Source organism: Eublepharis macularius, chromosome 4 (assembly GCF_028583425.1).
Source record: "Eublepharis macularius isolate TG4126 chromosome 4, MPM_Emac_v1.0, whole genome shotgun sequence".
Lineage (NCBI taxonomy): Eukaryota > Metazoa > Chordata > Lepidosauria > Squamata > Eublepharidae > Eublepharis > Eublepharis macularius.
The window spans coordinates 168827668-168884832 of NC_072793.1; the positions used below are offsets into that span (position 1 = coordinate 168827668).

At 46.0% G+C, this 57165-nt stretch overlaps 3 protein-coding genes across 6 annotated transcripts; 2 read left to right on the top strand and 1 right to left on the bottom strand.

The window, feature by feature from the left end:
* The first annotated feature begins 5290 nt into the window (after window positions 1-5290).
* On the top strand, window positions 5291-17773 carry LOC129327138 (zinc finger protein 2-like). 4 transcript variants are annotated; one of them, XM_054975602.1, is made up of 6 exons: window positions 5291-5488; window positions 8351-9427; window positions 10444-10570; window positions 12040-12540; window positions 15214-15438; window positions 17009-17773. In XM_054975602.1, the coding sequence occupies exons 2-6, from the start codon at window positions 8687-8689 to the stop codon at window positions 17407-17409; spliced, it is 1995 nt and encodes a 664-aa protein (XP_054831577.1). In that variant the 5' UTR covers window positions 5291-5488; window positions 8351-8686; the 3' UTR covers window positions 17410-17773. The 4 variants fall into 4 exon arrangements, with proteins under 4 accessions (XP_054831577.1, XP_054831579.1, XP_054831580.1 ...); XM_054975604.1 differs by having other exon boundaries at window positions 17012-17773; XM_054975605.1 differs by having other exon boundaries at window positions 15214-15336.
* A 2351-nt stretch (window positions 17774-20124) lies between these two features.
* Window positions 20125-39254, bottom strand: LOC129327128 (zinc finger protein 436-like). The gene is made up of 9 exons (XM_054975584.1): window positions 39037-39254; window positions 38835-38913; window positions 35177-36112; window positions 33816-33945; window positions 33171-33241; window positions 31719-31845; window positions 30366-30458; window positions 29355-29486; window positions 20125-27285 (listed from the first exon to the last, which is right to left on the bottom strand). The coding sequence occupies exons 3-9, from the start codon at window positions 35933-35935 to the stop codon at window positions 26189-26191; spliced, it is 2409 nt and encodes an 802-aa protein (XP_054831559.1). The 5' UTR covers window positions 35936-36112; window positions 38835-38913; window positions 39037-39254; the 3' UTR covers window positions 20125-26188.
* A 6694-nt stretch (window positions 39255-45948) lies between these two features.
* LOC129327164 (zinc finger protein 501-like) lies at window positions 45949-55536 on the top strand. The gene is made up of 3 exons (XM_054975645.1): window positions 45949-46022; window positions 50211-50330; window positions 52724-55536. Exons 1-3 carry the CDS (start codon window positions 45959-45961, stop codon window positions 53743-53745), a joined length of 1206 nt encoding a protein of 401 aa, XP_054831620.1. The 5' UTR covers window positions 45949-45958; the 3' UTR covers window positions 53746-55536.
* The last annotated feature ends 1629 nt before the right edge of the window (window positions 55537-57165 follow it).

Consider the following 57165-nt stretch of genomic DNA (forward strand, 5'->3'; position numbering starts at 1 on the left):
TCCCAGATGCAATCTCTGGCTAAAGTCTCTCTGATGGAAGGACAGGGAATGACCTGAAATCTTGGAGAACTGCTAACCTACCTCATAAGAGTTGTTGTGAGGATCAAATGGAGAAGGGGGAGAATGATGTTGTAAGCCACTTTGGCACCCCATTGAGAAGAGAGGTGAAATATAAATAGCTAAATAAAATAATAAACAAATAAAGATATCTCCTGCCCGACCCCTTCCTCTTCGTTCCCATGTTCAGCAAGAAAGATACCGTTCTTTGCCCTGCCTGCTTGCCCTATAACTGGAGACCAATCCCTTCATCCAAGGCGCTTTTAGCCTGCTTGGAGACAACACTGTGTCTTGAGATCTGCTGAAGCCCCTGGTTGGCATGCAAAGTGCCGCTCTGCTTTCCTCCACTAGGATTTACTCGCTGCCTGGTCCCCACCCCATGGAACCCTTTCACAGGCAATTGACTCATCACTGTAGTGATAACCTATCCATTCCCTCTCTTTTAAGATGACTGTAATAGGCCTGGATGTGGTCCTCCAGGACCCCCCACTTTCTGATAAGCCTGGAGGCTGATCCCCAGATTCCCCCATTTCATTTTGATCCTTTGTTTAGAGTAAGTTCCCCTCCAACTTGAGTTTTCAACAAACCACAATTTTGATTTCAATTGCTGTGGAAGCCAGCTGGAGTTCTGAACAAAGCTTGCTACACCCTCTGGTTTCTACACATAGGTTGCCTGAACCCTAGTTGAAACCAAAAATAGCTTGTATACTGGATGACTTGAATTGAACCAAGGGAACAGATGCTCTCTCTCTCTCTCTAAGTAATAAGAAATTGTACTCGATGATGATGATGATAGCGCTTATATACCACTCTTTTAGACATACTAGTGCCTCACCAAAAGCGGTGAACAAGTTAGTGTTATTATTATCCCCACAATGCAGCTGGGGAGCTGGGGCTGAGAGGAGTGGCTTACCCAAGGCCGCCTACTGAGCTCATGGCAGTAGTGGGATTCGAACCAGCAGAGTGCTGATTCACAGCCGAACCACTTAACCATTGTGCTACAGTTTAAGAGGAGAAGGTTTGAAACTAAGCCCAACCATATTGTCTGTAAGGCCCCTTCCCACTCTATGATTCTATGATACAGGAATACAATTCCTTTCAGCTGCTGTTCAGATCTGAACCAGTAGTCCTAAGGTGACAAGCAGTGGAAGAATGGTTGTATCTTTGCATTGGGGCCTATTTTGATTATACAGGCTCTGTTCAAAGAGGACAGTAATTTTCACAGGGACATATGGACCAAGCAAGAATGTTGTGAGGTAAGTTAGACCAAAGCAGAATGGGAATTTGAACTTGGATCTCTAAGTACAGTACTCAAACCCAGAGTTCCTCAAACTTTTGGAAATTGGATTCACTTCAAAAATGTACTGTACTTTCTGGGTGCCTCTTTCAAGATAACTCCACATTGTTTTCCTCCTTACTGACAGTAAATGCAGAAATCTCATGTTAATAATAACAACAACATTTGATTTATATACTGCCCTTCAGGACAAATTAATGCCCACTCAGAGCAGTTTACAAAGTATGTTATCATTATCCCCACAACAAAACACCCTCTGAGGTGAGTGGGGCTGAGAGAGCTCCTAGAAGCTGTGACTGACCCATGGTCACCCAGCTGGCTTCAAGTGAAGGAGTGGGGAATCAAACCCAGTTCTCCAGATTAGAGTCCCGTGCACTTACCCACTATACCAAACTGTCTAACCACAGAGCAACAGCCTGTATTTCATGACCACATTATGGAGAGGCAAAACAAAACTGACCATTCAGCCTCCCTTGAGCCTCCTTTCCCAATTCACCTTGTTCTTCCTCCTCTTGGCCTTAAGACCCCCTGCAAGAAAGTTGCAACCCACTTTTGGGTCCCAGCTGAGAGCATGAGAAATATTGCTCTAACCATTATGCTAACTACTGCTCCTTCCTGAGTCCTCTTTCCCAATTCATAGTTCTCTCTCTTAGACGCTGCCCAGCCAGCAGTTGGGGCTCAGAAGGGCACTGCAAAAGCAGTCATGACCGGGGTGTGTGGTGATCTCTCTCTGGTTTTGATCCATACCAACAATACTCCAAAGGTCTACCGAGTCCAGCATCTTGTCTTCTATAGTAGCCAGAGATGCCTCCAGAAGGCCTACAAACAGGTTATAAAAGCAATAGTTTTCCTCTTTGTTTCTCTCCAAGCCACTAATATCAAATGGTATACTGCCTCTGAACATGGCGTTTTTTTACTTTAGTCATCTTGGCTACTGTCTGTGGATATGACCTAATTTCCATGAATTCATCAGGCCGTTTCCCAAGCTATTCAAGCCATTCCCAAGCCATCCAGCCATTCAAATCCACAGCTACATCCCCCATCTTCTGGCAGTGAGTTCCATAAGATAATTATGGGAATAAATATTTTATCTGTTGAAGAAAACTGGGAGAAAGTCTGATGGGGCTGTTGTTGTTTTGAGGCAGAGAAATTCACACCCCTACTCTCTACGACTGACCGCTCCTCTTTCTCTCCTTCCTCAGCAGCTACTAGTAAACAAATGCTGAGCTGAAAAGTCCAATGTTGACAGAGGTTACAGGTGACCATAATATCCAAAGGTGGTGATGTCGTGTTTAGAGCATCGATTTAGGATCTGGGAGACCCAGATTCAAATCTCCACACTGCCATGGAAGCTTGTTTGGGCCAGTCACAAACACTCAGCCGAGCCTACTTCACAGGGTTGTTGTGAGGATAAAATGGAGGAGAGAAGAAAGATGTAAACAGCTTTGGATCCCCAGTGGGAAGAAAGATGGAGAAATCACTACACCACACTGGCACTGTAAGTACTTTAAATGCAGCCTCCATATTCAGAGGCAGTAAATAACATTCTGTGCCAGATATAGGAGACAAGCCACAAGGGGGAAGCCTTGGTGCTCTGCTTGTGAATTTCCCAAAGGCATCTTGCTGTCCCTCACTGGAAACGGGATGCTGAACTAGAGGGAGCCTCGGTCTGATTCAGCGTGCACAGAAACTGTGGGCCAAACTACAAGTGACAAATGACACAGGTTGGACACTTGTCAGCTTCCCTGACAAGAGCTGTTCATATTCCTCCATGCACCCCTCATTTCTGGGCCTCTCTAGGAACCAGTGCTCTGATGGCTTAACCCTTAATGCCCTGCATCTGACTGTCAGGATGGTGGAAACAGCAGTTGTGTAACAGGGTTGCCATTCATACACACAAAGGACCAAGTCTGCAAGGGAAAATAAAGCTTTGAGTGCATTAAGAGTGAGGAGAAATCTTGGAATTTCCCAGAATGACTAGGTTGCACACAAAGATTATATGTGGTTTAAGGCTACATCCAAGGGTTACAGAAAAAGTAACGATTACACGGTAATGGTTACACTCTCCTACACATTTCATATAAATACAGCAGTTACACATAAACTACAAAATCTTACTTCATCTGGTTAATACATCAACTGCAAATTCCTACTTCATTGCTTTGAAGAAAAACAGGTTTCCCTTCATCTAATCTTCTGTATCAAATCACTGCTGTAAACTACAAAGTCTTATTTGATCTTTAATTAAAGTCTCACTTGACCTTTACTTGGTCAGTTAATGCAGAATTTCTCCTGCTTTAATATTTATCATTATTCTTAGTTCATTCACAAATTCAGAACAATGGAACCCCCCCCACACACACACACCACCACCACCACCACCAGGGCTGGACATTGGATTCTTTTGTCACTACAGCAGGATTTGAGTCCAATGGCACCTTAGAGATCAACAAGATTTTCAGGGTATAAGCTTTCGAGAACCAGAGCTTCCTTCTTCAGCTATCAACAACAGATCAACATGATTACCTACCTGAAATTTTTCTCACGACAGATTCTAATTTTCTGCTGTAGTCAAGCTGTTTACATTTTGCATTGTACCTTTGCATCTTGACTCCCTTCTCTGCAACACCCCTCCCACCTTGTGATCCGGGATATGAGGACTCAGGGATCTCCATTCCCGCTTGTATCACTGATTCTTGAAAACTGATACCCTGGAAGTCTTGTTGGTCTTTAAGGAATTGTTGGACTTGAAACTTGCTCTTCTGCTGCAGACCAGTGCAGCTACCCACCTGAAAAGCTGTGTCCTGTGTCCTGTGTTATAGCACCAGGGAACAGGCTGTTTACATACTAGACTTGTGCCCCTAGTATAGGAGTAGAAGGGAGGAAAGCATCTATTTGCTATGTTATGGATCTATATTTGATCCATAACCATGATAATCAGCTGGCCTGGGAAAGTCTGAGATGTATCACTCTTGTCAAGCTCAGTTATGTATAAGCGCTGGTGAAATTAATGACTTTTAAGATAGTATATGAAGCCCTGACATTCAAACCTCAGTGCAGACTGAATCTGTAAAACAGTGATGCCAGTTGGCAAGCTCCATGGAGTCTGTCTGTTGTGGCTCTCCAGGAGTTCCTGATAGCAGAAGGAATGTGATCATATGTCTCTTCTAGCATCAATTCTTGAAACTTGAGTTATATATTTTCTATAACAAGATAGTAAGTAGGGTTGTCAGCTCCAGGCTGGGAAATTTGGGGAGATTTGACGGAAGAGCCTGTGGTGGAGGTTTGGGAGGGGGGGACTTCAGTAGGGTATAATGCCATAGAGTCCACCCTCCGAAGTAGCCATTTTCTCCAGGGGAACAGATCTGTCATCTGGAGATCATCCGTTTTAATTCGAGAGAATCTCCAGGCTCCAGCTGGAGAACGACAATGTGAATCATAAACTATTCTTGCACGTTCTCATTGCACTACACACAGTCTGGTTTTAAAAGCTCCCTCCTCCACTTCTTAAAGGTCTGAAATTATCCCCATTATCCCCATTAGTCTTTGAGGGCTCCCCCCAATCATCAATCAGCTGCGACTTCATGGGCGCGCGCCCACAAAACTATCTGTATTGTTGCAAATCCTGTATTGTTGTTACTTTCTTCATTCATTCCCTCCCTGACCTCCCCCGCCCCGTTCTGGGATTCTGCAATCTGAACGTTCAACATTTCACATGCCGGTCGTTGAGATTCACAGCAGAGCATTTCTGCCGCTAAACAGCGGCCCAGAGATTCTGCAGAGGAGCGCATGAGAAGGGTTAAACTTACGAGCTGTAAGCCGGCTAAGGGGGCGGGGGGAATAAGAGGTAAACCAGGCAGGGCCTCTTCCTGTTTTGGTCCCGCCTCTCTCCCCCCTTGTAGGAAGCGGCTGCTTGCTCGCCAGTCTAGCACGGCCCGGAGAATCCCGCACGCAATGAGTGCGCACTATGCCCCTGGTCGCATGCAGAAAGCTTAGAAGATCCGAGGGCGAAAGAGCAAAGAAGCCGGCGAGAGCGCGCGCCATACTGGAAAGCAGGGGCTTCCAGATTGACGCCTCCAGGTCAATGCGCTTCTGACCCAGATCTGTCACAGAGCTGATCCCGGCGCACTTCCTGTATGTACCTATGTAATTATCATGTGCATGCATGCCCTTCAGCTCAGATTGGCATGCACCGCGCCTTTGCATGTAGTGCAAGCTCGGGAGGAGTGCCGGGGTGGGCTGGGGGGAGAGAAAGAAATGCTTGGCGAAGTTACAATACTTGAAATAATCACCCTTAATAAATGTCAGATTTGCAGCATATTCTGGGTAAAAATTGAAGGTGTACAACTTTCAGAAATTTTGAATCCACGGGTGTGTGGAAGGAGATGAACCCTTTTTCCTTGATTTTTTTTTGAAGGGGTTGGAATTTGGGGGAAACCTGAAATATATGAAATACTTTCCTACCAAACCTAAACTTTTACTGATTTAACAAAATAAAATGCATTATTATAAATTAATTGTTGTATAAAATTGAACTGCTACAAAGAGTTACTCCACTTTAAGCCCACTGATTTCAACTCTTTTAGGGTTGCACTGTTAGTGCATTTTTGAAATTTGAAAGTATAAATATCTTCCTTTTCTATAAGAAAAATTGTGAGGATACCCAGTACTTGAGAAGTTGTTGCAAATGGCTGTACCCTACACTACCATGGCACATGTATCTTTAATTTTTGATGGCTGAGAGGCAGGAAAAAGTAAAAAATGAAGGTAGAAAACAAATGTTGTAGTAAACAAAAGAAAGGGTATTATTTGGACAGAAATGCATAGGATTACAATAGGTAAGCCTGTCGGGATGTTTGGATGTTAAACTTTGTAGCATTGAAAACTCTGAACTCTGTAAACATTTCTTACCACTAAATACATTATAGCATATTAATTGTTGCCAACATTACTTAAATTTAAACAAACCAATCTTGAAAATGATGTATATGCCTGCAGTATGAGATTTTTCCAGTGCTCCTCCAACTGTCCCATTTTTTCCATTGTGAAAATCCTCAGACATTTTTATGCTATACGTTTTGAGAGCGAATGGCCTTGCCTTAAGGAACATTTCAGAATGACAGAAAAATACTTCATAGGAGGGTTTTTTCAGTGCTCCCCAAAATTTTCCGGTTTTCCAAAAGTCCTCAAAAAATGAGAAAAAAATAATTGTTTTCCAGAATTTTTCCTCCCCCTCATTTCAGGTCTGCACAGCCTCTAGTAGACACACCTCATTTAATCGGATGCATTTGTCAAAATGGGCAGGCCTTATATCTTCAGATGAATTTTTTTTCATTTCTGACAGCCAGAAATTTTAGTTGATGAAATTAACAAAGGATGAATGGCCACAGAGGTTAAGATTTCCTACCCCTCTTGCATTTTTATCCAGTCCTTTGGCAGTGTATATCGGTCTCCCTTCCTCCGTTTACCTTCACAACAACCCTGTGAGGTACAGTCATCTAAGACAGAGTGACTGGCCCAAGTCCACCCAGTAAATTTCATGGCAGAGTGGGGATTTGAACCCGGGCCTCCTAGATCATCATCGTACACTCTAGCTACTCTTCAGTGCTGTCTCTAATTAATAAGAAAGGACCATCATGTTGTGAAGACTACTGTGTTGACCATCGATAAAACAGGAGTCCAGCAGCACTTTAAAGACTAACAAAATGTATTTGGACATAAATTTTTGGGAGGCAGAGCTCATTTCATCAGATGCGAGAAGTGTACATCCATAGCAGATATGTAGACATCTAAACAGTACAATCAACAGTCTGGTAGATCTTACCAAGAGAGGCCAGTCTGAAACAATAACCAAAGCTAGCTCAATCCATTTAGAATAGGTTGGACCAGAGGGGTGGAGCAGGATAAATACACAATCAAATCTAATTGAGAAAGGTTCAAAGAGAGCCATGAAAAACAGAGGGCAATACAGAGCTAATTAACATTTGTAAAAGGGTGAGTCATGCCAAGTTGTTGGACTGCATTAGCATTTGCATGGAGTTAGCGTTTCTCTGTGGATAGAGAGTCCTGTGGCTAGAGAGTTCTAATACGCTGCACAAACACAAACTTACATGGCATTTTATAGAGGTCTTTATCCTGAAGAGATTACATCAGTGGTAGTCTACCTGCCAGGCCCACAGAAGGTCTCAAAGTCAGTCTCTGGCATCTCCATTTAAAAGAATTGGATAGTGAGTGAAAGGCCAATGCTTGAGATGGTGGAGAGAGGCTGTCAGCCAGAGTAGACAAGACTTGTCTTGCTAGAATCTGACTCAGCAGAAGGCAGCTAAGAGCTGGGCTGGAAGTGATGCCAGACACATGTTTTTTACCATGTTGGAGATGCAATTTTACCTGGGAACTGTAGTTTTCAAAGCTTCACAGGATCACTTGGGGAAAGGAACTTTGCAATTGTTTTCTTGCAATCTCAATGGAGAGATGAACGACCAGCTCTTCCCCTCCCCTCCCCTCCCCTCCCCTCCCCTCCCCTCCCCTCCCTGCAAAGTTCTTCTTTTCCAGCGATCCCGTGTGGATCTGTCTTTGAAAACTACAGTTCCCAGGTAAAATTGCATCCCCAACACGTTAAAAAACACATGTTCAGTTAAACAGATTAATTGCAGGAGATGAGAAAGATCTCCTTCTCAGGCTCTGGAGAGTAGCTGCTCGTCAGAGTAGACAAGACTGACCTTGATAGACCAATCAGGTAGAAGGCAGCTTCTTGTGTGTGCTCATATGACCAAAGGCTCGTCCATACAAAAACGATGTTACAAATTCTAGTTCAGACTTCGCCATGCTAGTCTTTTCACCATAAGGTTTTTAGGTTAAAGGGAACTTTTAGGAAACGTTTTAAAACAGTTTCTCTTTCAGTGTGAGTTACGAGTCCAGATAACTTTGCTCCCGTATTTATTGCTGTTTGTGTTTCTTTCTTTCTTTATTTCTCACGTATTTGTTCCATTCGTTTAGAAATCACTTCTTTGACTGAAAATCTTCAGAACTTGCTATGTCATTCAATGGAACTGTCCTTATCAAAGTGTGATATGTGCTTGTGTAGGGAAGTGTGATTGGTTGCTAGGAGAACATTTTCTTCCCTGGTACCCCCTAGTGGTGCATTCTTGAAGGTGCAATTCTTCACACCTTGGATAAAGATTTAAAAGCTTGTCTCTGTTTAGCTCCTTTTTTTGGATCTTGAGGGACTTGCTATAATAACATCTAAGAATCCTTGAATGGACTTCGAAGCTTAAAAAGAAGGGTATCTCCTCCCTGTGTGAAGTGGCCTCCCATCAAGCATTTGTGGACAAAATGGCTACTTTGAGCCAACCTTTCCAGATTCTCCTAGAACAGGGAGCGAACCCTTGTATGAAAATAGAGGGATCACCGCAAACAAGTCCTGCTGAAGAGGAAAGTGTGGTCCCTCGTGTCATCCAGGTGGGGACTATTGGGGAGTTTTTAGGCTGGGTGGCCCCCCAAAAGTGGGCTCAGGGACCTAAAGAGGGGCTGGCCCAGTGCTGGGAATCCCAGTGGCAGGAGGTCTTGAAGGCTGTGCAGCCCCATACATCTGGACAGGAAACCCCCCAGGAATCAAAAGCTTTGGCATGGGGTGATACAAAGGCCTCTTCAGAGGCAATCTCTGATGCTAGCCAGTGGCCTAGAGGAGAAGGGCACACTAAACTCCTGGTGGATTACAACAGAGGCGGTCTGCAGGTGTTGAGCAATGGCAAAAACAGGACAGGGAAAGAAGAGACCATGAGAAAGGAGGCCCTCAACGCAGAGATGAAGCGCCAGTGTTTCAGGCAACTGAGCTACCAGGAAGCTGAAGGGCCCCGCAAGGTTTGCAGCCAACTCTATGAGCTTTGCCTTCAATGGCTGAGGCCAGAGAGACACACCAAGGAGCAGATCCTGGAGCTGGTGATCCTGGAGCAGTTCCTGGCCATCGTGCCTCAGGAAATCCAGAGCTGGCTCAGGGACTGCTGTCCTCAGGCTTGTTCACATGCAGTAGCCCTGGCAGAGGATTTCCTGAAGGGCCAGCAACAAGAGGCCAAGGTGAGCAAAGGTTGAAAAATGAACCGATTTTTATTTATTTTCTACCCAACCCTCCATGGGCCTAACTGTGCATTACTGGCAGGACTCTGAAGCTCCAGTGCCGAGTCCCAACCCCCTGATGTGGTTGTCTCACTTCCCAGAGAGCCCAGTAGGTCTCAGAATAGGGAGGAGAGGGGGTTGCTCCACCTTGTTTTTCTTCCTTCTTGTTGTGCTCAGCTACTTTGCGTCTATACCTAGGCTAACCTCTTCCTCCTCAGCCTGCATAAAGGCCATCTTACTATACCTGTTGCCAGGGGAAGGGCATGGCTCCCAGGGGACCAATTCCAGCCCACCTGGACATCTCCTGGCCAACTAGGAGGGTCCTTTCAAGGACAAGCAGGACTGCCCTTCCCTGTTTCCTCAATGGGCCTCAGCTCCACCCTCAGCTCTCTCTCTAAGCCAAGTTCTTCCACCCTTCTCATTGGACTTCCACCCTTCTCATTGGACTTGACGGGATTTCCTGGAAAGGGCGTGTCTCTTCCTCCCCCCTCCACTGTGCCTGCCCCTGCTGGACCATTGGGACAGTGGGCAGTGTCCTTGGCCTCAGCTTCCCTGATGTTTTGTGGTTGGCTCTGCCTCCTGCGGCAGCCATTTTGTGGCTGGACACACCTCACTGTGTCAAAATTCCAAAGGTGTCTGAAGACTCAAAAAGTTTGGGGACTTCTCCTCTTAAGGTGAAGATGCCACATTGAATTTGAATGGTAGTGGCATCCCGGCACTGAGCCTCTGAGGAAGACCCTCAGAGAAATTCCACAATTCTGAGGGAGACCCCTTTTGAGTTGGCACTGATGCACTCACTTTAGAGGGTGAGCGGGAAATCACCACATAGTGAGATTTCCTTCTTGATATTAATGTGGTGTGAGATAGCCCTCTCTCCTTGACCAGAAGGACAGGGAGGGCAGCCTGCAGCCTTCACCTGAAGTGCTCACCCATCCGGATTTGTTGAGTCACCTTGCTAGGAATCCTTTCTGTTACAGATGTTGGCACCAGATGAGGATGTGGTTGTGGTCTCCTCTGACACAGAGGGGTCTCTATTGGGCCCAAGACTGGGATATTTCTGCCAGGAAACTCAGCTAGAGGATGGGCAAGGTTCCAGCTTAACAGGTAATATATTTGCTGTCTTCATGAGGAACGAATATATCGCTGAAGGCTAGAACTCTGATTTGTAGGAAGAAAGTTCCAGGTTCAGTCCTTGGCATTGCCTGAAACGGGGGAAGATCCCTTTCTGTCTGAGACCCTGTAGACCTGCCACCAGTCAGTGCAGACGGTGCTAAGCTGGACAGACCAAATATACCCAGTGTGGCTTATTAGGATGGGTCTGTAACTCAGAGGAAGGGCTCCTTCTTTGCATGCAAAAGGTCCCAGATTCAACCCCCCAGCATCTCTAGTTTTTAAAAAAGATCTCCAGGTAGCAGTCAGACTCTCTGCCCAAGTCAGAGTAGACAGTACTGAGACAGGTGGGCCAATGGTCTCACTCGGTATCAGGCAGCTGTGGATGTATGAAAAAGATTTTTATACTACTTGTAGCTCAAAGCAGTTTCCAATTCAAAGCAAGTTATCTGGGGGAGTCAAATTTGAAAAAGTCAAATTTAAAACTTCCAAACTAGAATTAAAAACTGCCTAAAAATACAGGAGGAGTATGTGATGGACAAGTCCAGTTCTGCCTCTCCCTAAGAGTGACCAATGAGAGCTAATGGAATTTGGGAGGAGGGGTGGTAAGCAAGGAAACTGAGCTGCCCTGTCTGAAAGTTTCTCTGGGAAAGAGAGGAGGAGACCTGGTGTGTAGAGGGGTCAGGCTGTTGTGTAATTGAATAGAGACTAGACAGGTGGCAAATGCGTGATGGCCTCACCCGCCTGCACCTCTGAATCTGAGGGAGAGGTTTGTGTGGGGTGACAGTTGGGGGTCATAAAAGACCTTAGGATGGCCATTCCACAGTAGCGATATCACCACAGATAAAGGCCTAGCCCAAGCAGTCATAGTCCAAACGCTCCTACGGGTTGGAACCAGTGTCGCCTAGCGAGCTTCCATGGCAGAACAGGGGGATTAGAACCTGGCTCTCGCAGATTCTGGTCTGACACTCTAACCACTATGCTACATTGGCTCTCAGCATGATTGTTCTTATTTAAAACACTCCGACCCTGTATAAAACGCTTTACCATATAAAAGCCAGTGAGAACATATACGCAATAGAAGTGAATGCCAATTGTCTTAAATACCAAGTAAAAACTCAGGTGAAAAGGCCAGGTGCTCATCCGCAAAAAGATCCTCAAGAGGCTTTAAAAGGAGATCAGATATATTTATGGAGGAGAGGTCCACTAATTTACTCTTTACCCATGAGAGTGTTGTGAAGCCTCCATGTTCAGAGGCTTTGAAATGTAGTTGCTGGGGACAACTGGTGAGAAAAGTTGCCTTCCTTCTCTGTTCTGGGCTTTCCAAAAGTTTGTGGCTGACCACTCTGGGGGAACAGGATCATGGACCAGATAGACCCTCCATCTGACACATGAGTACTATTCGGATGTTCTTATCTTGGCTGCTGGAAGCCAACCTGACTCTCTCTCTTTCTCCGGTCCAGGGAAAGACAGATGCCTGCATGTTTATCCCATTTCATCAGGCGAGGGAGCTCTGAATGGAAATGATTTGGGTCCTTCTCAGCAGGGAGGTTCTGAGTTGCCGATACCAGTTGGGATACTCTCAGGGCAATCTGGGGTATTTGAAGGCTGTTGTGCCCCTCAGCAGGCGCATGGGACAGAGCCACCTCTGACTTGGGAGGAAGTCACTCGCTGCAGTGAAAATGTGTATGAAACTGTGGTTCATGTGGAAGAGCAGAGGCACTGGTGCCTCGACTGCGGCGAGAGCTTCCAAGACTCTTCACAACTCGTTCAGCACCAGCAGTCACATCCGAGTCCCAAGCGCACAGAGTGCCCAAAATGTGGGAAGAACTTCCGAGACCTGTCCCATGTCCTTCGGCACCAGACAGTCCACACAGGAGAGAAACCATACAGCTGTCTTGAGTGTGGGCAAAGCTACACCCAGAAACCAGCCCTCATTAGACACCAGCAGAGACATCGGGAAGGTGAGCAGTATACATCTATGGCCCAAGCAGGGCACCTTCTGAAGTACAAACTCGAATGCTTTTTATAAATCAGTTCATTCTCTAATTGCGGGTGAGAAGGAAATAACGAATTTTTTTACGAGCCCAAACTGTTCGTCCTTGAATGAGGCTGTCTGCAGCCTCTCTGCATGACTTGCCTGCTCTAACCTCTGCTGTATCTGCATTGAGTATGATTGGGCCATCCTGTTGCTCTGGTGCAGCAGACTTTCCAGTTCTCAGAGGAGGTTGCTTGTTGTATCTCTGCAAGACTCACTGCTGTGGTCTGGCCTGGTGCGACTGAGCATCTGATAGGAATTAAGTTTTGTACAATTGTGTGGTTTGGTAGTGTTGGTGCAGAGCTACATCAGAACAACTGGCTCGCAAAAGAGAGATTCCCACCCATGCGAGAGAGAGGGAGAAACTGCCTCTTACATGTATCCCCGTCCATGCGAGGCCGAAAGGAGGAGAGTTTTTAGAAAAGGCATTCCCAGGTATGTGAGATGGAGAAGCCTCTTGGAAGAGGTTTTCCCACCTGTGTGAAACAGCAGGGGGAATTCTTCTTAGAAGAGACATTCCCAATTATGTGAGACTAGCGACAAAGCCGGTTGTGGGGGGGAAATACAATAGGCTCTAGAAAGAGCAGGGCAGGCGAGCAAGGCATTGCTGCCTCCACCATGCCCCAATCGAATTGAGGGGAGGACTGGGCAGCCAGGCCTGGCATTGCCCCCTCTGCCATGCCCCGATCTGGGCTGGGGAAGGGCTGGGGAGCTGGGCCTGGCATTGCCCCCTCCCCAGTGCCCTGAACAGGGCAGGGGAAGGGCTAGGCAGCTGGGCCTGGCATTGCCCCCTCCCCAGTGCCCCGATCTGGGCTGGGGAAGGGCAGCAGTGCCAGCTGATCGTGGCGAGGAAGGGCTGGGAGGTGGACCTGTCCCCCCTGTGGCCTCTTTGCCCCAATCAGGCTGCGTAGGGCTTGGCAGGTGGGTGGGCCGTTCCCTCCACTGGCTGATCCCAGGCCTGATTCCGGGTGCTTCGCAGCCCAGGAGCGCTGCTGGGGGGGGGCAAAAATAGCCCTGGAGTGCTCCTGTACCTCACAACTGCCTGATTCGGGCCCAATTTAGGCCACTGCAGAGCCCAGGAGCATGGAAGCATTGCTAGGTGAGGGCGGAAAGGGCCCTGGAGTGCTCCTGCACCCAGCAGCTGTCTGATATGGCCCCCATTCAGGCTGAATCAGGCAGCTGCAGAGCCCAGGAGCGTGGGAGCACTGCTGGGTGGGGGTGGAAAGGGCCCTGGAGCACTCCTGCACCCAGCAGCTGTCTGATATGGCCCCCATTGCTGAATCAGGCAGCTGCAGAGCCCAGGAGTGCTACCTGAAGGGGCGGAAAATGCCCTGGAGTGTTCCCCACTTCAGGGGAGTGTAACTCGCCCTGAGCCTGCTTGCGGGGAGGGCGGGCTAAAATCTAATAAATCAATCAGTCAGTCAATTAATCCTGCGCTCTGCAGTGGGTTGAATTAGGCCCGCTTTGGGCCAAAATCATATGCACAGAAGTGCGCAATGCTGTCAGGGAGCATGCCCCAGAAAGTGCATTCCCCACCTTCCACCCATCAGCCTGGCCTCTGAGAGGATGGAGGCCAGGTGGCCAGGTCTACCTGCCCTGCAAGTCTATGGTAGGTAGATCTGGGCTCCATGGATTCAGAGGCCAGGCACACTCACCTTCAAAAGCCATGGCAAGTAGATCTGGCCTCCACAGGTCAGGTCTACCTGCCTTGCAAAGCTATGGTGAGTAGACCTAGCCACTGCAGATCTGGAGGCCTGGTCTTACCCACCTTGCAAAATGATGGCAAGTAAACCTGGTTTCCACAGGTCCAGAGGCAGGTCTACCTGCCTTGCAAGGCTCTGATGAGTAAACCTGGCCTCTGTGGGTCCAGAGGTCAGGTCTACTCATCTTGCAAAGCCATGGTGAGTAGACCTGGGCTCTGCAGGTCCAGAAGCCAGGTTTACCCACCTTGCAAAGCTGTGGGCAGTAGACCTGGCCTCTAAAGGGACGGATGCTAGGACTGCCCACCATGTCCTCCCTGCTGCAAATAGAGGCTGGGAGAGGGCAAGGCATGGGAGGGGGAAGCACAGGCAAGCTGCCCCCCCAACACAGATAGAAGATGGGGAAGGCTTGGGGAGGGGAAGTGCAGCCAAGCTGTGCTGCCCCCTCCGCATGCCCCCCTGCTGCAAATGGAGGCTTGGGGGGAAGGCTTGGGGAGGGAAAGTGCAGCTGAGCCACATTGCCACCCCCTGCCCCTCCCCCTCCCCACCAGCAGAGCGAGGCTTTGGGGGTGGAGCGCAGGCCAGCCGGGAATGCCCCATGCAGGCCAGCCCAGTTGGTGCTGGAGAGGGTGGAGCCGACCTGCCGGCTCTTCTGAGGCCCAGAGGTTTTCCGGGACTGCGCCTGCGCCAGGATAAACCAGTGAGTCATCTCAAACACGCTTACGCTTTTATGTAGTAAAAAATAGAGAAGCCCCTTAGAAGAGGTATTCCCACATATGATTCATTTCACTGATCAAGTGTTGCAGTCCTAATTTACTCCCATCCACCACCTTCCCCAGTTGTTATTTTGCACTGTGTCTGGTACAGATGCTGACCTGCATTTGCTTCCATTCAAACAGGTTTTGAAAGTGTTGCTCGACGCCGGAGAAGCCACACTGGTTGCAAGCGCCCCCAGTGCCAGGAGTGTGGGAAGAGTTTCCGAGACCTTTCCCATGTCCTCCGGCACCAGACGGTCCACACGGGTGAGAAACCTTACAAGTGCTCAGTGTGTGGACAAGGCTTTACTCAAAAACCAGCCCTCAGTAGGCACCAGCAAAAACATCTGGAATCCAAGCCCTACATAGGTATGAATAGAGTGAAATTTGGTATAAAAGGTGGTAGAGTTCAGCGTTGGTTGTTTAGGATATGTCTCAATTAGCCTTTATGATTACAATGATTTCATATGAAATCAATGAAATCATATGATTTATGATTACAAACATAGATAAATACCACGATCTGTGTGATCCTAAGCGGAGCTGCACCCTTCTAAACCTGCTAATGTGCTTAGAAAGGTATTAAGTCTGTTTAGGACTGAACAGTAAATTGTGTTGGACTAGTAACTGAGAAACTCGGCTTCAAATCTTCATGGAAGCTCACAGGGTGACCAAGGGCCATTCACACCCTCTCAGCTTAAATTACCTCACAAACGTGTTGTTGTGAGGGTAAAATGGAGAAGGGGGGGGGACATTGGTGGCCACTTTGGATCAACCAGCCCAACTTCTGTCAAGGCCGGTTCTCACAGCAGTCCAGTATATGTATAGCTTGCGAGGCCTGAGCAGGTTGATACAGAAGCAGGCAGTCCTTTAGGTATTCTGAACCTGAACCCTTTAGGGTTTTAAAGGTCAGGCAAAGCACCTTGAATTGACCTCAGAAATAAATTTGTCGTCAGAGCCTTTGGCTTTAAAGTTGCTGTGGTGCGTCCCTAGAAGAACCCTTACCTTAGGATTTTGCACCAGTGTAGGTTTCAGAACAGGCTTCAAGAGCATCCCCAAGAAGGGTGCATTACAGGAATCAGGTCTGACTTGTTACTAAGGCTATGTGCAACCAAGTCTTACTATTGGTAAACAACCTGTAGTTGAGAAGAGGCCCTTTGGGCCGATTCAGATACCATCCTGTCCAAATGGATCCCCATCCTGTAAATCTGATCCTTCAAGGGGAGTTTAAAGTCATCCAGAGCATGTGAAATACCTGCTCTCGGATTAGCCTAATTTCCTACCCCCACCATTTCCATCTTGTCTAAATTAGGTTACCCTCATCAGTCCTTCACCATTTTCTAACATTGGTTTAATGCTTCCTCTGCTTTTATGGGTTTTTTTGGGAAGGGGTGGTGGTGGAGGGGAGAGAACTGTGCAACAAAGAGCTCCAAATCTCCAGCTGATCTCTCCTAAGTGGCTTAATGAAAACGTTAAAAACACATGGAAGACAAGACAGATTCTTGCCTCCTCCAAACCAGCCTCTCTCAGCATCTGGTCATTCTGCTCCATGCCTGCATTGAGCTTGATTAGAGCATTCATTCCAAGACAAAGCGGAGTTTCTAGCTGTTGGAGGAGGTTGCTTGTTGTGTCTCTGCATGAATTGCCACTCTAGGCACACGCTGTCGCTTATTAGTTGCACTCGGAAACTCACATCCTGTACTGAAGGAGAGGCATCAAAGAATGGAGGATTCAAGAAGGCAAATAAAGGGTACAATTATCCCCACCCCTTGTGAAAACATAATAAAAAACCCAGACAAAAATTCCTTCTGGGCCTGCCTTCGTACCACCAGACCCGATGTGGCCAGCCCCAGCATTTTGCCTTTTCCCCTCACAGCTTTGCTTCTGCTGATACTCCTAATGCATAATGTGATTCCTACTGGGATTTCCTTACTTTCAGCAGGCAACGGGGAACTGCATGTGAATGGAGAGAATGCTTGCTTTAACCCACTGGAATCTGCGCAGAGTTTGTCCAGAACGTCCCAAGAGAATGCTTCTAGTACCTTTATGAATGGGTGCACAGTAGAGTATCAGCCTATGGAGAAACCGCCATACAGACCAATGGTGGAAGGTACCAAACCCTCGAAAAAAAACCCAAACCGTCGGGGACAAAAGAACTACTGGTGTATCATGTGCGGAAAAGGCTTCCGGGACAAAGCGGACGTTGTTAGGCACCACCGAATCCACACAGGTGAAAAACCCTATGAGTGTCTGGACTGTGGGAAGCGGTTCAGTACCACCTCATCCTTATACAAGCATCAGATAATCCACAAGCGAACTGATCCACAGATAGCCACTTAATCCTCGGGTGAAACTTTACAAAGGTCCAGAAGGAGATGGGGCTGGTCTGAGAGGCAGGCGTGGGAGAGAGTCACATGCCTCAGAAAAGGGTCATTCGGAAAAACCTCGTCGTACTATCAGTGTGAAACATTAGAGAGAGTTGATGGATGTGCGGGTTCTTTGTTGCTTGGACAAAACAATTCAAAGTAGCCAGCCAAATTCTTGTCCCTACTTTAGCACTCTGTAATAATACACGTAAAGATTCTTACTATTGAAAATAGTTAATGTTAATATATTACCGCTGACAGTAGCACTTGACAGGGGAAACCTTTGCGTGCTTTCCCTCTTACAAATACCAATTTCTTTCTTATTTTAAATAAATTAATTTCAGTCACAAATGGTGCTTGGGGTGTATGTGCCAGAGAGCCAACTGTTGCTTTGAGGGATGTGGTGGCATTCGTCCCTTATTTTGAAGATCCTGACAGACCACTTTGCTATTCTTCTGCTTTGATGGTTAGAGGAGGCGCAGAAAGGTTGATTCACACAGTCCAGGTTTGTAACTGCAGCACTGTGTGGTAACAGAGCAGGGCGGGGTGACCTGTCCAGGCACACAAATTGAGCATCGGTAGATTGTTGAGGTAATGTTTTCTGTTCAGACAACGGAAATGTTTTCAGAAAATAGTTTGTATGCATGAAGCCGCTTTATGTGGAATCAGAGCCTTGGTCTGTCCAGGTAACTACTGTGCTCTGATTTGCAGTGGCTTTCTGGGGTCTCTCACCTCACTTGCTACCTAATCCTGTTGATGCCAGGGATTGAATCTGGGACCTTCTGCACACCAACCAAGTGCTCTGCCAGTGAGCCATGCCCACTCTGTTATGTGGTTTCTCTTCAGACACTTACTGAACTCTTTAAGGCAGGATCACAGGCACATTTCTCTCTCAATCAGGCAACCATCTGCCAGGGCAAGTGGGCCCTCAGCAATCCATCACCTCCAGAGCAAACTCCTGAATCACTTCAAAGGCAGATCAGTTTGCTCAGTTGTGTCATGAGTCACTCTGCATTCATCTTACTATATAAAAGAGTAAGCATATTCCAGACGACTCACTTCCTATCCTGGTGCACCAGCAGAGGGCGCTGCTGCAGAGGGAAGCCCAGGCAAGGCAGCCTGACCCTCCAGAGTGTGTGCCACAGTGGGAAGCCCAGGCCAGGATCAGGAGCGGAGGAAGTGGCAATGACCGCCGCCCCCCACCTTCTCCCAGCTGGGAGCAGGCATGGAGCAGGAGGCAATGCCCGCCCCCCCCACTTCATCCAGCCAGGATCAGTCATGGAGGAGGAAACAATGCCTGCCCGCTTGCTCTCCCCTTTCTAGAGCTGTATTTTTCCCACAATGGGCCTTGTTGCTAGTGTATGTATATGACTCTACAGCTGTGGATGGACATAGATCTAACATTTCTTCTCACCTGAGAAGTGTCTCAGAGGTTCCACTGGTTCATGAACATCAGTACAGTCTACTCTTAACCGGCAGCAGCAAGAGTTCTGTCCTAACTTCCGCCATATATATATGAAACTACCATCACGTCCCCGAGACATCCTGAAACAGTAGGGTCAAGAAGACACAGAATTATCACCTCAGGGGCAACTAAGCCACTTTTAATCCCACCCCATACCTTCTCCAAAATGGAACAGACCCTATGCCTCTTCTAGCTTTACCTCCCCAAATGACAAATCAACAGATGAAGAGGGATTGGCATGAGGGGAGGATGTGTTGCAATTCCAAAGGGTGGTTTGTTTTTTAATTCTTAGACTGGTAATAACTGTGCAAAGAAGAATAACTGTGCAATAATAATAACTGTGCAAATAACTGCACAAAAAATAATAACTGCGCAATCTAGGTGTGCAAGGAACAGACTGGAAGCAGAGCAGGGACTCTAAACCAGAGCCTTGCAACCTTATCGAGTGTACCAGCGCATTTGGAGTTCTGAGAAAGAGTTACCACAGGGCCAATAGGAAAATATTGGGTGATGCCGAGCATCCTTCTACCATGAGGGCAGAGTCTTCTGGGTGCATGCTGCTTGCAGAAGGAAGGAGGCCTCTGGGGCTTTTCTGAAGGCTCTCCTGTGCTGAGACAGTACAGGAAAGTCAGTGTTGGCTCTTTACTTTGGAAAACAAACACTGCTGGGAGTTGAGTTTTCAAAAAAAGGGACAGGGTTTGCTCCTGTTATGGTCAATGGGAGAGGATGCCAGGCCCAGAAACGTAAGGAAGTCTGTGAGTTTGGCTAAACTGACAGTACATCAACCACCAACAACTTTTGGGGAGACATTTCCTTTTGAAACCTAGTTTCAGTAGATCCAGAGGAGTTAGCCGTGTTAGTATTCTTTTTGATTTAGTTTCAGTAGGACTCTTATTAAAGAGCCAACGTGGTATAGTGATTACAGTAGGATCTGGGAGACCCAAATTCAAATCCCCACTCTGCCATGGAAGCTTGCTGGGTGATCTTGTGCCAATCAAACATTCTGTACCTAACCTACATCACAGGGATGTTATAATGAGAAAATGGAGGAATGGAGAGTAACGTAAGCTGATTTAGATCACCACTGGGGAGAAAGGCAAGGCATAAAATGAAATATTTAGCGCTCTCTTTTTAAAAAAATAAAAGTTCGATCGTTCTCCAGTCCAATAATGAAAAGCACCCATCCCATATTTCAACACTGGATCATTTTTTAAAGTTCAGATCATTTATTGAAGAAAATACCAAGGGCATCAAATGCCATAATGGTGGCAAGTCACTAAACAAATGTCACAAACAAACACTGATCAAAGCAGAACAACATTTTACTTCATTACAATGTGCGCATCTGATATTGCTCATCTAGGGCTTCCCATAATGGGGTGAGGGGAGAAACAGATGGAACGGCTTTACTGGTGTTTGTGGGGTGGGGGAATCCATTCTTAGCTGGAATCAGACCTCAACACCAATTCAAAAGCAGAATTAAGAACAAGGCACATTGCTAATCACGTCTATTAATAAGATCTAGTGGCAAATCAGAAACCGCTAACACAGAGATCTGGATATAGCCTTCCCTTTTGTAAAATGGGCAGCGTTTCCAGAAGCAGAGGCTGTGAGCCAAAAGGAAGAAATCGCCTCAGGCACTAAAAGCTAAATGGTTGGTGAGGGGGAGGACAAGACACCAAAAGATCTAAGATCCAATTCCTCTGGCACAAGCCAGAGGAAGTTCTGTCCAAGCCTTACTGAAAGGCATGGCACAGCAGGATTGTACCCCCTGCTACTTAGAGTGAAAGAGCAGGTGTTGTTTGGTTTCTCCACCTCAGGCAAGAAAAAACCTTGGTACGGTCCCATTATAATTTCTTGATTCTTCTTCCGGCCCATGCCCAATATTTACCAAACTTGTATAGATTCAGAACCCATCTGCTGGAACCTTAGATTTGTGGACAAGGATCCCAAACTATTCTATATGGTTTGTTACAGGCCCCGTTTTATCAACAAACGGACAAGGAACCACCACCACCAGTGGGGTTCAGGGGTTAAAATGTCAGATGAGGCTCTGGGAGACCCAGATTTGAAGCCCCATTCTGCCACAGAAGCTTGTTGGATGACCTTGGGCCATCAGGCTCAGCCTAACCTACCTTACAGGGTTATTGGGAAGATAAAATGGAAGAAAGGAGAACGATGTATGCCTCTATGGATCTCCACTGAGAAAAAGTGGGTACAAATTAAGATTAAAAAATTACTAGCCTTCCTTATATATGGATTTTGACAAGGAAGCGAATGGTAATTACAAAGTCAAGCATTAGCAAGGAACCAGTAACGACAGGCCCAGTTTGACAAGCAAGGAGATGGTAGTCATAGGCTTGGTTTTGACAAAGAGCTCAAACAATCTTTCAACAATCACAGTGGAAGGTTTCAACTTTTTTGCTTCAATTGAAAAAAATTGCAGCAACATAGCAATAGCCACCATCCTTTCCCCTTGAAACACAGTTCCTCAGAGGCAAAATGCTGCCCTTCCGTTCAGCTCCCCAATTCAATGTAATGCCCCCTTTCCATCAACCCACTTTGGGCTGATTCACTGGGCAGCATCAGAGGATCATAGAGAATTCCTGGCAGTTGCATAATCTCACTGCTGGAAGTGCTGAGACCATTTAGGATGCCCGGCAGTGGAAAGAACAGTATGTAGAGCACATGGGGTGAAGAGATTGAAGTCCTCGAGTACAGGAAGCTGCATCCCATCCTGTGACTCAGACTTGCTATCTGATCAGCTTTTACTAAGTGAATGAAGTAGGCCATTTTAGCCAACCAGTTCTTGCTCAACAAGCAACTGTTTTTTATATTCACCCAAAGTGAACACTGGTGGAACAAACATGTCTGAAAGGGGCTCAGTTTGACAATCAACTTTAGATTCATAAGGAAATCAGAAGATCATTCCCCACATAAAGCCCCAATGCTAAACTTTTGATTGCGGAATGAAACAGGTTGTCTAAATCAGGCCTCTGAAACCTTTCTGAGCCTGTGGGCACCTTTAGAATTCTGACACAAGACGGTGAATGAAGCCACAAAATGGCTGCTGCAGGAGGCGGAGCCAACCACAAAATGTCAGGAAGTGAGATCATGCAGAACTCTAATAGTTACTCTCAATATTTTAGCAGGATACTTTTTTTAACAGGATACTTTTTAAAATGAACATATCATTTAAAAATATTTTCTTGCATACACACCATCAGTCACACAATGAAGATCCTTGTGTTGTGATGGCAGTTGCTGCCAAAGCAACATTTTTCAAGATCTGCACAGCTATCCAGGTCTCCAGTGACCAGTCAGAAACTTTGCTGGACAAAAGCCCCATTTGGTCCCTCACACTTTCTAAAAACACTTGGTTTATAACAGAAATGATATCAGCAGCAGAGATGGGCACGAACCGGAAAAAACCCGTGGGGTTCGTGGTTCGTCGCATTTCATGAACTACAAACTTTCACGAACCTGCCTTAGTTTACGAACCAGTTCTTTTGGTTCATGAAATCGTCACAGATCAGCAAATCCAGGTCAGCAAATTGTCACTTCTGGGCCAGCAGAAAGCCACTTCCGGGTCAGCAGAAGGTCTGCAGGAAGTCCATCTTAGGAAACTGATTGATCGGCACCAGGCTGTCTGCAGTGACAAACCAAAAACTGAACCAAACGAACCAGCCTAAAGTTTATTGCAGTTCATCTGAAATGGGCTCTGACGAACCACTGGTTCACGAACCACGAACTGGCTTAGTTCGTCACGAACTTTGGTTCGTATTTTGGTTCGTGCCCATCTCTAATCAGCAGGCACTATAGTACCCATAGGCACCACACTGGGGGGCTTAGTCTAAAAAAATGTAGCTGGTCTAAAATACTGTGGCCTCATTTGATAAGGAAGTATTGATGCAAGTCAGGATCCCAAAGGATCCTTCAGTTCATATTTCTTAGCATGAGCCCACTGCTACCTAGCAAACTGCTTTTGAAACTGAGGGCATTTTCAAAAGGACCTATTGATATGACATATGGGGGGGAAAGAGTCAGTAATCTTTTGGATGTGCCATTATTCCTAGACATCCAAAAGAGCTTTTCCAATCTCAGCTGAACTTTTTTATCAACTGGGAACATCTTTTCTTTTCCAGACTAATCTGTAGCCTAAACAGGTGATGGTGGAGTGCTGGAAATGAAAGGATTAGTATCTTTAAATATGCTTCTTGTATCCTGAGCTATGATTTTGGCACTCACCCAGCATCAGAACTCAAATGACACCAGGCTGGCTGGAGGGAGATTTTTATGGCTTGTCTAAAGTATGACAGAATCAGAGACTACTGCTTGTCATCAAGAACCTTTCTGCTGACCCAGTTCAACTCCGTTTGTGGTACAGGATGAATGAACATCTGAGTTACTCCTGTCTTGGGAGAAGTTTCTGACTTGCTGCCTGGAGGAAACTGCAGTTAAGGGGAAACAGCAGTAGGCAATTGAACAACCCTGCCCTGACATCTGTGCATTCCATAATGTGGGCAGTGTTTCCAAAGGTGTGAGCTCATTATACCGGCTACCTCAGTTTCTCCCACTTTTATAAGGAACTATGTCCATGTCACACACCATGAACGTAGTACGGCGTAGAATTCTAATCAGATGGGAGTTAAGGAGGGAGACCAAAAACGGTCAGATATGCTCACAAAATTCGACCCAAAAAAGGAAGGAATGCCATTCCAATACTACACAATCCCAAAATGGAGCAGGAAAAGCTCTGCTTAAGTTGTGGGGTTGTCAAAGGGGCAGACTTGCCATTTAACTTACATGGAAATCTAGAGGGCTGTCGGTAGCCAGGAGCAAGCAGAGGCAATCGCCAGCAACTCTGCCCTAGCCTAAGGGGACACTTCACCTGTACTCTTTAGCGGCCATGGCAGTTTGTGTCAGTTCACCATCTGTCTCCTGCACTGCTTCAAGGTTTTTTTGGTGGGGGTGGGGCGGTCAATGCAGCAAGTGAGCTAATGTCCATTGCAGCCCCGCTTTGCCGAGTGGCCCTGCAGTGCTAGCCTGTAGCACCACAAAGGTTGCTCATCTTGGCCTCCTCTGTTTTCACTTCCCAGTCCACTCGTGGGTTGTCATGCACATGAGCGTGAAAAATACATCCTTTTTCATAAGGGACTGGCGCAATTTTGTGGCTGGAGGGCAGAGGCGCACTGCAAAACCCCAATTTTCACCACTTAAGGTTGGAGAAAGAAGAAAAGTTATCAGTGACTGGAAGCATTCACGCTCTCCCTATGAAGATAGCTACAGTGTAGACAGAACCATAGACACAGTGGGTTCATTGTACAGAATATATCCCTTAGTAAATATATACAGAAACAGAGATGGGGATGATACGCCCCCTTGATCAAGCATGCTAGCCAAAGTGCTTCAGAATGGCTCCTTTTGTTCATTCCCAGGTCCCGGCACTTCCCTTCAGCATGCACTCTCCTCACACACTACATGGCACCTGTGCACCGCTCCTCCAACTGCAAAAAACTGAGCTGTGCTGGCACCTGATACGTTGTTGTGCTTTCCTCAATTCTGAAGGCTCCTGGTTTTGCAGTGAAGCCTGGCAGGGTCTGCTGCATACCATCTGCTGCCTCAGTTCAAACAGGTCTTTCCTCCTCCAGATGCCTGGCTGTAGATATAGATAGTACCAGCACCGTGCGGCCAGGGTGCCATTTGCTGCATCAAGGAAGTATAACGACCAGGTGTGGGGGGAGATCTTACGATTTTCTGCTATTCACAGTGTTCAGGAATTATGGCAAATGCTACCTCTCAAAAACCAATCACAAGATTAAGAAAACGGATATTACGTGGGTAGTTTCAGGTAGGTAGTCTTGCTGATTTGCAGTCGAAGAACAAGATTCAGGTCCAATAGCACCCTAAAGACTAACTAGATTTCCATGGTATGAGCTTTCAAGAGTCAAAGCTCTCTTCGTCATGTAGGACCTCAAGCTGTGTTTTCTGCAATCCAGATGTTGGAAGCTAAGCAGCGTTGGCCATGGTTGGTACTTGGATGGAAAACCACCAAGGAAGTCCAGGGTTGCTATGCTGTGGCAGGAAATAACAAACCACCTCTGAATGTCTTTTGCCTTGAAACCATAAGGGGGGTGCAGCTTGACAACACTTTACACACACATGGCTTTCACAATTTCTGATGTGGTATCCTTGGGTTACAGATAAGAGATATCCATTCCACTCTCTCAATTTTAGGCCTAAGAGAACAGTTGTGGGAGCACATGAATCCACAGAGAGCAATCGTTCTAAAAAGTTCACTCCTCCTCCTGTGCTAGCTGAGTTTGAGTCAAGAGCTACAGCTTCAAACTGATTTTAATTCTTTGTCAAAACAGTGATCTATCAGATTTGTGTGCTTGCTCCCACACCTTCCAATCAATTCTGAAAGCGCCAGGGCCACCACTGTTTGAACACACAGCCATAGAAGCTTGGATTATGATTATGTCAGTTGAAGAATAAGGAGTGGTGTCAGCAGTGGGATTGGCACCAGGAGTGGAAATGGAGGCAGGGCTAGCAGTGGCGAGACTACCAAATGGCATTAAATGAAACATTCCAAATTTCAGCCAACTAGCAAATCATCTTCTTGAAAACCTATCTTTTCCATTCAAGACCTTCTATACTGATCAGGCAAAGTCTTGTCACAGCACCAGTTAGCGCTTAAAGACATGGAAGACCTCTAGGAAGTTATTCCTGCATTTGAAAGCTGGCACAATTATTGTGTTGGAATGGATTAATATATACAAGTGACGCTAAGACAGACCAACTAACTGCAGGATGCTGGAGAGTGATCTCTAGTTTATGTTTTCACCCTGCAGCGGATTGCCTACAAAGAATCACAGGATGTCATGTTTGTAATTACTGGGAGTCTCAAGAATGATTTGTAAAATGCTTCTGTTTCTTTAAATTTTAGTAAGAAAGAACAGCCCTAATCCCACACTGATTTAGAAAAGAACAAGGACAAGATTTCCTCATATACGTAGATTATCAAACAAGTTACGTTTGAGATGTAACAGAATATTCTCCAACCCAATAGAAAGGCGATAGCCATTGTTTTCCTGCTCTGCTTGGGAATTTATGGAGGCACCTGGCTGTCTACTGCTGAAAACAGTCAATTCTTCTACTTCAATCTGGTATCATTTTTCTTTTATTTGGAATGGCCCAAGTTACCACAAGAACCTTCTAATGTTTCTCAAGTGAAGGACGAGATTAAGTTTTACAAAACTTGCAAGACTGAAAAAAAAGGAACAATTCATAATGTCTCAAGTCCCATATGAGCTTTCTGGTGATGAATGAGCTTGTCTTTCCGCAGGAAGGTTTTTTGACACACAGAGCATTCATAGGGTTTTGCTTCCACGTGGGTCCTCTGATGCCTCACCAGCTTCTCTTTCTGGAAGAAGCTTTTTCCACACTCAGAGCACGTGAAAGGCTTTTCACCTGTGTGGATTCTTTGATGCCGGATCAGTTGGGCACTCTGACAGAAGTTTTTCCCACACTCCAGGCACCCATAGGGCTTCTCTCCCGTATGCATGCGGAGGTGAATGTCAAGGTACGATTTCCTGCTGAAGTTCTTCCCACACTGAAGGCATTCATAAGGTTTCTCCCCCGTGTGCATCCTCTGGTGTCTGATCAACTGTCCTCTCTGGCAGAAGCATTTCCCACACTGGGGGCAGGCGTAGGGCTTCTCCCCTGTGTGGATTCTCTGGTGCCTGATCAGCTGGCCGCTCTGGCAAAAGCTTTTGCCACACTCCAGGCACTCATAAGGCTTCTCTCCAGTGTGTATCCTCTGGTGGGTCACCAGGGATGACTTGTTGCTGAAGCTTTTCGCACAGTGAAGGCATTCGTAAGGCTTCTCACCTGTGTGGATTCTCTGGTGGGTAATGAGATGGGACCTGGTGCTGAAGTGTTTCCCGCATTGGAGGCATTCATAAGGTCTCTCCCCCAAGTGGATCCTCTGGTGTGCAAGCAGGTTCTCCCTCTGGCAGAAGCTTTTCCCACACTCGAGACACTCATAGGGCCTCTCTGCTGTATGGATCATTTGGTGCACGATAAGTCCCGACTGGTGTTCAAATGTCTGCCCGCACTTGCGGCACATGTGGCTCTCCTCCCCCATCTGAATGACGCCAAGGGTCTCCGCTGTGATGTTCTCCAGTTTCTGGATGGATATACCCCACATCTTCACGGCCTGGTACCGCTGCTGCCTGTCAGACTCGTAGCCCTGATCGCAAGGTTCTGACTTCACAGAAGTGTCCCTTCGGGATCCTCCTATTAAGGTCCCCAGCAACCCTGCTGACTCAGAGCCATCCTGATTAGTCATCTCGTCCTCATTCTCACTGGCCATGCCATCGCCTTGTTGGGATGAGAGACAGAAATGGACAGGAGTCATTTCACATAAAGGAGAGGAAAAAACAGGAAATAGTTAGCAGAAAGGATCACTGAGATGTTGGGAGACCTTCTCCTTGCTGTTTTTTGCAGCCAGGTACACCACAGGGAGTGGGGGGGGGGGGAAGGCCCTGGAAAAGGCCCTGCTCCAGTCCTACCCTCCCAGCAGAAGAAGGGAGAAAGAGCCAACTCCTTGCCCACCTAGCATTGTGCAACCTTTCTGTGCCACTCAGCTGACCCAGCCCAGGTCATGAGCCTGCCAGGAAAAGTCCCGGTGCCTGTAGCAGCCAATTCACCTCTATTTTCTGTGCTGTGGTACTCAGCGGAATTCTGCTTTGGAGCCTCCATTTATCTCTTATGACTAAAAGCCATTGATAGGTCTACCCCCCATGAACAAGGACCATGGCTCAATGGTAGAGCATCTGCTTAGCATGCAGAAAGTCCCTGGTTCAATCCCAGCATCTCTGGATTAAAAAAAAGAGAGAGCGCCCTGGCTGTAGGTGATGTGAAAGACCTCTAAGATCCAGGAAAGCTGCTGCCAATCTAGTAGATTATACTGACCTTGATGGACCAAGGGTCTGATTTGGTATTAGGTAGCTTCCTATGTGTTCAACATGCCTAGCCCTTTTTAAAAAGCTTTCTAAAGCCAGTAACCATCACCACGACATCATCTAGTCAACAGTGCCATAGCTCTGGAAACAGATCCAAATTACTAAATTATTTTGACAGGGAGGAGAGGCATTCATTGTCTTAGTGCCTGAAGCAACTTGAAATGTTTTGGACCTAGTGCTGTCTTTCTTAATCTCATGTGCATAATACACATGTTCTCTCTCTTAGGACAAATATTCAAAGCGTACAGGCTATGGGATTTTTCCATCATGCCCTGAAACATCTTTTCCTCCCACCATCCCCTCTTGAAAACTTGGGTGACATTTTATTTAGCTGTAAAATTAAAAAACAAAACAAGAATTACAGTGACTTGAGGATTCTCCCCAACCTAGTGGGTAAACACCACCAACTGCAAAGTTTAGAACGTAATATTTATTTATTTGCTTCATTTATGTCCACTGTTTCTCTCCAATGGGGACCCAAAGCAGCTAATATTTTCTTCTTCCATTTTATCCTCACAAACAACCCTGTAAGGGAGGTTAGGTGGAGAGTGAGTGACTGACCCAAAGTCACCTAGTGACCTACCATGGTGGATCAGGGATTCAAACCAGATCTCCTTGATCCTAGTCCAGCGTTCTACCTGCTACCCCACCTTGGTTCAGGGAAGTTCTTAAATCCCTTTCTTTTGTAAAGGCAGGGATATCTTCCACCCGCCTTGTCTGCGTAACCTTTATCCCCAGTATGGACTACAAAAAGGCTCACGTTGTTCTCCTCTCCTCCAATTTATCCCCACAACAACAACCCTAAGAGGTAGGCTAGGCTGAGAGCATTTGACTGGAACAAGGTCACTATGGCAAAGTGAGAATCTGAACCTGGGCTTCCCTGATCCTAAATATAGTCCAACCACTGAATCACACTTGCTTTCAATTATGCATCACCTGAATGTTTTCCTTGGCAGAATTTCAAGCCAGGTAAATAAATGTCGCTGACCAACACCTACCCTACATCTATTTATTTTTGTCCAGCAATACATCCAACTGCTTTGCAGTAGCCCACGGATCCATCTAATCTTCCAGAATTATCTAATTCAACTAGCTCAAGCTGCTCCAGGGATTCTTTCCTAGCTCTCTTGTCCCAGATCCTTTTAAATGGAGCTGTCAGAGACAGAATCTGGGACCTTCTGCATTCACAGACATGTTCATAGAGGAGAGGCCTATCAGTGGCTAGTAGCTATGGTGATTGGAAAGAACCTCCATATACAGAGGCTGCAGACCTCTGAATACCAGTGCTAGGAGGCAGCTTCAGGGAAGGCCTCTGTCTCTATGCCCCCAGAGTAACTGGTTGGCCATTGTGTGAGACAGGCTCTTCTGATGTCCCTAAAGCAGGGACTTCTTCACCATGGCCCCTCTCTGGAATGGGCCACTCACTCTCACAGTGCTGCAGAGTTGGCAAAGAAACATCCTCTTGGAATCTTCCTGGGAAAATCTCCAATGACTCTTCTGGTCTAGAGATATCTAGCTTCAGGTCTTCTTCTTTGACCCCACTCACAGTGGCATCATCTGTCAAGAGATAAAGAGACAAACCTGGAAAATTACAGCCTCTCTCTTCTGAGTCCACAATCTATGAGTGCGTCATCAAATTGTACAATCCAAGAATGAGATACTGGATGCTAAATCCAGCAAACCCAAAAGTCTGAATTTCCTTCTTTAAAGAAGTGACAGAGATGTTTCTAGTCATCATGGTTGCAGAAGCAAGACTGAAAAAACTGCATGGACAATGGCTGGAAGGGAAGTGGTTATATAAGGAGCCTTACAGCAGTAGCAAGGCCAGGTTGCCCTGATTTTTGGGATGTCTCAGGAGCAAGATGGGGAGATGAGTTCCCTGGCCTTCCCCCATGCATTGAGTAAAGAAACACTTTCCTTGGTAGATTTTTCAACCATATGTCATGTAGTAGCTGGGCTGTCATTCACAATGCTACAGAGGCAATCAGTACAGCAAGGCAATTATATCACTGAAAACAAATGAAGCCAACTAAGGACAGAGCTTCCTTAGTCAGTCACATGGGTCATCCTGACCAATCAAAGATCACAGACTGACACTAGATGATGTCACAACACTACATAGCTAATCAGATTTGACTTTGGGAATTCCCAGCGATTCGATCACTGGGAATAAATGACGTCAGTTCAGCAAGGGCAGTATGTGAACAAACAAACCCTTCTGAAGACATGTGAAATGCGTCACTGAAAAACTGCCGAGTGGGTGTGTATGTGCTTGCATGCATCATGCGCATTTGGACACAAAGGTTGTAGAACAGCATCGAGATCTTTCAGCTCAGCTCTCTTCAAAACTGAAAAGGTCGATTATCACAGGCATGAAACAAAAAACCACAAGCCCTTGGAGAAGACTCCAGATTTCTCACATGTGATTTAACCTACCTGAAAAACTTTCCATTTCCTTGGAATCATGGAGGAACGCATCTCCTCCTTCTTCCAGCCAAGAGATGAGATCAGGTTTGGGAACCCAAAATCCTTTACAGGAGGAAACAAAACACAAAGAGATAAGCCTGACACTTTCAAATACGAAAACAGGATAGACATCAAGATCCAACCACGTGGGTCCACCTCGCATCCTATCAGGCAAACATATGCTGGGAGTTCACTGCTCAAAACCTGATTCCCAGGGGCTCACTTCAGGCCTGGAAATGGGGGGGGGGATTAAGCCCCCTATCCTCATGTGATGCACTCCAGATCTAAATCACCTGTGAGCAGAACCACAAGTGACAAAAGGCACAGATTGGACACTTGCCAGCTTCCCTCAAGTTTTGGCGGGAAATGTAGGCAGCTTGGCGGAATGTTGGACAAGTGACAGTTGAAAAGTCCATTGGACAGCAGTCGGAGAGCCAAGCTGCAAGACCAGGATGCCTACATTTCCCATCAAAACTTGAGGGAAGCTGACAAGTGTCCAATCTGTGCCTTTTGTCACTTGTGGTTCTGCTCTGAGAATCAAGTTCCAAACATGCAAGTCCAAAAGCATGCCTGATCAACAGGATCCTGGACAGGCCAGTAAACAATGTTCAGTTAGCCCGTACAGAGGTGTGAAGCCCATGTCTTTGCTGTACTGTTTGAGACGGCAGACAACTGAATATTCTTCCATATCCTCCCCCACCCACACCAAATTCCCTGTACATAGAGAATTAGGATATCAAGGAGAAAGCTAGGCTAGAACCTTTCTGTGTAGAGGAAACTATTTTTGGACAGAGGTGTATTCAGACCCATCCTCCCCTCCCCTCTGAAGGGTACAGCCAGGTGTAGATCAACCTCCTCAATGAGAACTAGGCCATTGACTATACCCCCAGCCTTTTTTCTTCTGTTGCCTTCCTCAACAGAAGGGCAACCCAAAAGGCCAATCAGGTCCTTTATGATTTCCACTGTAATGTAGCAGTTAGTGTATCAGACTGAAATTGGGAAGACCCAGGTTCAAATCCTCACTCTGCCATGAAGCTGACGGAATGACCTTGAGCCAGTCTCTCTCTCTCTCAACCAAACCCATTTCCGGGATAAAATGGAGGAGGGGAAGAACAATGCACACTGCTCTACAGTCTTTGGAGGAGGGGACAGATACAAACTAGAGGTCCCTGACTGCCGTTATCAAGACTGGGTGAAGAACTTCTCTCCTCTGTGGGGATGATCATGTCTACGATTCACACTTCACAATAGGTAAAACGCTGAGAAAGCCACAATGAATTTCCTCCTTCAGTACCTGTCAAGCAAGGGTAGAGGGATCCTTACCCAGAGCACCCACATTTTCATAGTTCTCCATCATGACTTCCCTGTACAGAGTTCTCTGGCCTTGACCCAGCACAGCCCATTCCTCCTCACAGAAGCAAACGGCTACCTCCTCAAAACTCACCAGGCCCTGAAAACAGAGAAACTGTTACTTCCTCCTGGCCTGCCCAGGCATGATGTGAGAATCCACCTTCTTCAGCAGTCATGTGCTTTTACTTAGGGTGCGATAGTGATGCAGTCCTGTTGCGAAGAATATGCGCAAGAAGATCCCCCCTCTCCACTTTTACCCAGACATGAATACACTGAGGGGCCCCCAGGCAATGCAGTTAGAGTAGGCCAACGGTCCCTGCAGGACAGCATCCTGTTTCCAACAGTGGACAGCCACTGGGAAACACAAAAGCAAAGTCAATGGGGCATTGGGTTCAAATCTCTGCTCAGAATCAAGCCAGGTGACAACACTGGATTTCTGCTCCCATCTCTTTGGTTTTTTATAAAAAATCCATATGTGGATCGAGAGTGTCCTGGGCTCATTTTCCTGATGTAAGGAATAAGTAAGGATTGCTAAAATGGGTGTAGCAGTTTGAACACACTATTTGCATATTATTTTATTATTGTTGTTTTTCTTGCAGCATTCAAGAATTTGCATCTGAAAAATAAGTGGCTAAAAGACTGCGCAATGAATCACAAAATCCCTGGCTGAAATCTCATCTCCACCCATATTCACTAGGTAGCCTAAGTCAAGTCAGTGTCTCAGTCTCAGCCCCCTTCCCACTTGTAATACAGGGGTAATATTACCAGCCTACCTCACAGGGTTGTTGTATGGGTTAGAAAAAGTATACAAAGTATTCTCAATATCTGAAGTGTTATATAAATGCTAAGTGGTGATGATTATCTTTCCATGCAGAACCATTTTGTCTCCTTGGCAATCGTCTTCAAATCGTTTCAGACCCAGGATTCCACCTTTAACCCCCGAGACAGATGCATAAGAATACCTGAGCCACTAGCATGTGCCAGGAAGTCAGGTGACACCATGGTTACCTGACAGGAAGCGGGGGGGGGGGAGACATAATACAACCTTATTGTTGTCAAGACCTGGACGGGGGGAGCAGACCAAGAGAGCTGGGGATTGGAAACCCTTATGAGGAACAACCCAAGGTCAGGACCAAAGGTCAGACTCTCTCCATCCCCAAGTGATCTCACCCTGTTGTCCAGCTACTCCTCCCAGCATGCTTGGGGTGCGAGGTCCAACAAGCAGCAAAATTAAAATGGTGGCTCTACAGTGGTTCACAATCCAACAGGTGGGGCACCATGCCCCACAGGATGGAAACCACTGTCTTAGAACACCAAGACAGCACTCCCCCCCCCCCATCACCCAGAGACTTCCAGCTTCATCACCAACCATCCCACTTATACCTCCTTAGCAACCTCCTCCCCCTCCCCCACCCCAGCCCTTACCTCAGCTGGATCCAGAGCAGCACAGTGAGGAGACGAACTAGAACCTAGTCTCAGGGGTGTTGTTCCATTGACTACCAGGGAGAGAAAGATAATAATGAAGTTAGTCTTTCCCTGAACACCCCCTCCCCAAAGTATTTCACTAAACTGATATGGGGGTCAAAGTGACCCCAATGCAAGCCACAGAAATAAAAATCTTGGTGGGGTTGCACTGTGCCAGATTCCGTGGGGGTGGGGAGGGGAGGAATCACAACTCTTTAGTACACTTTTCCTTTTGGCAGTAATAGAACAACAGCAAAGAAAGATAATTTTGTCAATTTTTCACCAATTTTGTTTTTGTTTTCAAGGCAATGGTGGTAAAAATACCTCCGCCCCAATTTCTTTGGTCAGTTTGACCCTGGTTTTTTTTCTGGCTAAGGGTTAGGTTCTGAAAGGAGGTGTGTGTGGGAAAAGAGGGGAATCAGGTACAAAAATATATTACACAGAAACATGCACACACACACAACTATGAGAGGTTTGCAGAATTTCATCATTTGGGTATTTTGCACAAAAAAGGGTAGATAGAATTACGTTGATAAGATGGCAATGTCTTAGGGCAGAAGATTCAACGGGAGCAGGAAACACTGGTACATCCTGCCCAACGCAAACCTTTACTGAACAGGCTGGGGTCTTCCTCGTCCTCTTCCTCTTTGACTCCTTTGCAGAGTGGACCTGGTTTGATAGCAGAAGATGGTGAACCCACAGCAGCTGCCTCCTGCTCAGGTGACCCAAGAAGCACCTAAAAAAGTACAGAGGATCTGAAGGGGGGCACCAAAAGGGAAAAGTCTCCATTTCCTCTGGGAGAGGTAAGAATTTCTACCCTCTGAAGACTGATAAGGTATCTTCCCAAAAGCTTGGCCAAGATGACTTACCAAAAGCCGTTAAGTCTTGAACCAGCAGCTCAGGGGATATAGCTTTTGTTTATAAGCAGAAGGTCCCAGGTTCAACCCCTCCTACACAGCATGTGCTGAGGAAAGGCCCTTTTCTGCCTGAGACCCTGGAGAGCTGATTCCAGTCAGATTAAGCATATGGGGGCTGGAAAGACCACTGGGCCAACTCAGTACAAGGCAGCTTCAAATAGTCGTCAGACCCTTCTCTCGTGGCGTAAATGCTCCAAATATTGTTTATGGATCCGCCCCAAGTTCTATCAAGGAATAATTTTTAGCCCTACTGGAGAACCTTGCATGTAGCTAATCAGCACAAGTAAATTTCTCTCCAAAGGGGCAAATAACAGCTCCTTGGGACTGTTTCTGGTCATAAGCCCTTTCTCCCTAAACGCCACAATTCTAGTTCAAATTGGGCCCTGTGCCTAGCTGACAAGACACCAGGCAGACCCATATACAGTGTATTGTTAGGCCCTCAGTGGCTTTGCAAGCAGAGAGCCCCAGCTTCAGTCTCCAAAATTAAAAGATCTCAGGCACTGAAAAAGACATTTCTTTGTCTGAGAACCTTCAGCAGCATTCCCTATCAGAGAAGACAATACTGAGCTAGGCTGACCAGATACTGGACAAGCCCAGGGTTGTTACAGCAATCAGAAATCTATGACAAATAATATTTCTGAGGGCCTGGTCTGAAGTGACAGAAATGTCTCCAAGGAGTACACAGCGAGCTTAACTGTAGCTGTAGCTGGCAGCCCAGCAGGAGAATCAGGGGTGCTGGTGGCAAGGATAATTAGCATTGTGCTAATATGTGGCATCACTTCCTGTTCAAAACTGGAAGTGACATCATCGTGTCAAGGCAACACTCTAGGATTCACCCTATGCTTAAATCACATCGTTTTGGAGCATCTCGCCAACAAAATGACATCATTTCTGGTTTGTGCTGGAAGTGACATCAAAGACCACTCCCCATTTTCCACACACCAACCTGTCACAAGAAATGGGGGGTCCAGGCTGGGAGGTCTTCTGCTATAATGGGAGGACTGGCCATCCCAGTGTCGTTTCCCCCCCCCAGATATTTAATGCCCTCACCTGTTCCCAATGCTCCTCTTGACTCAGGAGGAAATCTTCTGCCAAGGCCACTGCCTGGCTGCAGGTGTCTGGCCCACATTCCCGGACCCAGCTCTGCATTTCCTGAGGTAGGACAGTCAGGAACTGCTCCAGGATCAGCAGCTCCAGGATCTGTTCCTTGGTGCATCTCTCAGGCTTCAGCCAGCGATGACAGAGCTCCCGGAGTTGACTGCAAACCTCTCGAGGTCCCTCAGTCTCTCGGTAGCAGAAATGCCTGAACCGCTTGCGCTGGATCTCAGCACTGATGTTACTGTCACCTCCAAGCACACAGTCCTTTGCTTTCTTGCTATCTCTGTCATCCAAGACTCTCTCATGGTCTAAGGAGATTTGGGCTCCCTCATCCACTGTGGGACACTGGCCAGTGTCAGTGTCTTTCTCCAAGGTGACCAAGGATAACTCATCAACAATCTTATCAACCCGCAGCGCCTCTGGGTTACCACACCCTGCATGATGGGGTTGCAATGCTCTCAGGAATTCCTGCCACTGGGTTTCCCAATGCTGGGCCAACCTTTCTTCCGGTTCCTGTTTAACTAGCTGTGGTGCTATCCTTTCGGGGATCCCTTTGGCGGTCTCGTCGTCATCAAAATGTGTGGCCTTCTCCCTTCTCAGTCCTTCCTCGCTTGTGAGATCCACCTCTTCCATCTTAATTCCCACTGGCAACTCGTGAGCAAAGATATTTTCAAATGGGAGGTCCACAACTGCCACTCCTTCTCCAGACATGACTTCAACCTTGAAGGGGCTGGATTAGTGCCTCTTTTTGCAGAGAAAAAATGTCGCTTTTGGCTTTAGACACAAAAACATAGGGTCATTCAAAAGAGGCTTGGATGCAAAAGATTACGCTAGACGTCATTAACACAGGGGCTGGATGCATTCGAGACCCACGGAAAGGGCTTCTCCCTGAAGAAAAAGAAAACATCCATTCACTTATTCACTGAACTTATTTGCTAGCTAAAGTCTCCATACAAAACACTCACAATAATCACTAGAACCTAATGCTGACAGCTATTGGTATTTATTCATTTTAATATTATAAATTTCTTTTAAATATTTCATTTTTTATTTTATAATAATTTATAATTTTTCAAATAGCTCTGTGATCCACTATGAGGAGGCCTATAAATATGATAAAATAAAAGTCTAACTGGGACTGGGGGGCAATTATAAATGGTTTCAAATAAAAACAGAATAAAAACAACATTATTTATGATCTTACAGGGGACAATTTGCCACAAGAGCCTATTAGTTACATTGCTCTATTATCTAGCAGAATGTGTCTTAGCCTCAGATAGGAAAGTAATAGCGCATTGACAACTACAGGATAGAGTATCACTTCCCAATGGAAATCACAACAGGCACCTCCCATAAATAACTGGATTTTGAAAATGGGGAAAATAGCATTCATGTCTCAATTAACATACCAATGTGCAGGGCTTTTTTCTGGGAAAAGAGGTGGTGGAACTCAGTGGGTTGCCCCCCCCCCGGGAGAAAATGGTCACATGGCTGGTGGCCCCGCCCCCTGATCTCCAGACAGAGGAGAGTTTAGATTGCCCTCCACATGTGGAGGGCAATCTAAATTCCCCTCTGTCTGGAGATCAGGGGGCGGGGCCACCAGCCATGTGACCATTTTCAAGAGGTTCCAGAACTCCCTTCCACCGCGTTCCTGCTGAAAAAAAGCCCTGCCAATGTGTAAGTCTCAAGAATGTTCATGTGAAAAAATAATCAGATAAATTCATCAAGAAATGGCTAGAGTTTGTAATGGTACGGAATGATAAAGTCAGAGGTGGGATTAGATATATATTCTTTAATGTTCTGCAATAAAAATGGAATATTCATTTTTGTATGTTTTTATTTTTAAAAACCCAGTTTTCCTACTGAAACATTAAAGACAATGGCCAAATGAAACAACATCAGCTAAAGCCAGCCTAAAATAAAACAATCCAAGAGGAATTAGTTTGCGGCAGCACAACTATGCAGGAGTCAAATGGCACCTTGAAGACAAACAAGTCGCCCCCAGTATAAACTATTGTAGACTACAGGTCTGACATACCCTCTGTAGGACGTAACAACAGCTGTTAACTAGCTTAGCTGAACTATTTGGGATTACATTATCAACAGTTACTGCTACTGGGCAGGTCTTCCACACAAGCAAGAATTCCCTGCATTTCTCCCCATTGCTGCTGAGCCAACAATTCCTTGCAGCAGTAGCAGCACTTTCAGATGGTGGTTTTCCCCACATTCCCTGGAGTTGCCCTTTTCCCACAACAGAAGGGAAACCCCCTCCAGCAGGGGAAGGGGAAAGGAGGGGAGGGAGAGCTGAAGCCAGCTGTATTACAGCATCCCGGGACTAGAGTTGCTTTCTAAAGTTCATGCAGGTGCAGGAAGACACCACGGTCTGGGAACTCTGAGCCCCTGTCTCTTCCCCTTGGAGGATAAGACGGACTTTCCACATGTTCCTATTTTCCTTCCCCATTAAGCATCTTTAGGTCTTGTGTCTCACTATATTCAGTGGGGCTTATTCCCAGCAGTAACTTGTGCCTCACGCACGTTTAATATATAGCACATAGCAGTGTTCTAGCTAGGTCCCTTGGCTGGGGAGTCTTACTGATTCTGCTTGCTTGTTGTTTTTTTTCTTTTTCCCCCTGCAAGTACACACTGCAATCTTTTTCTGCTGTTCCCATTGGTCTGTATGAGTGCTCCCTGCATGCGCCAAGGAGGCACCTCCTGGGTTGTTTTAAAGCACCTGCTCGTAAAGGTGCAGGGAAAGCCATTCTTTGTTGTAGAGAAGAGATACTTTTGGGGAAGAAGAAAGTGGTTGCCAAGCAACACAACTGTGGGTGCCATGGTGCCCACAGGTGCCAGTTGCGGAAAAACAATGTACCTATTAGCGCTAATCATCATCTCCCTTCTTTTCCTAAGCAAGATGGGTGAGCGAGAGAGAGACAAGACACAGCAAGACAGCCTGACAGAAACTAAGAAAGAACAGGGCCGAAAGAACGGGTCGCCACCACCAATACCTTATTGCTTTGAGCACTGTGTAAAGAAGTTAAGTAAAATCTGCTCTTTGATAATCATGTCCCTTTTCCTTTAATGTTCCTTACCTAAAGAACTATTATTATTCTCTTCATGGTAACAGCAAGCCAATGATATTTGGGTTTGATCTGATGAAATCTTTATCCAGGGGCTCATGGTGACTCTTGGCAGCCCTGATGCTGCCCTACAACCATTATTCACAGCCCGACTGCCTCTGAACATGGAGGCTCCATTTCAGCAGCACCGCTAAAAGCCACAGGTGGACCATAAATGTATCCAATTCTCAAAGAGCTTTGAAAAAACAAAAGCCTTTCAGAACCAAGTTAGGTGTCTTGTGTGCTCTCCCTTGCACCCCACATTTCACACAAAGCTGTATGACTCTCCCACTTTTTACCCAGCTTCAATTCTGTGTTGTTTAATCCCAATTTTATGGGATCATCACTTCCATAGTCATCGTAAGGCACAGCCATACAGCAGTATAGCAAATATAATAAACTAAAAATCTAAAATACAGTATGCTCCAAAGCACAAAGACCCCTTCCTTTTTCCATTCCTCGTATCTGATAATGAGAGCTTTGACTCTTCATACCTTGGAAATCTAGCGGGTCTTTAGGGCGCTATCGGGCCTGGATCTTGCTCTTCGACTGCGGACCAACACGGTTACCCGCCTGAAACGAAACACCCACGTGAGTCGGGGACGGGGATGTGGGCAGACAATCCAGACAAATAAGAGTCTGGAGAAGAAAACGCGGGTTTGCAATTTATCCATCAAGCTTTACATATCGACTTACGTTGCACACAACGGAGTAGATCTTCCTAGATCCCCAAACGTTTACGCTGGAATAACATCCAAAATTATGATGGGGGTGGGGGGGATCGAGCTGGAAGAATGCCTGCCCGCTCGCTCTCGTCTGTCTCCCTCCCTTTGGCCCCCGTTTGCAAACGACGCCCTTTCTCGTCGCTCAGCTCCCCCCGCAAGCCACGCCCCGACGTCTCGTGGGAATCCGGCCGAGCCAGAAAGGCCCGGGGAAAGCAAGGACCCGGGTTGGGGAGGGATGGAGGGCGAGGCAGGAAGGTCCTTTCCTCGCCAGCCTCCCGCTCCTGCTCAACTCCCCACGGGCTTTTCTAGGACTCTGCCAGCCGCGCCGTCGGTTTTAACCCTTTCGAAAGGAGAGCGGGGGGAGCTGAGCGGAGAGAGGGAGCTGTCGCCTCAGAACAAAACACACCGCGTCAGTAGATCGCCTGCCTGGTTGCTGAAGTGTGACTGGCACAAGGTCACCTGGGAAGCTTCCACGGCTCCGCTTTTGCTAGCCGCCTTGTTTGGGCTGAAAGGTGGAATATAAATGTTGTGAGTGAAATTATTTACTAGGAAGCGCTTTCTTCTGTCTGTTCTGAATGCACTGCAGGGCTGCTTCCACACACGTTGGATAATCCACTTTCAATACTCTTTAGTGAACAGTTGAAACTGCTTTTCCATGTGTGGAACAAAATTCCACTTCCAAAGGATTGCTAAAGTGCATTGAAAGTGCGTTATACAACGTGTGTGGAAATGGCCCAGGTTAGTTTCATTGGTGCATAAAAACACAGGAGCAGCTGTGCCAGTTCAGAAAAATGACACATCTTGTCTAGCTTTCGGTCAAATGCTCTTCTTACTCTTGTTTCCTTAGCAACTGATATTCAGAGGTACACTGCCTCTAAACCTGGAGGTTCTCGTTTTAGTCACCCTGGCTCATAGTCATTGATGGATCTTGTTCTCCATGAAACTGTCAAATCCCCTATCAAAGCTGTCCAATACTTGTGAGACCATCACTACATCTTGGGGCAGTTCCACAAATTCACTCTTCTTTGAGTGAAGAACTGCTTCCGTTCATAGCATGGGAGAGGAAGAAAGAAGTGGTTTGTATCCACTTCCTACATTTTATAACCATCTGGTGTGGTTTGCCTCTGGCCAAAAACTTAAGAAAATTTCTTACAGGCTTTTCTTGCTCCTGTCCTGTTCATGGGACTCTCCACAATTCTAACCTGGATCCCTCATACCCCAAATGGAAATCATGTACTTAGACAGGTAAGTTTCACACCTTTGACTTAGGTATGCATTTTCTTCTCACACTAGGCAACAGACAAATGATCCAGGCGAAGGAAGGTACTAGCTACTGAGTCCAGGGCAAATATACATTTCCTCTTGAAGAATTTTTCAAAGATCATAACAATTCAGAGACCACACCATTTGGTGAGTTTGATGAGGTCTGCAAAGAACTCATTGATCCAGAGGAGTTAGCCATGTTAGTCTGTAGTAGCAAAATAGTAAAGAGTCCAGTAGCACCTTTAAGACTAACCAACTTTACTGTAGCATAAGCTTTCAAGAACCACAGTTCTCTGCTTGATTGGAACACACTAAAGAACTCATCGGAATCCTATCTGTTCTAGAAACCCCCAAGGACAAGAACTGAATGTTCAAGGGCAAGAAATGGAAATATTCATGGGGTGAGAATGTCCGTCCATGCTCAAAAGTCATTCAGTATGGCTGTATGTAACCCAGTAGTGGTGGAATTGCATACATGTGTAGATGGTGGGGAAATCTTTTGTTTGTACTCTGTTACTAAGCATTTTTTTAAAAAATCACACTGAGGGAACTCTGTTTCTTTGTTCTGATTCTGGCTTTAGTCAGAATGTGGACTGTATTGAACCCAAAGAAACACACACCAGAAAGAAACCCCAGAGGGGCACTAATTGTGGGAGAAGATTTGGCTGGAGTATGGAAGCTAAGCATGAATGGATCCGTGTGGTGAGAAGCCATGCTCATGCTCTGGTTGTGGGGAAGGTTTTCGACAATGGCCTTTAGCCTTTACTGCAAGCGACAGAATTCTGCCTTTTCTGTGATACAACAATCAGACGGTGCAGCTTTCCCCTTCCCTCCCTTTCCATGCCAGCCCAAGCAGTACCTGTTAAATTTCTACCTGTTGGGTAGCTATGAAAGGCAAAGGGATACAAGAAACCAAGCAACTGGGCTGTGTGTTATCTTTAGCGGCCTTCAGACCTCTGGGAAAAGTGCATTTGGTAGTTTGGAGCCAGTTTGGTGCATTGATTAAAAGCAGCAGGACTCTTATCTGGATAAGCAGGTTTGATTCCCATTTCTCCACTTTAAGCCAGCTGGGTGACCTTGGGTCAGTCACAGCTCTCTTAGAGCTCTCTCAGCCCCACCCACCTCACAGGGTGATTGTTGTGGGGATAATAATAGCATACTTTGTAAACTGCTCTGAGTGGGTGTTAAGTAGACCTGAAGGGCAGTATATACATAAATAATAATAATAATAATAATAATAATAATAATTATATTGTGTTTATTATAATAATAATACATGATAATAATTATTATTATCATCATCATTATCATCATCATCATCATCTTTCAGAAGGTTTCCACTAAATATCTATGAAGAATTTATTCTAGGAGCAGCTCCGACCAATATTTTATTAATCTTTAAACCACTGGACTTCCTATTTTATTATGCTAGAACAGACTACCACAGCTACCCATCTGGAATTATTCCTTCCAGTGAAGTCTCATTATTATATTCATAACACAGTCCAGCCACCAGATGGCATTTCTTTCCCACTTTAAAATGTAACCCAAATCTGAGGAGATTTTTAAACAAGCATTGATCGTTATTACAGTAGCCATAATAGACTGGACTAGCCTAATTTTGGCAGCACTTGGAAGCTAAGCAGGATTGGTACTTTGATGGCAGACCACCCAGGAAGACTGGGGCTGCAATAGTAACTGCAATTATATACCGCTCTTCTCAACATATTGGTGCCTCACTCAGAGCAGCTAACAAAGTCAGTGTTAGTATAATCCCCACAATATAGCTGGAGTGCTGGGGCTGAGAGAAGTGGTTCACCCAAGGCCACCTGCTGAGTTCATGCCAGTAGTGGACAGCTCAACCACTTAACTACTGTGCTAGAAGGCGGCAATGGCAAACCATCTTTGCTTATCCCTTGCCTTGGTGGAACCCAATGTGGTGACCATGAATTGATTGCAACTCAGTGGCACACTTTTGATCATTAATGCTATCCCTGACAAGGGGTTGCCAATGGGCTCTTTAAAATAAAATAAAAAGCTAGAGATTCTGTTTAATATATTGAAATAGTTCCTATATCACATGAAACAATAGCTGGTTAATAAACCAACTCCAAGCCATGGTTGCATATACTGGTGCGATGTGCCCTAATTAAACCAGAGGTGAAGCTGTAAACAAAACTTTCCTCACACTCCATGCACTGACAGGATTTCTCTCCTGTGTGGATTCTCTAATGTGTCACACACCACTTGTGGAATTAACAGTTACAAGATGGGACCTTTAAGTGCCTGCATCCTTTCTCCTTTGCAGCTGAGAGGTAATTTGGTTGGTCATTGTTGGAAGGAGGACACAGAGGTAGTAGGCTTCACAGCTCGAGCAAAGTGATACTAATGCTCACACAATCTTATATTCTCTCTTTCTCCATCTGCTCCTTGATCCCTTTGTTCTATACCTGTCTCCCAGATGATCCTAAGATTACCTTCTGTTTCCCGCCGTATCTCTCCCTTTTAAGATCACTACCGTAGGGATGCTTTTCATCCATTCTCTAAGTACTTCTGAAGACCCCCAGTTTTCCCTAGCTCTCACTGACTGAACTTCCCTCCCTTTGATTTTCCTTTCCTGTCTAATCCAACTTATTTTGACTGCAAGCAAATTTTAGGTGTTTTTTTTTTTTTTTTAGTAATCATGCTGTCCATGGTGCAGCAGTTAAAGCCTCAGAATACAAGGATGAGGAGAGAAGAGTCCATCATACACTTTTCTTTCTCTCACCATCCTTCTCTTTAAAGGACCTCTTAGGCTAACCTAATAAAGGATTGTTGGGGGGATGGGCTGACCCTGGACTCCACCAATGCCCCCTCCTCAGAGGTGGACACAAGTTGGGTGAAGGGAATCAAGGCTAATGACCTCCCTGCCTGGGCCCTCCCTTCTCCTAACCTGCCGCTCCTCAGAGGTTATAAGAGGCTGCTTTGCTCTACATGCCCAGGACCCAGAAGACCCCAGCTGCTGCTAGCTTCCTCCTGTAGCCTGTTCTCAGGTGCAGTCTGCTTAGACTTGCCAAACTTCTGGTGGTGGCTGGAGATCTCCTGGAATTACAACTGATCTCTTGGCCACTGAGAGCAGTTCCCCTGAAGAAAACAGCTGCTTTGGAGGGTGGGCTCTATGACATTATACCCTGCTTGAGGAACCTCCCATTCCTAAATTCACCCTTCCCAGGCTCTACCCCCAACATCTACAGGAATTTCCCATCCTGGAGTTGGCAACCCTGCTACCTGAGCCTGGTTTGTCTTCTGAGGTATGTGCCAGGCCTGCAAGGCTCTAAGGCTGCTGCTAGTGCACCTCTGGGCGGCCTTATCCTTGTTCCTCTCTCCACAGCCCCAGTTGAACTGCCTGCTTGGTGTCTGGGCAAGACTGTGCCTGTCGGAGGTTTCTCTGGAACAGGTGAATGCAGGTTGGGGCCAGCCCCACTGTGCCATGGAAGCATGCTGGAACAAACATTCATTCATAGCTTAGCTGAAGTTTATAGAAACATAGAGCTGGAAGGAATCACAAGGATCATCTAGTCCAACCCTTAGTACAATGCAGGAACTTCACAGCTACCTCCTCCCCTTCACCTCCCTCTGTGGCATGAATATTTTGGGGGGACTGTGTATCCCGCTCGCCACTTCGGTTCTTTGTTCTCGGGAAGCCCCTCACCAAGGCTTGTATAGATGTGAACCTAGCCTGACTCTCCCTGATGCTGTTCTAAGTCTCTGATAGAGAAAGGCACCTTTGTACAGACAAGATCTTAACCAAGACTGGTAGTTTATTATTTTAAAAACAAGAGAAGAGATACAAAGTAGCAAGACGAAGCTCTGAAGCCAGGCCCGTCTGACCTTGACTGTTACACTGCTAGTCAGAGATAGATAAAATCGTTCAAGAAATCATGCAATAATACAGTTTAACTATAATACCCTTTTCCCCAATAAGACAAGAGCTTCTGCCCCTGCCGTTGACAAACTCAGGATGAAACTGGTCTCTGTGATTTACCAAAAAGCAGTCCTGTGGCTACCATTGGAAAGCCCAGGACCAAGCAGGTCCCAGGGCTTCACCAAGAGGCAGTGACGTGACTACCTGTTGGCACGCACAGGACTAAACAGGTCTCTGTGTGTTTCCAAGAGGCAGTGATGAGCATTCTGTAGCTGCATCTTTTATAGGGAAAGATCCCAAAAGTCTGCATGTTTTGACAATCATCAGTTACGTAGGCTTTGTTCTTCTAAAGTATTTCTGATGTGGGGATGGTATAAACATTTTTAAGATAGACAGTTGTCTTGATACTCACATAGGCAAAGGCTGTAAATAAGAAAGGAATTCGTACACTTCACCAGTCATGGACAGGGTCTGTCCTTTTTGGCAGATAAGACAATGTCCTTTAAGCTTCTCTCTCTTGCCCTTCTGTAACTTATGTGTATAGGCCATTTGCCAGTTAACATCTAGCTCATGACTCTATCTGATTCATGTCACAGGAGGGTGTGAAGACCTTCAGCCAGCTCTCAAGAAACAAAACTTACATGGAATGAAACTTATATGCAGAGAGCTTTAGGAAGGTGCTTTTAAGACTAAGAGCAGAACCACAAGTGACAAAAGGCACAGGTTGGACACTTGTCAGCTTCCCTCAAGTTTTGATGGGAAATGTAGGCAGCTTGGCGGAATGTTGGACAAGTGACAGTTGAAAAGTCCATTGGACAGCAGTCGGAGAGCCAAGCTGCAAGACTAGGATGCCTACATTTCCCATCAAAACTTGAGGGAAGCTGACAAGTGTCCAATCTGTGCCTTTTGTCACTTGTGGTTTTGCTCTAAGACTGGTTCCATGTTCTGTTTGAGCCTAGCCTTGATCCAAACTACAGAATTTTCACAACACCCTCAGCAAGCTGAGCCCTGCTCTATGCCCAGAGGAAGGCAAAAACTCGAGGATCCTTGGCCAATCTGACCTGGAGGAAAATTCCTTCCCCACCCTAGGAATATAAGAAAGGGCCATGAGAGCCAAGCGTCAGCTCATTCCTTCATGCACTCCCTCTCCTGATCTGCGTACATTCATATTAAGTCAGAGAACTATCATAGCTGTCAAGTGACCATCTAACCTCTCCTTAAATACCTCCAAGGAAAGAGAGCCCACCACTTCCCAAGGAAGCCTGTTCCACCCCTCTGTCAGGAAGTTCTTCCCAGTGTTTAGCTGAAAACTCTTTTGCTTTATAGATAAAATGAAGGAGAATGAGGCTGTAAGCTGCTTTGAATCCCTACTTGGGGGGGGGCGGTGGGGAGTAGTGTATAAAGATCCAAAGAGGTGGCACGTGTTATGACCACAAAAGCGCAAGTTCAAGCAAACAACAGACAACAAAGTTAGGGCTTCATCATGCTCAAAGGATTCTCCACCTCTGAAGCAAAAACATGGCTTAGTCCATGTTAGTTAATCTGGAGCGGGAGTTGTCGATATAAAAGAGCTCTAGCTCTGATGGGATGGGACGGGATCCCCTCATAAGGGTTAAAAGGACAGAGTCGGTATCCTAGAGAGGCCGTGGAGGAAGCTGTCCGAGGTACTTCCTAGCCTCGCCCGCCACCGTGGGAAAGCGGGCCTTGCGTTTCCCACGGGGTCAAGATGAACGGCGCTGGTAGTTCTGCGGAGTTCACGGCGGCTTTGCAGGACAGAGCAGGCGACAGAGGTGGGGAATTTGCATCGGGACTTCAACGCGGGAGAGAAGATAGGATTTTTTGTAGCTGAATATAGGCAGTGCCCCTGCACGAAGAAGAACTAGCGGTTTGGGGTAGGCGAATAACCCTTTCCCGGGGTGATCTAGTTTTCTGCGTGCAGGGAATTGGTTCGCGTGGTGGCGCGTTCCTTCCCGTGAGAGCCCGTTTGGATCTGAAATGGTACATCCCAGGAAACGTTTTGCCGCCACCGTTGCCGTTGGTGAGGCTTGCTTTACACGTGGAGTAGTGGCTTAGGGGTAGAGCATCCGCTTTGCATCTGAAGGCCCCAGGTTCAACCCCTGGTATCTCCGCGTAAAAGGATCAGGTAGCCGGTGATGTGAAGGACCTCCACCTGAGACCCTGGAGACAGGCGTCCAGTCTGAGTAGACAAAGCTGAACTTAATAGGCCAAGGATGATAGATCAGGTATACAGTAACTAAGCATGTTTGAATACTCTCTGCTAGGAAAAGGGGTTACATATAAGGGAGAAAGGTTTTACAGCCCTCCATTCCCTGCTGTTCTAGCCTTCCACTTCCAGGGAGGCTGGGTTTTTTTGAAAATTGAAAATTACTTGAAAATTGGCACCACACATCTTGTAGAAAGTGGTGGAGTTTGTCCTACCTGCTTCTTATTTATTTATGTCATTTAAAAGTCCACCTTTCTCACTGAGTCTCAAGGTGGATTTCATAGTGCGGGATTAGTACAATCAGTGGCCGCAAGGGCAGGCTTTTCCATACAGTGTCAAGAACAATTCCATAAATGTCATAGGATAGATTACAAGTTTACAAAGACATAGTATTAGCAAGGATCCAATATGAGGTTGAAGAATTGCTGAAACAGCATAAACAATTCAGGGACTTACATTAAACAACATGAAGCACGGGTAGTATATAAGAGTACATATTTAAAGCAACAGATAGTATATAAGGCAACATAATGGTGAAATCTATGGTTCCTAACTCATTAGTGAAACATCTGGGACTCCTTTCCTACAATACCACCCTCTTAGCTAAAAAAAAGGCCTTTTTGAATAATTCAGTTTTTCATTGTTGTGGAAAGCCAGGAGCATGGGGGCTCTCCTGACCTCCTCAGGCAGGCCATTCCATAGGGTAGAGGCCACCACAGAGAAAGGCCGTGTACGGGCTGCTGTTGATTTTGTGCATGTACAGGCTGGCACTTGCAAAAGACCCTGTTCAGATGAGTGAAGCTGCCATGGAGGGACATAGGGAGGGAGGTGGTCCCATTGATATGCTGGATGAAGGCCGTGAAGAGCTTTGTATGTAATAACCAATGCACGGTAAATGATGGGTAGCCAATGGAGTGACTGTAGGATGGGAGTGATGTTCAAGCTCCTGCTCGCTCCTGATAATAGTCAAGCTGCAGCATTTTGCACCAATCGGCGCCTCCTAGTTAACTTCGATGGGAGACCAACGTATAGTGCATTACAATAGTCAAGTTTTGATGTTACCATGGCATGGATCCAGGTGGCCAGGTCGGCTGTGTCAAGATAAGAATCCATTTTCCAGGCTAGAGTGAGATTGTAGTAAGCATTTTTTGCAGCTGCCTTAACTTGTTTTTCTAGTAGTAACACTGGATCCAGTATAACCCCCTAGGCTCTTAACTGAGTCTGCAAGGGTCAAACAAACTCCATCAAAAGTGGGGAGTACAATGTCTTTCAAGATCTCTGACTTCCCAGCAAGCATCACTTCAGTCTTGTCGGGGTTCAATTTTAATTTGTTATTTTTCAGCCATTTCACTACGGCTGTCAGGCAGCGATCTAAGATTTCTGCTGCATCCTGTGGAGACCTGGATAGTGATGACATCCAACTCCATAGCAGCGAATGAGTTCTCCTAAATGTTTTACATAGAGGTTGAATAACATGGGAGACCCAGTTTGGTGTAGTGGTTAAGAGCACGGGACTCTAATCTGGAGAACCGGGTTTGATTCCCCACTCCTCCACTTGAAGCCGGCTGGGTGACCTTGGGCTAGTCACAGCTCTCTGGAGCTCTCTCAGCCCCATCCACCTCACAGGGTCTTTTGTTGTGGGGATAATAGTAACATACTTTGTAAACGGCTCTGAGTGGGCATTAAGTTGTCCTGAAGGGTGGTGTATAAATTGAATGTTGTTGTTAGCATTAGTATTAAAATTGCACCCTGCGGAACCCCACAGGCTAGTTCCCATTCTTGAGAGAGCTGATTTCCGATGGCAACCCTTTGATTTAAACCAGTCTTCTGCTGCATGTATAGCCTGAACCTAAGGACTAGGTGGAAGCTGCAGTGGAGCGTTGGTGAAAAACTTGATAGCAGACACAACCCCTTGTTTCTCTCTAGACTGATCATGCCTGATCAGTTAACTGGGTAGGATTATGGTGCGCAAATGTACAAAATGAAGTGTCTGTTGGTCATGAGGCTAGGTATCCAAAAAAAAGCAAAACTTCCCAATGAAAAACCCTTGGAATGGGACTTGGCTTGTGATGGGGAGAAATCCTTGGCACATAGGAGGTCCCAGGTCCTGTCACCGGCACCTCCAATTCAAACGTCTCTGGTAGTGAATGTGGGGAAAGACCTTTCTCTTCCTGAGACACAAAACAGACAGATGTCTCTGATTAAAGCAATTCCATTTGAATTCTGATTCGGGGAGGGACCATGGCTCAAGGACAGAGTTTGTGCTTTGCAGGCACCAAGTCCCAGATTCAGTCCCTGGACAGAGGTACTCTGCTAGCCAAGCTGGGTCTTAAATGTTTACGATTTCATTAGTAGAACTGGAAACTACTATGAGTTCTTTGTCTGAAAAGTGGGATATAAGTATTTTAAATAAAAATGCCTTTGCCTTGGGGCCCTAGAAAGCAGCTGCCAGTCAGAGGAGGTGAGTGGTGTGGTTTAATGCCTTATAAGGCAGCTTAATTTTTCCTCCATGAAACCCAAGGAAAGTGTCCCACACAGCATTTTCTTTCACAGCACCCACACCAGAAGCTTGTTTTCTCCTCCTGGCAAATGCCCTACATCCCCACAGCAGGATCACAGCCATCCTGCTTGCCTAGTAATTAAGTGGTTGGACTGCAAATCGGCGCTCTGCTGGTTCGAATCCCACGACTGTCATGAGCTCAGCTTGGATAAGCCACTCCTCTCAGCCTAAGCTCCCCAGCTGTATTGTGGGGATAATAACAGCACTAACTTGGTTCACCTCTCTGAGTGGGGCACTAATCTGTCTAGAAGAATCGTATATAAGGGCACTGATGATGAGGATGATTCAACCTGGTTTAAATTTCTGCAGCAGAAGGCAGATAAGGCTTGGCTTGCTGGAGGTGAGAGAGAGAAAAGGGAGGAGGAGGGGGGGCAAAAGATAGAGAGGCCTCTGCTACGAGCATGGGTGGCTTTAAGAGGGAATTAGATTCATGGGGGATTGAGCCATTGTTGGTTGTTCCCCCTGGTGACTAAAGGGAATCTCCGTACACAGAGGCAGCAAACGTCGGAAATGTAGTGCTAAGAGGCAGCATCAGGGGAAGGCCTTGTTAGATGACCTGCAGGACAGCTGGTTGACCACTTTGTGAAAGACGATGCTGAACGAGGTGGACCACTGGGTGGATCCAGCAGGGCTCTTTTGGCTCAGGCTTGGAAGCTTTCAGGATTCTTGAACTTGGTTCAGATGTAACAGGTAAGCATGGTTTAATTAAGCCATGATAGGTGTAGGGTTTATCTAATCAAGATCTGAAAACATGGTTTTGTAGGAAGCTGCCTTATACTGAATCAGACCCTTGGTCCATCAAGGTCAGTATTGTCTACTCATATTGGCAGTGGCTTTCCAGGGTTTTATGTAGCGGTTTTTCATATTTCCGGCTACCAGCTTTTAACTAGAGATGCAAGGTATTGAACCTGTACCTTCTGCGTGGCAAACAGATGTTCTACCACTGAGCCACAGCCATTGCCCCGTGATATATGAATGCATGCATCGTCGCTTGTTTCCCGGGGCTGTCCTCATCCACTCCCTGGTTACAGAGAGTCCTGTCTAGAGTGAAGGTGACGAGACCAGGGTTTGTCAAGGCAAGACAGGATTTGAATTATTGTCTGCAAGTCAAATTTTGGATTCACAAACTAACCATAATTAAAATAAACCCCATTTTCCTGTTAATTTTTGAACAGATATTTTTTTGTCCCCAAGATGACAGGACCGTGAGAGACATCAGTGTGGAAAACCTTCAGCAAGAAAACTCAGCATCAGAAGAGCTTGTGGCTTTACCAGGAAGATCCCAAGAGCATCTTTCCTTCCTGACCGAGTCTGGTAAGCGAGAGTATTTTATTTCCTGGTTATTTTTAAAAAAATTGAATTCCACCTTTCCCCATTGGAGGCCATGAAATTTGCTGACTATATCAACGAATACAATTTAAAGATAATTTCAGAGAGGTAGCCATGTTGGTCTGCAGTAGAGCAGCAGGGCTGGATTCCAGTGGCATGTGAGAAACTTACAAGATTTTCAGGATATAAGCTTTCACGAGTCAAAGCTCCCTTCTTCAGATACATTTGAAACTCTTAGCTGTTTGAGAATTTCCAGCAGTTGGCTTGTGTATAAGCCTATGTCTATGTTAAACATCCTTTCCAACGGTCAAATTGGTTGGGTGCTCTCCCAAAGAAAATTGCTTTACATCTCTTTCTAAAAACAGTCCATGGATGGTGTCTACCTAACTTCCTCAGGCACCAGGGGTCTCAAACAAAAAGACTGGTCTTCTAGCAGAGGACAATTGTACAATCTTTCTGGGCATGGCAGCCAGCAGAAGTAGGAAAGGGGAATACTTCTGAAGCTTAAAAGAGAGAGAACAAAGGTTTTTCCTTCTGAAACGAGACCGAGTGTGGTGTAGAGGTGAGAGATTTGGACTAGGATTTGGGAGGGCCAGGTTCGAATCGCCACTCTGCTGTGGAAGCTGGCTGGGTGACCTTGGGCTAGTCACACACATTCAGCCTAACCTACCTCACAAGGTTGTGTGAAGATAAAATGGAGGAGAGAGAAACAATGTCAGCTTCTTTGGGTCCCCACTGGAGAAAAAAGTGGGGTATAAATGAAGTGAAGAAGGAAAAAAATGTGGGTACCAGGTCATACAGGGCTTTAAAGGCAAGAACAGATCCTTGAAATCAAAGAAAGAAGGCAGTCGATATAATCACTTCAGAACAGGCATTTTGTACTTTAACTGGCTCAGAGCAGTTAGCAGTGGGACTGCCAGATTTTGCACTGAATGAAAGCTTCGGAGATATCTTTCAGATTAGGCCCAATTTAAAAAAAAAAAGCATTCAAAGCATTCCTCAAGGTTGCTCACTCCTGGGCCGGCTTCTTTCGTGAGATCCTCTGCAAACAAGGGAGGGCTGTTTTCAGATGTCACAAGCAATGTCAGTTTAAGATAAGATCAAACATGGTCTCCCCTTATGTGTGTCAAGCTGAAATCGAAGCCTCCCTGGTGTAGGAAGTCTTTGACTGAGCCCCAGTTTCTTGAGTCGTCTGTTGTTTTCAACCCGGCCCCGGGGGGGCAGAGGGGAGTTGGCCGACAACCTGGATTTCTGTGTGTCAGTTTGATCTGTCATGTGGGCAAGTAACAAACTTCCATTTGGGAAAGAATTCTCATGTTCACTTCTACTTTGTTGTCCTTCTTCCAGCTGTTTAGAAGTCTCTCTCAGTTTCCTGTTGCGTTGCTGGAGGTAAACATTATTACCACCATTGATGCAGTTGCACAGCGCAAAACTCCTGCAATCACATAGTGCTGCATTGGACAGCTATTGGTTTCGTTCAGACATACCATGAAGCCAAGGTTTCTTTTAAATAGGCTTACAGTGCAGTCCTAAAAAGAGTTACGCCCTTCTAAGCCCATTGACTTCAATGGAATTAGAAGAGCATAACTCTTTTTAGGATTGCACTGTTAGTTTGTGAAACAAGGGTTCTGCTTGTAGATGATTGACAAATCCTGGTTGCTGCTGCAAAAAATTCTGGTTTAGTCATCTTCACTCTTTCCACCCGTTTTCCCTGTGGTAGCAATGTAAAAAGTCTGTGGAGATGTGGAGACAAAAAAAGAAAAAATGTGCGGGTTTTGCTGAGTTTTTTCAGTGGAAAAATTGGGTTATTTTGGAAAGTCCTATAAAGATAACATCTCCAGTTTTTCTGTTTTTCTTTTTGAATTTTTTTAAATACCTTTTAAGACAGAAGTTTTACTCATTCAAAATGTTCAGCATGATCAAGTCTGAGAACTGAGGGCAATTCCAGGGAGCATTTAAAAATAAATAAATGATGAAATGTATAAAATTTCAGAATGAGTGAAGTGTGCTAAGGATACAGCAGTTTGCAGATCTCTGGTTCTGGGGAGGCTGTTTCTTTGCCAGGGTGGTATTAGTCAGAGACCATACTGGCCTAGTTAAACCACTGGTCTCACTCTAAGCATCTTACGTTCATCAGGAACATTTGCACTGTAGTAGAAGGACCAAAGAAACTTGTGACGCTTTAAAGAATTTACTGTGGCGTATGTTTTTGTGAGCCAAGAACCCACTTTGTCAGATGTATGAAGGCAACAGCTACGGCAGTGAAAGGGTCTCAAGATGGGCTAAGTTCTGTGTTCTATTGTTTGGTATTCTGCTGATTTGGTCTGTTCCCTGTCCTAACTTTCCTTGATGTCTTCAAACTTTTCTCTTTCCTCCAGCACATGATGGGTGGGAGAATGAGAATCAGGGGAAACCAATTGGTGTGTCACCAGAAAGAGCTGCATGTGAGGAGATGAAAGAAAAGCCAGAGGCCTGGAGGGAAAAATCCTTTTCTTTCCAAGAAAACGACTTCCCAGAAATTCAGCAAACGATATACACAGGAGAAAATAAGAATACGTGCCCTGTGTGTGGGAAAATATTCAGAGATGATTCGAACCTTAAGCGACATCAGAGAACTCATACAGGAGAAAAACCATACCAGTGTTTGTACTGTGGAAAGAGCTTCAGTCGAAACACAAACCTTGCATCCCATCAGAGAATCCACACGGGGGAGAAACCATATATGTGTTCGGTATGTAGCAAGACCTTTTGTGACAAATCCAGCCTTAATCGACATGAGAGAATCCACTCTGGGGAAAGGCCATATGAGTGTTATGAGTGCGGGAAAAGCTTTGATCTGAGTCAGTCCCTGATCAGCCATCAGAGAACCCACACAGGAGAGAGACCATATAAATGCCCAGAATGTGGGAAAACATTCAACCGGAGCCAAAACCTCCTTAGCCACCAGAGAATCCACACGGGAGAGAAACTGTACAAATGCTCAGAATGTGGGAAAAGCTTCAGCAGAAGCCAGAATCTCACACGACACCAGAGCAGCCACACAGAGGATAAATTGTATGAATGCTACGAGTGTGGGAAAAGCTTCCGTCTGAGCCAGTCCCTTATTAGCCATCAGCGAATCCACACTGGAGAAAAACCATACACATGTGACCAGTGTGGGAAAAGTTTCAACCGGAGTCAAAACCTCATGAGCCACCAGAGAGTCCACACAGGAGAAAAACAGTACAAATGCTTAGAGTGTGGCAAATGTTTCAATTGGAGCCCAGACCTCCTTCGCCATCAGAGAATTCACACTGGAGAGCAGCCGTATAATTGCTCAAAATGTGGAGAACGCTTCAATCGGCGTGAGAATCTTATTAGACATATGAGAATACACATGGACAAAACTACATTGCATTGAGTATCCCTTACTCACTAGGATTCTTATCAGCTATTAGAGAATCTACCCATCTGGTACTGTTTAAAAAAATACACCTTTAGCTATGATACTGTTTTACATTCCCCCCCACCAGTACATTTTTGTTACGCAGTTGTCAGTGTGTGACAGCTGTTACAAGTTACAGTTTAAAGGGAACACATCATCTTCTGGGACTGGTGGGAAAGCATTTTGGAAGCTGTTATCTGAGATCAGTGAGGTAACAGACAAGGTCAAAGATTCCACGACAGACAGAAAGCCATAACAAAGCTGAACAGTTTCATAATCTGAAACTACTCCAATTAAGCAAAAGTTTACAGAGGCTTCCTATTTTTTTTTAAAAATCCTCATCTTCCTTCAAGTAGTTCAGAGTAACTTACCTGAGTCTCTTCCATTTTATCATCTCAACAACCCTATGAGGTAGGCTTGGGCTGGGCAAGAGAGAGAGTGTAGTTTAGATGGGTAGCCATGTTGGCCTGCAGTAGAACAGCAGGATTTGAGTCCAGTGGCACCTTAGAGACCAACAAGATTTTCAGAGTGTAAGCTTTCGAGAGTCAGAGCTCCCTTCTTCAGGAAGAGTGTGTGTGACTGTGACTGGCCTGAGTTTACTTAGTGAGCTTCACAGCTGATTATTTATTTTATTTATTTATTTTTTCAATTTATATACCGCCCATCCCCAGGGGCTCTGATTAGGGAGTTTGAACTCAGGTCTCTGCATTCTTACTACTAAATTCTGAGCCCGCTGGCTCTCTGCAACTGTTGGCAGAAACTTCCAAAGGGTTGATGGCCTTTCTTCAATACAGTGGTGTTAAACTAGCCAGATTTTTATGTTTTTCCATCTCTGTGGAACCCCTGTGGTATAGTGGTTACGGATCTAGAGCCTCTGTGAGCCGTACTCAATAAATCTAGCCCTTGGTCAAGTGAGGGCTGATTTCCCCCATCCTCCTTCCCTGGATCCCAGTAACCTTTAGCCCTGTTGCAGAATCAGGTGGCGCACTCCTTGAGCATGCTTAGAAGATTCTTGTTGAAGCACCCACCTGATTCCCTGCATGCAAGGGGAGCGGAAAATAATGTGGTGTAGTGGTTAAGAGTCTCGGGCTAGGATCTGAGAGACACATCTCCACTCTGCCATGGAAGCTCGCTGGGTGACCTTGGACCAGTTGCACCCCCCATCCTAACCTACCTCACAGGGTTGTTGTGAGGACCAAAGGTAGGAGGGGATAATGTTGTAATCCGCTTTGGATTCCCACTGGGGAGAAAATGAAGTTAATTAATAAATAAGCTTCAGATCTGCCTCTGAAGTACCTCAAACTTGGTGCCATCTGCCGAAGGGGACTTTGGCATTGTGATTCTGAGGAGTCACTCAACAAGCAAAGTGAGACACAGCACTGTCACATGTAAACATTTGTGGTTGCATCAGAAAAAAGTAAAATGAAAGTAAGTTCCTATGCCTGAAGTGCTTTCGGTCTCAGATAATATCTAGGACATTCAAAACTTGGCTTTGTTGCCTTAGTGTAGTAGTACAGCTCGCAATTTATTCAGAAATACCATGGAAATGAAACAGTCACCAGAATCAATGTGTTTAATACAGTTAAGACCAGTATGTTCGAACACCTTTTTGTCCCACTCTTCTTTGTGGGGAAGGGGGTTTGAAAATAAACATAGTTCCCCTCTTCTCCGTTTTTAACGTCACAAGAATCCTGTGAGATGGGCTACGCTGACCATGTGACTGGCCCAAAGTCAGCCTGCTGGTATCTTGACAGAGTTGGGTTTGAACCCAGGTGGTGTAGCAGGATTAGAGTTCAGCGGTAACTTAAGAGACCCACAAGATTTTCAGGGTGTAAGCTTTCGAGAGTCAGAGCTCTGACGCTCAAAAGCTTACATCCTGGAAATCTTGTGGGTCTCTTACGTTACTGCTGAACTCTAATCCTGCTGTTCTACCGCAGGCCAACATGGCTACTTGCCTACAACCATTCTAGTGTGACACTAATCACAACCCAACACAGCCTCAATATGCTAAAAATCTGTGTTTTGACATGCACGGAAGACAATTTTTCTTCAGTCTCGGGAGAAGTTTTTTATTTCAGAGCTCTCTGGGTGGCAACCTGAATGCCTAGTGCTTATCACGAATGACACTGAAGATCTTTCCTGTTCCTACACCCCCTTTCTCTCTTAGGACTGAAGTTCCCTCCCAGAACACCGGCAGGGGCTCCCTCTCCTTTCCTTTACGTGCCTCCTCAAAACCCACCCTTCCCATGAAACCTTTGTCCCAACCTGAGTCTGCTACCAAAACTAAAGTTAGACCCCCTTTGCCTGTGTGGGCCTCACCTAGTGGCAGACCTCTAATGAATTTTGTTGGAAGTCCACTGTGTGTAGTAAGTGTACTGAACTTGCAACAGCAGTGTGCAGGAAGACAATACATATCAAGAGAAGAGATTTCATACATCCTTGTAAGCTTTACCTATTGCTCAGATGTTTGCATATCAAGACAATCCTCTTCCTCGGTTGTCTCTAGTGTTTCAAATGTTTGGATTGTGAATTTCTCAGGGTAGGGACCTGCCTTGCTGTTAATCGGTATAGAACTGTTCATGTTGACTGAGCTTACATTAATAGCTGGTAACCCTTGGAGGAAAAATAGATGTCTACATGTTAAGACCTGACATAACTTTTACAAGTAAAACCTGACAGGGTATTTGATTCCTCCCCACGTATACACTGGGGGGGGAGAGGTTGTATTGTTTCGTTCACATGCTTAACAGAAGAACCCATTTGTTTCAAGGGGCTTCCTCACAAGAAAGTCTGAATAGAATATTGTTTGCTTATTCATTAATTTTTTTACCCTGCCTTTCTTCTTAGCTCAAGGTAATAATTACAACATTATAAGTTAAAGCAAAAATAAAATAACAAGGAAAAGGCCTGGACTCTGGATAATGGCAGGTGAGTCACTCCTAAGTGGGGGAACAGCCAGCAGGTGGCAGCCTGAAGACCATAGTTGGGGCAGAGAAACCTATGGGAGGAGATGTTCCTTCACCTCCGTGGACCCCAGGCCATGAAGGGCTTTAAAACACCTTGAACTGAACTCAAACTGCTAGCCAGTGTTGTTTCAAAACGGGCAACGTGCTCCCATCGGCTAGCTCCCTGACAATAATTGGACTGCCGTATTCTGGACTAGCTGCAGATTCCGAGTTGTCTTCAAGGGCAGCCCAACACAGAGCGTGTTACAGTAATCAAACCACAAGTTTACCGAAGCATGGATCAGCATGTTAGGTAACGTGAGAGTTGGTGCACCAGATGCAGCTGATAGGCAGCGCTCTTGGCTACTGCACCAACCTGTTTTTCTAACAGCAAGGCTGGATCTACAAGCACCACCAAGCTCTAAAAAAGCCAACTCCGTCCAGGACAAGT

Coding starts and splice junctions, on each gene's coding strand:
- LOC129327138 (XM_054975602.1), top strand. CDS start 8,687: ATGGCTACTTTGAGCCAACCTTTCCAGATTCTCCTAGAACAGGGAGCG. Junction 9,428..10,443: donor GCCAGCAACAAGAGGCCAAG/GTGAGCAAAGGT, acceptor TTTCTGTTACAG/ATGTTGGCACCAGATGAGGA. Junction 10,571..12,039: donor GCAAGGTTCCAGCTTAACAG/GTAATATATTTG, acceptor TCTCCGGTCCAG/GGAAAGACAGATGCCTGCAT.
- LOC129327128 (XM_054975584.1), bottom strand. CDS start 35,935: ATGTCTGGAGAAGGAGTGGCAGTTGTGGACCTCCCATTTGAAAATATC. Junction 33,242..33,815: donor CCCCAGCCTGTTCAGTAAAG/GTTTGCGTTGGG, acceptor TCTCCCTGGTAG/TCAATGGAACAACACCCCTG. Junction 29,487..30,365: donor GGAAATGGAAAGTTTTTCAG/GTAGGTTAAATC, acceptor ATCTCTTGACAG/ATGATGCCACTGTGAGTGGG.
- LOC129327164 (XM_054975645.1), top strand. CDS start 45,959: ATGAACGGCGCTGGTAGTTCTGCGGAGTTCACGGCGGCTTTGCAGGAC. Junction 46,023..50,210: donor GGACAGAGCAGGCGACAGAG/GTGGGGAATTTG, acceptor TTTGTCCCCAAG/ATGACAGGACCGTGAGAGAC. Junction 50,331..52,723: donor TTCCTTCCTGACCGAGTCTG/GTAAGCGAGAGT, acceptor TCTTTCCTCCAG/CACATGATGGGTGGGAGAAT.